At 45.1% G+C, this 69,360-nt stretch overlaps 2 protein-coding genes across 4 annotated transcripts; one reads left to right on the forward strand and one right to left on the reverse strand.

The window, feature by feature from the left end:
• Nucleotides 1-3,595: 3,595 nt before the first annotated feature.
• On the reverse strand, nucleotides 3,596-33,197 carry Enoph1 (enolase-phosphatase 1). Its single transcript, XM_055594632.1, has 6 exons — nucleotides 32,900-33,197; nucleotides 14,301-14,402; nucleotides 12,961-13,163; nucleotides 10,633-10,765; nucleotides 7,785-7,908; nucleotides 3,596-4,512 (listed from the first exon to the last, which is right to left on the reverse strand). The coding sequence occupies exons 1-6, from the start codon at nucleotides 32,981-32,983 to the stop codon at nucleotides 4,376-4,378; spliced, it is 783 nt and encodes a 260-aa protein (XP_055450607.1). The 5' UTR covers nucleotides 32,984-33,197; the 3' UTR covers nucleotides 3,596-4,375.
• Nucleotides 33,198-33,966: 769 nt separating this feature from the next.
• On the forward strand, nucleotides 33,967-38,641 carry Hnrnpdl (heterogeneous nuclear ribonucleoprotein D like). Of its 3 annotated transcripts, XR_008718688.1 has the most exons (9): nucleotides 33,967-34,497; nucleotides 35,219-35,387; nucleotides 35,478-35,639; nucleotides 36,011-36,142; nucleotides 36,254-36,368; nucleotides 36,614-36,784; nucleotides 37,153-37,246; nucleotides 37,613-37,717; nucleotides 38,381-38,641. XR_008718688.1 is itself a non-coding variant. In XM_055594515.1 (8 exons), the coding sequence occupies exons 1-7, from the start codon at nucleotides 34,040-34,042 to the stop codon at nucleotides 37,221-37,223; spliced, it is 1,278 nt and encodes a 425-aa protein (XP_055450490.1). In that variant the 5' UTR covers nucleotides 33,967-34,039; the 3' UTR covers nucleotides 37,224-37,246; nucleotides 38,381-38,641. The 3 variants fall into 3 exon arrangements, 2 of the variants coding, with proteins under 2 accessions (XP_055450490.1, XP_055450489.1); XM_055594515.1 differs by lacking the exon at nucleotides 37,613-37,717; XM_055594514.1 differs by having other exon boundaries at nucleotides 37,153-38,641.
• The last annotated feature ends 30,719 nt before the right edge of the window (nucleotides 38,642-69,360 follow it).

Here is a 69,360-nt window from a genome sequence, read left to right on the forward strand (position 1 = left end):
GTGTGTGTGTGTGTGTGTGTGTGTGTGTGTGTGTGTGTGTGTGTGTGGCTGATAAGGATTTACATGTCCCCCTCCCTAACCTCTCCCAAATACAATGAAAGTCTAATTGCTAGTAACACAGAATGCAACCTTATTCAGAAAGGGAGAGATTAAAATGAAAGTAAACCCTCAGTTAAATTAGTACTGGGACTTGGACATACTCTCTTCGTCTTCTTCTTGGCTTGCTTCCTTCCATGGCTTGATCTCAAATGTTGAAACCTGAGGGCTCTCTGGCTCTTCTCCATCAATAGGGCTTCCCATCACCAAAACTCCATGTTTTAACAGCATCTCTATGCAATCACCTCTCAATCTCAATCTGCTCTGCAGTCAGGCCAGAGCCTCAGGTTCTGGGCTTGTATCCCACTGCTTTTGGTTGCTTCTGTATCCCTTCTCCATCTTTCCACATCAAGCCATTGTTTATCCAGCAGCAGCAGCGTCTAGCCAGTTACTCAGGCTAAAATCTAGGAGTTGCCCTTTTAAGTCCTGTTAACCAAATGTGGTTATCAACACCTCTAAAACATCCTTAATGTGTCCACGTCTATTTCTGCTGTTAGCACTCCAAAGCCAGCCACTGCTAGCCCTCTGTTACAATAGTCTTTGGTCTTGGATCCAGCAGACAGAGCAATTAGAGGAGTTGGAAAATTAAAAACATTCCCCAGACAGATTGCGTGTGGTTCTGGGGTGGGATTATTCAATGAAATGTGGCAGTGCAATCTTACAAGGAGAAGAGAGGCAATCTTTCTATTGCTGTTGGAGTGGGCGAACGTAGTCACTAAACTGCAAATGTCTGGAGAAGCTGATGCCGTCTTCTGGCCTCCACCACAAACACACGATGGCACACACACCTATGTATAAATACTGAACCATTTTTAAAAAACCTGTTTTCTGTTTCCAACTCTCCATGCACAGGTCCTACCAGCCCAATCCACTCTCCATCAAACAGTTTCTTAAAACCTTAGTCACTAGTATCTTCTGTTCAGAAGTCTCCTGTAGCTTCATCCCACATTTAGATCACAGTCTAAATGTTTTACTGGGTCCCTAAGACCCAGACGACTTCTGCACACACCTCTCTGACTGTAGGCAGCCAGCGGGCTCCCGATTCCCTGGTGGACACTCATGGCTAAATCTCTCATCTGTATACAACATTCTCTCCTCCTTTTAAACCTAGATTACAAGCTGCAGCCCCATGACCTATTTTGTGTTGTCTTTGTTTAGTTTTCTAACACCTCCATGTGCATTCTGCCAGTACAAAGAATGTGTCTCTCACATCAAACTCAGGACTCACATCTCGACAGAAGAAATCCGAATGAAACTCAAGGGTTATTGTTCTATTAGCAAGAACTGTGGGGTTTTTGTTTTGAGACAAAGTCAGTCAGTGTAGCCTAGGCTACTACCTGGAACTCCCTATGTAAACCAGGCTGGCCTCTAATGTCAGGGATTATAGATGTAAGCCACCAGGCCAGGCTCTATGCATTATTGTCAAATTTTACTGAAGATACTATAATTTTGACATCAAGGCACAACTGGCAAAAACAGCAAACTGTTATGAGACATAGTATATTTAATATTTTTTTCTTTGATAGGAATGAAAAAGTATCTGAAAACAAGCACCTTTAAACACTGTGGCTAGAACTTGTCTACCCAAAAATGTGTGTGTGTGTGTGTGTGTGTGTGTGTGTGTATAATATTTTTTTAAACCATGTTAGAAATGAGAGAGAAAAAGAATTACTATGTGGGTTGTGGTTGGCATTATTATCAAGTTTGCTCAACTACTCTGCTCTTGCAATAGCACACTACTGGCTCTTAAAGGTAAATGAACTAACTGTTTATCCATCTGCCCTCTCCCTCCCTGTTCCATCTGCAGGGAAACCTTATTTTGACAAGGTCTGTGGGGAAACAGCACCACCTGCTGGGCAAAGCCTGTTCTGCACCTATGCTGGCGTTTAAGAGCCTGCTGTCCACCTTCAGTCACACTATAAACCTCAGTCACACTCAGCAACTAAGGCCAGCCTGAAAAGCAAGCCTCTCTGCTCCAGAATTACAGATTAGAGAATCAGCTTTGGAGATTTCCCTCCGGAAAACAGTAACTTGGAAGTCAGTGCTACTGAGGAAGAACAACCAAAACATATCTGGCTTGACACGGGCATAAAAAGTGACCTTTTCCAGAGCACCTCGTCCCCGCCCTCTCCATAAACAAGAGACCTGGGAGGGAAATTTTAACTTTATTATACATGTGTGTGTGTTCTGGATGCATCTGTGTCTGTGGACCACATGCATGCCTGGTACAGAGAGAGGCATCAGACCCCTGGGACTGGAGTTAGATGGCTGCAAGCCACCCACCATGTGAGAGCTGGGAATGAAACACTAGTCCTCTCTGAAGGCAGCCAGCGCTCCTAACCACTGAGCCATCATCTCTAGCCCCGTAGAAATGTTTTTGTGGTTTTTTGTTTTGTTGGTTGGGTTGTTTGTTTGTTTGTTTGTTTGAATGTCCCAGATGACTTCTGCACACTCCTCTGACTGTAAGAAGCCAGCGGGCTTCCAGAACTCCTGCATAGGCAGACAGGCTGGCTGGGAACTCAGAGGCTCTATCTCCTACCTCCGCTGGGATCATAGGCTTTCTTCCAAGGCTGGGATTACAGGGGGTGACACGGGTGTGTGCCACCACACCCGGCTTTCTCTTTAAAGGATCATCTCTTCTACCATCTGCCCGTGAACTTACCTACAAATACATATATGAAATTAATCCTTTCACTAGTTTGTGATTTTACCATTTACAAATTATTCCCATTCCTATGACTTAGATGAATCTGATTCTATTGTCTAGTCTGATGAAAAATCTGAATCATCAACATAACATTCTTTTCTAACCCCTCCTCCTCCTGTTTGCAAGACTTTTTCCTTTATTCAATACATCCCCCAAATTATTCCTCCACGATTTTCTTGATTAATTAGGAACATAACTGTTTCCTTCGAGTATTTTCTTATATAGTTTAAAAAAAAAAAAAATGAGATGGTGGTGGTCAATTGTAATCCCAGCACTCAGGGGACAGAGGCAGGCAGATCTCTTAAGGTCATCCTGGTCTATAGAGCAAGTTCCAAGACTGCCAGGGCTACACAGAGAAACCCTGTCTCAAAAGACAGAAAAAGAGAGATTGCTCAGTGGATAAAGACTCCTGCCACCAGGACCTGCGTTTGACCCCAGGTCCCAGATAGTAGGAGAGAAACAACTATCACAAACCTCCTACCTACCTACAGAAACTGTGTGTGCCTTTCATACCCACATACACACACTCACACACCAATTAAAATGTGGGGTGAAAAACCATGGTGATCAAAATTCCAAGAAACTTCAGTCATACACTGAATGCTTGCTGTCTGAATTAGCAACACTCAAATACAACTTGAAGCCAAGAAATGATGTTCACTTACATTCTGTTAAACAGACAAGCATATAACACACTCTATGCAAAAACTAAACAAAGGTCAAATGTTCAGCTGTTCCAGCCTCACCTTCCTTTTTGCTTCTGACAATATGAGGTGCAAACCACAATCTATATGAAACTGAAAGAAGAAATGCTTTTATTAATTAAATACATGAAACTGACATGAAATCCTGTTAGAATGGCATCAGGATAAACAATGCTGTTATAAAACTTACATCTTCACATCCATTTCAGAGGAATTATTACACACTAGAATTCTTGCAGTGTTACGCTGGTTTCAATAAAACATTTTTTAAAATAGTCATATTCTGAAACTGCGCTAAGACATGAAAAGGTAACTACAGAGCGGCGCTGGCGTTGGCAGGGTTCGAGGAGCCAGGCACCTGCCGTGAACAGGTGAACGCCGGCACATACCTGACTGATGAGAACCACCTTCCCCAGCTCTGCTTGATGCGCAGTCTTGTGCAGCAGTTAGGACCCTCACTCATGGGACAGGGACAGTAGGCTCCTCTTACACATGCCCTTGAGGCGCTTCTGGCTTTTAAAATAACAAGGTCTCTGGATAATAATTTCTCAAAACTAGCTTTCTATTTTGGTAAACAATTTGATAAGCATCACACGTTTGATTTGTACTTTTGCGGTTTCTTCTATCATATACACCCTGGCTTCGGTAAGACTTAGATTTATGGTCTATATATAAAGCATCTTTACATGAACTTGGTCCTCATGGAACTGACAACTTTACTCACATATTTGCCCACGGAAATTAATCTTTGAGCACAGGTACATGTATATACACTTGCATGTGTCTCTGTGTGCACGTAAGTAAGCTACTTTTACAATTAGATAAAGCCGGACACTGGGGAAACTGTTAGTCTTCCTCAGAAGCTGCTCTATGTTGATGGCAGGTAGAGCTCGCTGAAGGACGTGATGAGGTTGTAGTATGTTTTCTCGTCATCTGTTAATCCTGCATTCCCAGGTCTCACCACCACAGCCACGTGCACATCTGCTTCCTCAGCAGCACTGGCCTCTGGAAAAATCAAAGTACAGGTGAGACACACCAACACCTGACGCCTGAGGTGACAGCTAAGTCAATAGAGAAAGAGAGCACAAGGAGTGAGTTTGGCCTGGCTTTTGTTGCAGCTAAAAGACAGGCACAGTGAGAAAGGTTCTATTTTTCTTTATATATATAAATTCTATGCTAGGAAGCCCTTGACTGTGTGTGGCGGGCAGAAAACACAACCTGTCATATACTGTGCTGTAATTAGAGCTACCGACGAGTGCAGCTCAGGCCCACTCTGGCCCACGCCCTTTGCCCATTCCCGCAAATTAGCCCCAGAGGGTGGAGTTGTTTCTCGAAGGGCAGGCTGTAGGGTATAACACCAACTGTTGAGTAGAGTAGAGCAAAGGAGGCCCATGATCTAACCCAGCTGACGTATACACTCTCACCTCAGGCCCGAACATGTGAGGCTCCTGCCTAGACTCACATCTTTTTTGCTGTTCAAAATTCCACTCCAAACATGCAGCGCCAGCCCTCTATTAGAGCAGCCGTGTGTTCCTGACACAGTTCTTAGCTGCCACACAATGCTCTTTATTACTGTTCACACCTCCTTAGGCTGTGGGCCCCTCATGATCAGTGACTGGGCTGGGCTGGATGGAACGGACTGAAAACAAGGCCAGTCTCATTAAATCAGGTAGGCTGGCGATTACAGGAGCTATCCCCTTGGGTTACAGCCATCTCTCCATTGTAATTTTATTTGAAAAAACGGCTAGTACCATCTTTGAACGCATCTACTGTGTGCTAGGAAGCATTCTTGGACAAGAGGCATGTGGACACTCACCTTCACATTGCTCCGATTCTCACCATCATTATCTCACCGGCATCATCTCCTGCCTCAGTCTACAGATATGGAAACAGCTAAGCAAGCAGTAGGCCTAAAACTCTCAACTGTCAGCCTGACACAATACCCAATGCTCTAAAATGAAAGCTGGCAAACCAAGCATGCCACTTTTGTAAAGTTGTTTGGCGCACCACTAGGCCTGTTCGTTTGCATAGTCTGTGGCTGCTGCTGCACTGTGAACACAGACAGGGCTTCAACAGGGACTGAGGACTGAAGCTATCCCATTACTATCTGGTCTTTAGAGGAAAAGCTTGCCAACCCTTGATTTAGGCCCCAAGTACTCCAGTGTGCTCCACAGACACCACATGCTACAATTCCAAAAGAGCCTTTTACTTTCCTCTTTCAACACTCTGGAATCGTTTGGTGTAGCAGCTTGGGTTTCTGCCCTGCCTTCAAGTGAAGGGATGGCTGTGCGGTACAAAAAGCCTCAGGACCAGAGATGACTGAGGAGCAGAGCAAGCAACCTCTACCTCTTCTAGCCCAGCTACAGAGCATCCATGTTCCATTCCTCCTGACTAAATGATGAAGCTGCAAGGGGGTAGAGGGGAGGGCTCTTATGGGACTTCTAGATGAAGCTGATTTCATTTAAGGCTAACTTATCCTATTCTTAGATGTTGTGACTATAGCCAGATATGGTTTATAGTCCATGCCTTTAATCCCAGCATTTGGAAGGCAGAAGCAAATGACAGAGCCTCTCTCAAAACAACAACATACAAAAATATGGGAATATATACTCTGATTTCCTCAGACTGTATACATCTCCTCTTACTCAAGTTAGAAATTAATTTCTACAACTTCAGCCCTTGGGATTGGCTTAAATTAAACAAGAAAGACTTGAAACTGCAGGTATACACAGGGTATATATAAAGGTATCTAAAGACAAAAATATGAAGAAAGCCAAAGTAGTCTTAGAGAAATTGTGGGCCAGTGAGCTAGCTCAGCTGGAAATCTGATGACACGAACTCCATTCTCCAAACCCACAGTAAGAGGGAACTCACACCTCCCATCTCCACCTCACACACATTGTCTACTGTTTTCTATGTACAATAGCACGTGTGTCCCCACTTCCATAAAAAGTGTACAAATGTACAAATGAGTAAGAGTTAGAATTATGATATGTGCATATGTGTTAAGACTTGTATTGTGCATGTACTCCCATGGTGACAAGAGGACAATCTTGAGTGTCATTCCTGAGACACGGATGACCCTTTTCTTCTTAACACAGAATAGAGTATGGGTGGCATGACTAATGATTTCATATGGTCTGGCTATCTGTTATAAAGCAAGCCTTGGGCTGGAGAAATGGCTCAGTAGTTAAGAGCACTGGCTGTTTTCTAGAGGACGCAGCTTCAATTCCCAGCACCCACATGGCAATTGACAACCACATGAAACTCCAGGTCCAGAGGATCTAACAATCTCATCTGGCTTCCACAGGCACTGAGCATGCACATGGCATATAGACACATGGCAGCCGAATCATCCATGAACATAAAATAAAAATAAACACATCCTTAAAGAATAAAATAAGCCTCGGCTTGTTCTGCCCATCTGTTTCTCCTCCAGTGCAATCGGGTATGTAAAAGAAACCCTTTCTCAGAAACGGAAGAATATAAGCAGTTTATAGAAGCTCAGCCCAGCCAGACACGCAGGAGAGGGCCTGGCCCTCACTCCAACCCCGGGGGCGACAAGCCTCTGTGAATGGTCCTATCTGTCCAGATTACAAATTTCTACCAAGCTCCAAGGACTGAAAGCAAACTTTTCTCCTTATTGCTATACATTAATTACACATGGAGACAGGTATCATTGCGGTGGTTTGTACATGCATAATAATTTTTATCATACTCAAATCATCTTGGCCTTAATGTCTTGAAAAAGTCTCTCACTGAACTAGAACTCGTTTGGGTTAGGCTGGCGGGCCAGCAAGCTCCTAGAACACGCTTCTCTTCACCGAGGCTAGGGTGTCAGGTAGATGCAGCTACACTGTTATGTGGGTGCTGGGGATTTGAACTTAGCTTCTCATGGTCGTACAGTAAGTGCTCCTACCCACTGAGCTATCTCCCCAGCCCCTATCCCTTCCATGATGTTCCCTTGGAGGGGTGAAGCAGACATCCAATTAAGAGAACTTCTAAGGTGTGATTCTACACTGTCCCCCACGGGCTCAGGAATCTCGCCAGTCTCCATCAGGTGTGGCTAAGGATGAGGAGGTTGTGGAACCTCCAGTGTAGGCCAGCAGAGAGCTATAGCCCAGGTGTGACTATGTGAGAGGCAGAGCCACGCCAGGGACCACACCACTCCCCACCACGATGGCTGCATCCTCTAAACTGAAAGCGAAAACCATCCTCCTTCGCTCAGTACTGTGCCACAATGACAGCAAGAAACAAGCAACCAGGCAATTACTCACCTAAAGTGACGTCTGTGAGAAACAAGATGTTGTTGGTTGAACAGCCAATGCTATCTGCAATCTTTCGATAACTCTCGCTCTCCACTTTGTGTCCAATCTTGGTATCAAAGTGGCCATCAATAAGCTGAACAAGGAGAATGGAAAGGGGCATTCAGTACAAATACACTTACAATCCACTGCGTCTGTTCACCCTGCAGGCCTTCCTCTGAAACGCATGCCAATCACAGGGACTTTATTCCATAAATATTCATGGAAATATATCTACTGGAGTACTTTATAGAACCAACAGTAATTAAAGTAAGTTCATATAGATTCAGCTATGACTGACTGGATGTCTTTCTCTAACTAAAAACAAGTTTAACGACCAAAGACAAAAAGGCAGTATTGGGTTTGAAGTTTGTGATTTGTTGAGGTGGAATCTTTCATGTAGTTTCTGCTACACTGTGTAGTCTAGGCTAGCTTCTCCACCTCCTATCTCCCAGTGAAAGTGTGGGGACGAAAGACGTGCTGCCATGCCTGACTTTTTTTAAGTGGGCTCCAGGAATTGAACTTGGGTCATCAGGCTTGCCTGCTGAGCCATCTCACAAGCCCCCAGGTTGGCTGGTTGGTTGGTTTTTTTAACTATTAAAAAAGTTGAGACTGATTTTACATACTTCTATTTGCCACACTTGGTATCTGGAAAATGAAATCAGTAAGGCAATTGCCATGTCCAATGTATCTTGACTGACCTTACTGTGTGTCTCGCTAGCAGAAAGTTTTCGTCTGTATCTAGAAAATAGCCATCACTGATTAAAGGATCTCATTACTGGTTTGATATCTGCTACGGAAGACAAAAAGAATATATACTAAAATTAGAATACGAACGGCACTATCCAAAACCAAAATGTTCCCTAGAAACCCAATGTGGGCCCAGAAAATACTCATTACAGAGACAGGAGTGTCGCTAAGTGGCAACGCACTTTCCTAGTATTGCACGAAGCCCTGGGTTCCAACTCCCTGCAGAAAAGTTAGTTAGTGACCAAACTAATTGTTCAGTCAGCCCTGCTGGGGAGGGGAGGAATCTCTTGATTTGTTGATTTTTTGTATTAGCAAAATAGTACATGTACTTTCTGGTCTGAGTCAGCATGTCAATCGATACACACATACACACACATACACACACACACACACACACACACACACACACAGAGTATCTGGTTTTAGTGCGAGCCTTACCAGAATTACTTAGGGTGGATATTTAATGTCCTCTTGACCTCTACTGACAACTCAAACTTCCTAGGACACAGGGCACTGCTTTTCACAGTTCAATGGTTGATACATGGCTGCCCTTGAAACAGTGACCCTGCTGCCTTAACCTCCCAAGGTCTGTACTGCCGGTGCTCCAACACACATGGCTGGGAAACTACATTTTGTGATTGTGTGTGCAGGTGTGTGTGGCTGTGTCTGAGGGAACAGCTACAGGCACTCCTCCGTCACCCTCCACTTACTCAGCTCAGCAAGCTTGGAGGGGAGCGCCTTTGCCCATGCACCCCACCTGCCAACCCTTCCACCTTATCTTCTGAGACCTGGTCTCTCCCCGATCCTGGAGCTCACCGATTTGTCAAGACTGGCCAGCAAGCTCAGATGGTCTTCCTGTTTGCTGTCTCGCCCCCGACCCCACCCCCACTGCTGGGATGAGAAGCACGTGCTGTTAAGCTTGGCTTGTACGTGAGCACTGGGAGTCAGACTCAGGTGCTCAGGCTTACACAGCAAGCACTTTACCAAATGAGCCAATGCCTCAGAACCCGAATTTTAAACAAACTTAGCCTGATCTTCAAGCACAAGAAAGACTTAAGACTTCCAATTTAAAAATTTAAAACTGGAACTACACAAAACACATCACCTGTTGAAAGCCAGGCAAAGCCAGGTTTCTCAGAGGTCCCGATGAAAGAACAAAAGGAACCTGGTTCTGTCTTCGCAAGGTCACTCTGGGGCTGAGGACAGGGCCTCCAAGGAGTTATGATTTCTGTTCCTGAGAACTTGGCTTTTCACCCTGAAGAGTTATCAGCTCTCAGTCCCAAGGCTTGGTCTGTGGCATACTTGAGATAGCCCATGATCCCCTTATGCAATACTGCTTGGCTAGCTTCCTGCTAAGTGTGTCCTGTTTCCCCCCTGCAAGCTGTGCGTAAGATGCTGTACTTAATAAACTTGTTTTGCATGAGCCAACAGCTTGTGTAAGCAAACATTCCTATCTTCATCTTCTCATCCCCTGGTCATCTCTCTTGCAGGAAGCGGACACTGAAGAAAGACCTGCTGGCTCAGGCCATTCACCCTCTATATGAGGTACCCTTAAGTTTCTCCACATCTTTGTACAACAGTGAGTACTACCGTCTGGATATTAACTTAGCTTATTTAGGAGATGTCTTTTACTATTCAAGACTTCATGCTTTGGTAGTATCAAAACAAAGTAACCCAAGTGTGCTGGTTAGTTTTTGTCAATTTGACACAAACCGGTTATCACTGAAGAAAAAAACCTCAGTTGAGGAACTGTATATCAGACTAGCCCCCGGCATACATGTGGGGCATTTTCTTGATTAATGAGTAAGGAGGGTGGTGCCACCCTTAGGCAGGTGGCCCCTGGGTAGCATAAAAAAGGAGACTGAGCAAGCCACAAAGTGTAAGCCAATAAAGCAGCCCTCTTCTGTGGTCTCTGCATCAGTTCCTGCCTCTAGGTTCCTGCTTGAGTTCCTGCCCTGACTTCCCCAAATGACTTGACAGGGAAGTGTAAGCCACATAATCCTCCAACCTGCGTTTGGTCATAGTACTTATCACAGCAATAGCAAACCACGAAGTACACCAAGTAACCTACCTCGAGAATGTCTCCCTCCGTGGAGTGCCCAAAGAGCAGCTTCTGTGCCTCCACGCTCCCTGAAGAATAGATATACACCTTCATTCCAGCCTCTCTCCACCTTCTGACTGCTGGGACCACATCTGCAAAGAACCTGAAGGGAAATGCAGCAAGTTACAAAGCAGAAACATCATCAAGCCAGATGAAATTCAGAAAATGCATAGACGCCACATACTTCTCTGCCTTGGCTCGAATGAAAACCTGGGAAGCAACTCCATGAGACAGGCAATCCCTGTGGTCCTAATAAACAGGTCACTGGACTTCCAGCATCACAGATTAGACGCAACAAGTTTGGTGGAGAGAATAGTATTTGACCATAAAAAGCATGAATGGATGGATGAAATAACAAGTGACTGGTGAGCTGGAGAGGTGGCTCAGAGGTTAAGAACACTGGCTGTTCTCACAAAGGTCCAGAGTTCAATTCCTAGCAACCACATGGTAGCTCACAACCATCTATAGTGAGATCTGGGTGCACAGGCAGAATGTTGTAGAAGTAATAAATAGATAAATAATAAACAAACAAAGTGACTTGTGGATGGAGAGATGGCTCTGAGTTAAGGGCACCTAGTGTGCTCTTTCAGGGGACCTGGCTCTGTTCCCAGCACCCACAGAGCAGCTCACAACTGCCTGTAGCTCCGTTCCAGGAAACCCAATGCCCTCTTCTGATCTCCATGGGTACCAGGCAAGTATGTGGTATAGTTACATACATGCAGATAAAAGACTTATACAAATGAAATAAACAAATCTAAGAAAGTAAACATGTTTAACTCTCAAGAAGCTAAAATAAAAATAACATAAACATACTGTGTTATTATTACTGAACTGAGGTAATTTAAGACTAAAATTTACCTTCATCATGCTTTGAGAAACATGAAAAGGCTTTCTTCCCCATTTTTCAAACATTTATTTTAGCTTAGTGTTCTGCTATCTGTACCAGCACTTCTTGCATATATGTGAGGGCATATCCTGAAATTCCAATGCTTCCTTTAAAAGGCAGATCCTTACAGCAACATTTTTTTAAATGACATCTCATTTAACAAAATACATGAAATACAAAAGAAACACAAGCATCTGAAAATGGCCGTGAATATGAGGATTTATATAAGGCAACTGAGTAAAATCCTTTTAAAAAAAAAAAAAAAAAGAATCTCTAAGGTCATCTAGGTGTAGAAACACATCTATAAATTCCAGCACTGAAAAGGCTGACATGGGAAATTCCCATAAAGCCATGCTGAGCTACACTGCAAGGTCCAGGCCAGCCTGGAACATGCATGAGACCCTATCTTTAAAACATTTTTACATCTGCTGTGTCTGTGTGTCCGGATGTATGTACGTATGTGCATGAGCACATAGTGCATCCACACACTCGCAAACACACAGGCACATGGCACAGCACACATCTCAAAGTCAGAGGTCAAATTGCGGAAGCGTTTATCTCCTTCCACAATGTGGATCGTAGGGCTTGAAGTCAGGTTGTCAGTGGAGGCATTCACTACCAGAATCCCCATGGCGGAGACTCAGAGCAGAGGGAAAGTCACAATGCTGGGCAACCTCAAAAACAGCAGGAGCATGGTTTCACAGCACTGCCTCTCCTTCTCTGCTTTTATTCACTTTATAATGTTATGTGTATGAGTGTTTTGCATGTATGTATATATGTGCAGCATGTGCGTGACCAGTGGCCAACGTCAGAGGAGGACACTGGGTCTCCTAAGAATGCCTTTATGGGTGCTAGAAATCAAACCTGGCCCTTCTGCAGGAGCATCAAGTGCTCTCATCAGCTGAGCCTTCTCTGCAGCCGGATGGCTGTGAGACGCAGACCCACAGGGTTGGCACTGTGTGACAGCGGCACTGCTCAGGGAAGCCCAGCCCCTAAGTGCCGCTGTCACAGACGTACGACACCACACAGGCTGAAGCTGCCTCCCTACGAAGCTGTTTTAACTACAACTAGCAGTCTTCCACCCCCCTAAAGGCCGTATGCAGATCTCGGGGACCAAGCTGAGGAACATGCTTATGAAAAGAAAACTCAACAACTCATTTTCTTTAAAAAGAAAACAAAACAAAAACCTGATCTTATCTTGTTTTTTGAGACAAGGTCTCCAGGTAAGCTTGGCTTCCCTGGAACTCAAGAGATCTGCCTGTCTCTCTAAGCGCTACGATTCAAGCTGTGCACACCTGTGCCTGGCAACCTTAACAATTTTTACTAACTACAAGCAGCTAACGGGAGAGAAGAACAGCTCCGGTGTGTGTGGACTTGGGGCCTGTGAAATGTTTTCTCATTACAGCACGTACTCTGCCTTCACGCGGCCAGCTGTGAACGCCGCCTTCCACATGTGGCCCTGCAGCTGTTTGAGCGCTGTGGTCTTGCGGTCATGAGACATCTGCCAGAACACATTATCTACCACAGCCTGGATCGTCCGCTGCAGATCCTCCACCGTGTCCCCAGACGCCACGGGGATGGGGACAGCCCCATCCAGGTGTGCATCTTCTTCAGCCTTTAATCAGAGACAAAGCGAGATTATTCACATGCCCTTGAAAAGTATTATACACAAATGCTCGCATGCACACATACACCCATGCATGCATGTGTTTAAAAGAGAGATAAAGCAAAACCAGGCAGATCAGTTTTCTCCAACTATCAATTACCCTGAGAACTGCTAAAAACTATTCTTAAGGAAGCAATGTGGCCAAAGGAGCAGCAGGTAAAAAAAACACTTGCCACCAAGCCTAATGACCCGAGCTCAATCTCTGGCACACACATGATCAAAAGGAAAAAAAATTACTTTCTCGATTGTGCTCTGACCAGCACAAACACACCACAGCCCATGTGTAAATACACACACACACACACACACACACACACACACACACACACACACATTAAAACAAATACATAAAAATTAAAAACAATTCGTTTATAAGGACTTTGTAGCAATGCAATGCATTGTCTGAACATGAGAAAATATGTATGTATGGAACCTGTGTAGAGACAATAAAAAGATAACCTCAAGTTACCCAGAAAACCCAGCGAGCTCAAACACTGCATGATTCAAAGGGCGTCACTACTATTTCTAACCCTAACCTCTCACCCTAAGTAGAGGACCTGTGGACAACCTCTACAACCCAGGCAGGAGCGCTGCTGGTAAGAACCTCTGCCCTGAAGGCAGGTCTCACAGCACACCATAAGGAAGAAGAAAGAATGCAGACTGGCGGAAGAGCAGCAGAGAGCAGTCTGAAGCCCAGTCGCCAAGGGAAAACTGGTTGACGAGTCTGGCAGGGTGAGCTCTGTAAATGTAAAGGGGGTAGTTTCGTGCCATGAGGTGGGAGGGTAGCAAATGACAAGAGCCGTCACCTGGTGACATTAATGAAATGCGATGAGACTGCACAGAACCCTTTTGTATTCCACCAGAAAGGCTTAATTTCACAAACACACGGGCTTTTGTGCAATCCAAATAGTCGCTGAAAGCGGCAATTCTGCAGACACAAATTGCTCTGACTTGTCTTATTACATGCTGTGAATTCCTAGGCAGGCAAGTCAGTGCAGTGTCTACAAGAATCCAGGGCACTGACTGCAAGGCCCAGGCACCTGTGTTCTAAGACACTGGGAGAGCCTTGCAAGAGGCGGCCCTCACCTGCTTCCTCAGCAGGCTGACATCCTGCCGACACTCCTCCTCGTCCCAGTGTGTCTGCAGGTGCTCCTTAACGTTTTCTCTGATGTACGGAAATAAAATGTCCTGGGGAAAAGAGGAAAACAAGAATTAAAAACAAGGCTCAGTTATTCTTTTTTTAATTGAACCACATGATCTGTGTATTTTACAGTCTCAACAATGGAAATCTCAAAGGAAATTGCTGCTGTGGGTCTGCCAGCAGAGTAAGAAACAGGTCCACTCGGCCAGGAACTGGCAAGTGGATCCTGCAGGTGTCTGTAACACAACCACAATCATTTACTTACACAGTTTCTGGCTACTCTGGGGCGCAATGGCAGAGTTGAGACTGTTTAGCTCAGAAAGCCTAAAACATGTTCCTGGCCATTTATGCAAATCTGCTAACTCTCACACTACATTGTTAGACCAAAGATTTTGTTTGTTTGTTTGTTTGTTTGTTTGCTTGATTTGTTTTTGTTTCTTAGCTATTTATTCTGATTTTATGTGTATGAGTGTTCTTTGTATGCTCACCCACAGAGGATGTCAGAGCGCCTGGAATAGAAGTTAAGACAGTTATGAGTCACCATGTGGATGCTGGGAACTGAATGTGGGTTAGCAAGAGCAACAAGCACGTCCAGCCGCTCCACCTCTGCATCCTGAGGCCACAGACTCTTGAGGACATGGAGTGACAGTGCCGTACTCAAAGCACACCACAGTATACGACTCAGATATCTGCTGTATGGCTTCCGTATGACAATGTTAACAGGAAAGCAGGACAAGAGACTGGTAGTCAGAGCTCCTCCAGAGCATCCTCCAGAGGATACGCAGCTAGCCATATGCCTTACACTTGAAAACAAGACTTCAGAGACTGAGACAAAGGCAATGCTCGAGACTGACTAAACCTAAGGTATATAATAAGTGAGTTTCAGGCTAGTTTGAGCTACCAAGTGAGAACCTGTCTCAAAAAGAAAAAAAAAAAAAAAAGTGAGACAGAAGACAAAGCAATAGGCAAAGCAATTAATAAATAACATGTCAGTAACTCATGCACTAAAAGTATAACCTCTCATTGATCAAAATTTATTTGGGGACGAGAGAGATGACTCAGTAGCTAAGAGAACTAGCTGTTCTTGCAGAGGACCCCGATTGGATTCCCAGCACCCACATGGCTGCTCACAACCATCTGTAACGCAGATCCACATCCTCTTCTGTCTTCTAGAGTACTTGCCAGCATGTGGTACAGACATAAATGCAGGGCAAACACCCATACAAATAATTTCTTTTTTAAAGTACTGTTTGGTGCCAAGCACTGAACTGAGGCCCCTTTGCTGCCACCTGTAAAAGGTGGTTTATCCTCCTGGTTCAATTGTTGTCTTGGAGGATTATTGTCACTTCTGCTAACCTAGGCCTAGTCCTGGCAGCTTCTGGCCTGTGTACTAACCGAGGCATAGAAAGTTCTCAGCTTCTGACACTTACTGCTTAATAAGCTCACCCTTTTTTCCTACTGAGCTCTGGGCTGGCTGGTTCAACTCAGCTGTTCTGCCTCAATTTTTTCTCCAGCTGACTTCTTCAATCTGACTTTTCTCTTGGCTCCTGAATTGCTCTGCAGGGCCTCAAACTTTTCTAATCTTCTGGCTCATTCTGTGTCTAGCTTGTTCTCTCTGCAAACTGTCTCTCTAATACTGTCCCAGTAAAACTGCCTCTTCTCCTCTCTGTATTACCCCTTAAGGAGTTTCCCTTTTTCTCTCTCCTCTTGTGAGAGTTGGGCATATCCTATTCTGTCAACTCTTTCTCTGATTCATCACCTTTTCTGCCTCTCAACCAGACATCACTTTCAAACACCCGTGCTTCCTTCATCTTCATTGTTTAGGATTAAAGGCATGTATCACTACACATGGAACTAAGCTTTTCTTTACCTGAAACTTGTTCTATATCATACTGGCCTTGAACTCAGTTCTGCTTGCCTCTGTCTACTGGATCAAAGGTGTGTTTTTATACCAGCCAGATCACACAAGCCTAGACGGTTTTCGGATGTGACCTCTTACCAGAGCAGCCATGTTCTAAATTAAAATTCCTCTATAGCCTTTTGTTTTTAAGATTTATTTTTATTATTTTAATTGTATGGAAGGCTATATGCACAAGTGAAACTGCCCACAGAAGTCAGAGGTGTCAGATTTCCCTGGACTGGGGTTACAGGCAGTTATAAGCCACCTGATGTGGGTGCTGGGAATCAAACTCAGGTCCTCAAAAGAGCAGTATGTGCCCTTAACCACTGAGCCCTCTCTACAGCCCTGCACCTTCTAAGTAGAAGCTCTGATACACTAAACTCTTGGCTCCTCTTTAGTCAAAATGTCTAAGTGTGCAGACATCCTCTCAAATTATACTATGGTACATTTAAAAGTTTCCTTTAAATATCTCCTGTGTATCAAGATTTGGTAGCTGGTGCTTGAGTAGGGAATGGAGAAGTGAGTTACAAAGTTCTAGCTGGTGTTGCCAGTGAGCTCAAGGAACTGAGGTGGGCAAACACATTTCACTGCAGTGCAGTGGGGAGCAAGGAAAATGTAGGGTACTGAGCAGGTTCAGGATGTAGTGGTTTAGCCCGTGTTAGGAATAAATCTAAAAACTTGAAAATAGATTTATGCTTGAGTGTAGAGCCTGTGCACATACTGCAGAGCTCACATATTTTAAGTAAAATTGTATAATGAATTAAATTCAAGAAGCCTGCTTAAATGCACTCACTATTTATTAGAAAACTGAATGCCTCCTCTTTTCTGAGACGGACTATTTTCTGAATAGTCTAGACTGGCCTCACACCTGCAATCCTCATGCCTCAGCCTCTCAGCTTCTAGGAATATACTCCATGCTTGACTAAAAGGTCCTTTAATTTAATAAATGCTACAAAATTAATACATACATTTTTTTTTCTTTTTTGCTATTTAACTTTGCTGTGTAGTCCAGGCTAGCCTCGGTATCCTGAGTAACAGTACATAAGCTACCACACCCAGCTCACAAGCTCTTATTTTGGCCCAGCAAAGAAACTGAGGGGAAGCTTGGGGAAATCTTTGGGAAACCATCCAAAGGTTCTAAGACTCTTAGAACTCACAACCCTGGAGTGTTCTGGTACTTTCTAGGAAACCCAGAAAGCCAAAGTACTTCCAGAGGACACTAAGATATTGATGTTGTCAATGATGATAAAGGCGCCTTTATAGCAGAGTGACCTTCACACAAGTATCAATGTTTCCTGACCAATTTTAAGATGTTACAACCCTTTTCTCTTCCTTCTTTCCTTTCTTCCTTCCTTCCTTCGCAGTGAGATCAGGCAATGGGGTTTTCCACAGGCCATGCATCATAAAGACCAAATACAGACTTCTAAGAATGCAGACACAGGGTCTGGGGAAGTAGAGAGCTCTGGCTGCTCTTGGAGGGGACCCAGGTTCCATTCCGAGCTCTTACATGGCGGTTCACAACCACCTCTAACTCCAATTCCAGGGATACAGCGCCTTCTTCTGAACTCTGTTGGGCACTATATGCACATGCATACCGTACACATAGAACACCCATACACAGAAAGTCAGTAAAAATTAAAGAATCTAGATGTCTTCAACAGTAGACATGCAAAGGATGTACAAAAGTGCACGTTTCCACCTCAGTTTACACCTCATGTGTCTTTAATTAAATTAAACAGTAACACATTTAGGGATTAGGGTGGAATAAGGGTTGAAAGGGAAGTAGAGGTATACAAACCCAGGAAAACAGATTAAAATATGCCTTCAGGACACCTATGCTCCAGAGGCTGGCCCCACACCCAGGGACCATGCACACAGGGCAGCACTAAGTGGACCCAAGGGATATTATTTTTGTTTGTTATATATAATATTATATATATTTTAAATTTATCCACTTTACATTCCGACTGTAACCCCCTCCCACGTCTTCCCCTTTCTCCCTCCCCTAGTTCTCAGAAAGGGGGAGCCCTCCTCCCCTACCAACTGACCTCAGCCTATCTACTTTTAAATAAGAGGAGAGGAAGTTGGGAAGAGCAAATGTTGGGGGAGTAGGGTCTGGAGGAGCTAAGGAGGAGAAATGGTAGGTGGCGTGGGGAGCCAAGCCGAGACTTTCCCAGATGCCCTGATGAAAGGACAAAGAGAACTTTAGTTCTGTGTCCTTGTCCAGGAGTAGACTTGGCAAGGCCAATCCAGGGCTGGATTGGGGGAGCCCAGGTTGGACTCTTCCCTCTGGGCTGGGTTACTAGTCCTGAGGCAGCTGAGTCTGAAGCATCCTGAGCCCTCTTTGTCTGATTTGGCTCTCCGCTGAGCTCAGCCATTTTCTCCTTGTGAAGAGTGTGTATGAGGCTTAAGAAACTTGCCTGAGACAAAGCTGCGCCAGACCTCCAGACCCTATGAACTCGGTCTTTCTCATCCCCAGCACCTCTTCATTAGAACCTTGTCACCGAGGAATGGCCTGCTGGCCCAGGTCAGGGTGGAAATGACTAAAACTGTGTATGTGTGTTAACAGGTAAAATAGTGTTTAAAAATGCACCCTTCTAGTATGTTTCCCCAAATAAGCACTCTTCATGCTGATATTCAAGTTAACAAAAGTACTGAGGTTTACTGCTCCTGTTTAAAACAAAGGCCTTAGGCGGGTGTGCTGGAGCATGGCCCTATATGAGTTCTAGGCCAGCCAGAGCTACACAGTGAGACCTTGTGTCAAAACAACACAAAGTAATAATAATGATGAAAAATTCTCTACTACTCAGTCTTAATGCCCAATATGATAAATACATAAACAGGACTAGAGGTAAACAAGATTAATCCAGAGTAGTTTCTACACTGACACAGCGTGAGTAGAAAAGGCTCTCAGGTAGACAGGACCACCTGAGATCAGGTGTATGTAACTTCACTGAGTGTGAAAATTACAGGTTTTCAAATGTTTCCACACCACTCCAGAGTGGGCAAGAGGCCCTGAAAATACACAGTCCTATTCCTGGCAAGGTGGGCTCACTACCTGTTGTGTGATTAGCATAACTACTTCAAGTCATGAAACACCAGCGAATGCTAGCATCTTGGGTGGCAACCCAAACTCAGACCTCTTCTGATCCCCATCTCCAGGGCCAGCTTCCACCCAGTGCCAGGCAACACTGCGGGCTCTCCTCCAAAGCCACTGCATGAGCAGACACACACACACAGAGACACAACACAAATCCACTGGGTGGGGCAGTGCGGAAAACTGTCACCAGTGGAGAAAGGTTAGGATATCTAACAGCTAAGAGATCAGTATGAACAAAAACGTCTTCTCAGTGGTCTGGGTATATAATTAGAAATCCAGGCTGGTGTGTGTGTGTGTGTGTGTGTGTGAGTGAACCCAGGGTCTTGTACATGCTAGGAAAGCGCTCCACTAGAAGGAACGTCCAAGCCTGAGAACTTTAAAAATGTGTTTAAAAACTGAGCAGCACCACAGGTCCAAGTTCCTTTTGTACTCTTCCAATTTTGAGTACTTAACTTTTTCACTACCTCCACATTGTGCCTCTCACTCTCCCTTCTTTTCTCCTGCTCACTATGGCCACCCCCATCCCCACACAAGCTCTGTGGAAGCCAAGATGCTGGCTTCCTCTGCTGGCAGTGATCAAGAATGCTAAAGCAATATTAACTGCAGCACTATCCTAACAGCGGAGGGCCGGGAAGAGCCCAAACCTTTAGCAACTATAAAACATCAGCAAACTACACTACGTGACAGCCTAGGTGATGGGTGCACGAATCCCAGTGCTCAGGAGCTGGAGGGGAGACCAAGGAAGCCCCCTCAGCTACACACTGAGTTTTCTGCAGCCTGTGTTACTTACAACCCTGTCTCAAAATAAAAAAATAAAGGAAACACTGCATAGCAGTTAGAAGTTAAATGTGATAAAGTTACACTTATTAACATGAATACAAAACAAGATGTACTTAGGAGCTCAGCTAGTTTCTTTAAACTAAGATCTAACAAACATGGCTTGCCAATCTCTGTGGTAGGAGAACTGATATGGTTGCAACAGCCTTTATTTCAACCTCTGAAAAGTATTCCACAATTACTAACAAGAAAGCTGACTTATGATTGCTCACACCTGCTTTTTCTTACATAGCCATCTTCCTCCAACACCTTGCTTCTATCATTCCCTAGTTTCCAACACCCAGAAGCCCTCCTAGGGAACAATACTAGTTAGATTCCCAGAAACTGAAAAGTGATAAGATGATGCAATGTTCCAAAGTCCAATTTCATATTGCTCGCTTTATTGGTACCAAGAACAACTCCTGACATGTACACACATGAAGAATCTATGATTCCAAAATGCCCAGGTTTCTGACATGTGAAGGAGGGAAGAAGTAGATCCCAGATAGCATGTCAGGCTGGAGATGAACTTCTGCCTTCTCCCAGCTGTGGAATTTGTCCCAATGAGCCTTAGTTTCTTCAGTGGTTATATGATAACATGAGGCACAGTCATGGCAGTGATCAAGGTAGTTTACAGAAAGCACCTTGTACCTTAATCATCACTATATTCTCCAGCACGAACATGTAAACAACACAAGGATCATCTCTGGCTCAGATTTGTGCCAACAGTGGGGAAATTCTCAGAGGGTAAATCATAAGCACAAATGTGCTATCCAGCTTTTGTCTTTCACAATATTCTTGAGATGCCAACTCAATGGATGAAAGAGCTCATGGTTTTTGGAAGCCTCATCGCATTGAGATGACAGAAAAAGGCAGAACACCAGGGCCTCAGGCACGTGCTGCAGAGAAAGACCACTTAGTCCTTAGCCCACAGCCACAAAGTTGTAGGCAGGGTGGGGCATGGCCACCAGGGCCTCAGCATCCCCTTTAAGAGCATGTGCTCAGTGGCTTCTTCCAGTTAGCGCCCACTCCTGGGGTTCCACCACCTCCCAATAGCACTATGCGGTGGTGTGAACGAGAATGGTCGCCACAGGCTCAGATACTGAATGCTTGGCCCTGGCTGGACTGGTTAGGAAGGACTGGGCGAAGCAGCCCTGTTGAGGGAAGGAGGTGCACACTGGGGGTGAGCTCTGAGGTTTCAAAAGACTCACACCATCGGGATGTAAGCTTTATTTATTTTTTTTTGGGGGGGTGATTTCCCTGCATGTATGTCTGTGCACACCTGTTCTTTGAGGCTAGAGCAGACATCAGATCCCTTGCAACTGGAGTTAGAGTGAGTTGTAAGCCACCATGTAGGTGCTGGGAATCGCACCTAGGTTTTCTGGAAGAGCAGATAGTGTTCTTAACCTGTTTGCCATCTCTCTCCAGCCCCAAGGGATGTAAGTAAGCTCTTAGTTACTGCTCCAGCGCTTCCCCTGTCTGACCTGCTGCCAAGGTCATGGACTAGGCCTCTTAAACTACAAGTAAGCCTCAATTAAAATCTTTCTTCCATAAGTTGCCTTGGCTGTGGTATCTTTTCAGAGAACAGTAACTAAGACACTAGCTGAGGACCAAGCCTTAAACCCGTGAGCTTGTGAGGGAACATTTAACCAAACCACAACAACCTCATGCATGCAACATTTACTATAGGACAATATGGAGGTGTAAGCGGCAGCACTCTTCTCAAAGAACTCCCAGAAACGAGGTGCCAAATGTGAAACAATTCTAAACTTTTGGAGAAAGCTTAAAAAGCAGGAGATTGTTTAAAACTGCTCGTCATCCATCATATCCCATTTCACCTATAAAGCCCACGCCCTGGATACACACAAACCTAGGGTGTAATGTCAGAGAAAAACACCCAGAACACTCCCATCATCTGGTGACAGTGTTAGCTAACTGTCCTTACCTGGGTGAGAAAGTAGCACTGCACAGCAGAAAAACAGGTGCCCATTCTTTAAACACGTAGTCAGAGTTTCTACGTTAACACAAAATGCCTTTAATTTCCTTACAAAAGCAGCCGATAATTATATCACAGCCTGGCACACAGCATAACACACACACGCTCTAGAACATACCATTTTAAGTTAGCAGCGGGAGTGGGGACGCACAGTGCTACAGTGTAAGAGGTCCTGGGTGCCATTCTCAGCTCAATTAAGTGTGTATGTGTGTACGCATGGGGCTGAAAATGGCTCAGTGGTTAACAGTATACACTATTCTTTCCAGAGGACTCAAGTCCCAGAACCCATGTCAGGCTGCTGAACACCTATAACTACAGTTGCAGACCTGACGCCTCTGGACAAGATGGACACATACATTCATACCCTCTCTTTTTTCTCACACATTGTTAAAAATAGATGAAAGAAAGAGGGGGGCCACCAAATCAAACACCCTGAGACCCACATGGTGGAAGGAGGGAACTGACTCCACAAGTTATCCTCTAAAACACACACGTGTGTCCACACACAAGTACATACATGTAATAAAAATGGAGGGGTGCGCATCCAGATCTCTCAGTTGAAGGCCAGACTGGTCTACATGGAGAGACCTTATCTCAAAAGAAAATGAAAAAGCTAGTGTTGAATGTATACAATCAAGCGATATTTTTAGGCTTAAAAAGTGAGTCCAGAAATAATCTTTACTTTTAACTTCAGTTATAATCCATTTACTGGTAATTTCAAAGTAGTCTAGTATGAAAACCATACTGCTATTAGCCCCGGAATCTACAAATAAACCTATGAATCTTTTTAGTGCACTGAACCTGGAAGGGGTTTAGACTTAGCAGTACATAGAGCAAAAGGTTATATGCAGACCTACAGAGGAGTTGCAGAGTGCTTGCCTGGCATGTGCACGGGCCTAGAGTTAATCTCGGGGGATGGGGAAAGCGAGAAAAGTAAATGAGAGTGCTTGCTTCTCAGGGAACTATGATTATACTCCACCAAGTGCTGACGGGGATACTGTGAAAGCAGCACTTTCGATTACTCCACACAGCTCCATGACGGCTCGTGAAGAGAGGCCACTGAGACGTTTCCCACAATGTAGAAGGTGCCTCATGAATGTTTACAAGTAAAAATATGGATGTGCTCATGGCTGTAGTGTTTTAATGAGAAAGTCACAGAATCAATAAAAATAAAGTAATGGCTGCAATATTTACGTAAATTCCCTTGAAGAAAATGGGGATGAAAGATCCCTCCTAGGAACAGAGTTTAGCTAGTTAAAGTACTTTAAAGTCTTTCAGAAAAACCACAGAGCACAAGTGATAGTAACTGAAGCCTTAAAAATTGTTTACCCAGAAAATAAAATAATACAGAGGCAATACCGAGAGGTTACTATTTCACTAACCTCAAAAGAAAAAAGGAAAATTAAATGGCTTCATGGCTCTTAAAAATAAATCAATTTTAAAGAAAGAAATAAAACTCGATATTAAATAGCTTGCAACGTAAAACCCTGTTGTGAGCGACATACGATGTAGAAGGAAATGGAGAACGTTAGATCCTCTCTGGGCTGGCCACACTGGAAGTAGCAGATACTTTTCACTCCAACTTTCATAAGGCTCTAAGTTAATGGGTGCTAGGGAGAGGAGGCATTTTCCTCAGTGGTGCGGCAACCTTAAACTCTTGGGTCACCAGAAAAAAAAGACAGGACAATGGACGGAGATTAACAGCACAGGGAGGTGGCAAGAAAGGGCTTTGGGGAGTACATAGGATCAAAACACACTACAAGCATGTATGACACTGTCACACGGAAGCCCATTATTTAATAATATTATTAATATATTCTACTAAAAAACTTTAGAAGGATACACCTTCATCCTTCTTTTCAGGTGAAGGTGTCACTCTAGCTCAGGCCTACATGGAATGCACGCTGCCCCAGTTACTGTCCTTTGTCTTCCTAACTTGGTCTCTATAGTGCTGGAGGCACAAGCAGAGCCACCATACCACACTCTACTTTCTGCCATGAAAATACATAATCTTTTAAAGAGACAGAGAGAGTGAGTATTGAATGTGAGTGTGTGTGTGAGTGTGTGTGTGTGTGTGTGTGTGTGTGTGTGTGTGTGTGTTCCACAGCCAGCTCTTTCCTCATGAGGCTTGGCAGCACGCACCTTTACCCAGGGTACCATCTCACCATCCCAAAAACATATAATTATAAACCAGCACAAAATTGGTAAAATTTTAGTTTAAAAAAAAAAATGTCAATCCGGGTGTGACAGCGACAGGCCTATAATCCCAGCACTCACGTGAAGGCAAACGAGTCAGGCGTTAAGGTCATCCTTGGCTACATAGGAAGCTTGAGGCCAGCCTGAGATATGCGAGACCCTGCGTCAGGAGCAAAATCAGATTTCAAGGTGTGAGACTGACTCTTACCACTTAGTCCAGGTTGGCCTGAAACTCAAGAACCTCATGCCTCAAGCTGAGTGCTGGCATCACAGGCACACGCCACCACACTGGGCTTGCTACCCTGTATAAAAACAACTAGAAGCCATTTGCCCTGAATGAAGTTAGGAGACAATAAATGCAATGGGCAAGAGTAGCTTATCATACAGAACTATGGCTAAAGAGTTCAGGAAAGCTCGAATTCCAATCAAAATGGTCCGACTGCAGACTCAAAAACAAAGCCGTTATCAGCACAGGCAGTAAACCACTGCTACAGAGAACCTCAAGACTCATTTGTGCTAACAAACAGGCCCTTTCCCAGCACTCGGCACCTTCTGTGATCAAGACAGACCAGCCTTCACCTGTGATATGTGACAGTGAGAGTCACAATTGTGGCAGCATAGAAGAACTTGACAAAGCTTGTTTTTAATTTACACATGTTCTCTTTCAGGAATTGCATGGTAAAATGAACTTCGGGAGCCATTTCCATTCTTTTTTGTTTCTGGCACTCCTGGCTCTAGACCAGACTGGTTTCCCTAGCCGGACAAGAGGGCAACATCGCCCAGTCACCCCCGAGAAGTGAGAGTCTCATGTGTCTGCACACTGTGGTTACTGAGGACAGACTTCCTGGGCACGAGGAAACCCCACCCTTCTTCTCCAGGACCATTTCATTATGAACCACTGTGACGCTTCCCACTCTGCCCAGTCAGCAGAAGGGAAAGGGGATGAGCTGACAAGCCTTGGCGGTTAAATAATCCTGTCAGAACAGTGAGGCTAACACTTCCTGATTAAAGTTTCATAATAAAAGTTTTACTAAGAAAACCATTCACTTGGCTCAAGGCAAGCAGAATGAATGTGTTTAGACAGAGCTGCATACTGGCGAAAGGACAAGCTTCTGAAGGAGGCTGCCCAAACAAGCAGGCAAGAGCACAGGCAGTGTCAGAGAGGATAAAGGGATTCCTGTGCCGTGACAGAAGCTACCCACCCCTGGCAAAACAACTTAGATTGTTCATATATGTAAATTCTAATGTTGCCCTTGCTCCCTTCAGGAACAGTTCTGTGAGCTGAGGGCGTAGCTCAAGGGCAGGTGGAATGTGTCTATTTAACATGCCTACACAGTTTCATCCCCCAGAGAAGAAAGGAGGAAAATGGAGGGCTTCAATTCAACCCAGGCTTCTGAGCCTCACCTGATTCACTAAGAACATTCACCCCACAGTAGCTGGAAGGCTTACATCAGACAGTTTACGTCTCTGTATTCTCTGGTTCCCGAAGGACCGCTTAGCCTCATCTGCAATATGGACACATGCCCCTGAAAACCAACGTCTGTGGAAATGATGGAGGCTCGCTCTGTTCAGTGAGGAGTGAGGTGCCATCACCTATTCTGCTGGGTACTTTACTGGACCAAGGCAGTGTGGCTCACAGGCAGAAGGAGCTTGACTTTTACTGGGACTTTTGCTTTTATTATTGGAATTTTCTAAAAGTAGGGACTAATGCACTGTCCTCAAGTTCACAATCTTCGGCCTCCAGAGAACAGGGATATGCCACCACACCAGGCTACAACAACTCTCAAACAGCCTCCAAGGCACTGTTTGGACACATGTAGCAATGGGAAGCACTTCTTAGAAGGGCCCATTCTATCTGCCAGAGCCTTTCAGCAATTATAGTACTGAAGACTGTAACTGAGAACAAGACCGGAAACTAACAAGTCTGAGTGCTTCCGTGCTCAGGAAGGGGGGAGGGGGGAGGAAGGCTCTCAAATTGTCCCTCTGTCCCTATCTCCATGAGGTGAGTGAGGCAGAACCCAAACAATAGGTGTTCTTTTTGAAAAATGCTATCTGCACCAATAAACCAAGAAATGTGCTCATCTTGTAAATCCCGCTAAGGAGGTTAACTGTAACTAAAGGAAGATAAATTCTAATCTAATTAAGCACAATGAATCACAACGAACAAGGGAGGGTTATTATTACAAGCAGCTTGGGACTGGAACAAGGTTTTAAAGGAAACTCAGAAGACAGAACATCAGCTCCTTGGTGAGTTCCGGAAAGCCACCGGAACAGGTTCCTAGTGGGAAAAGAACTCACACTGATTCCAAGGAAACAAATTCTTTTTAGTAGCTGAAGAAACTGAGTTTCCCAAAGGCTTTGGTGTTGGCCCAAGGTATATCCAGAACTCAATTACAAGCTTCTCAAATCCCAACACCGAGGTGAGGTCTTCCAGGCCTCGGACAGTGTCTTCAAGGGGCAGAGCTCACTATCACCAATTCCCTGGATTCTGATATAGTCCACTTGACTATATCTTGATATATATTCTGATATAGTCCAATTGACAGCAACACTTCACACCCCCCAAGAAACTTAGGAGACAAGAAGTCAATGCTAGTCACTTATCCACCTCAGAGGTAGTATCTCTCACTACATCTGGAGGAGCTAGCTGTTACGAACAGACAGGCTGGCCGGCAAACCCCTAGGGTCTACTGGTCTACGTAGCCACAGTGCTGGGTCGTCTTCGGCACTGCTGATTTGTTCCGTTGTTGGTCTGTGTTGTTTCACTTTGTACTTTTTACATGCATTCTAGGGACCAGAACTCAGGTCCTGGTGCTCATGCCACCAACAACTTTGCTGACTAAGCCATCTCCCAGCTGTGAGAGATTTTGAGCTGAAAATCTGAGATTGTGGTTTATTTGGCAGTTGTAACTATAGCCATATTAACAGTAATTTTCCCTCAGTAGGAGTAGCATTTTCCCTCTTTTCTTCAAAGCCAACAAGTATCTAATTCTCAAAGTTAAAATTCCAGCCAGAAGCACTGTCTTCAGTATCTTCCCCATCACAATCCTTTCTAAAGCAAAACCTGGGCCAGCCAGGTGCAGTGGGAGAGGTGCTTGCCCGCCATGGGGATGACCTACTCCTGAAAGTTGTCCTCTGACTTTCAGACACACCGTGACACATGCATACCCACACACATACACAAAGTAAATATAAAAAGAAAATCTTTTAAAAAGATTATAGATCATAGTCAATATCATAAAATATTTTTAATTGACTCACCGTAAAATCTGACCGCAGTACAGCCAAGAACTAAATTGTGATCTTGAACCACAAGATTTCTTCAAAGTATTGCATTACACTGATAGCAACTTCTTCCCTTTACAGAAAAAGTCTCTCTAGTACAGCCTAGCCTGACCTAGGACTCAAAATCCTCCTGCCTCAGTCTGTCCATTGCTTGTACATTACAGGCTTGTCATCAAGTCTAGCAAACAGAACAAACAAACAAACAAAAATCCTGTTTAAAGTTTTCCAAGGACTAGATGCTCACATCCCACTCAGGGATAAACAAAGGGTGTCTACTGAAGCTCCCACACAGTAAACAATTAGCCTTTCCGCAGTTTGTTGGTGGCTCTGCTTTCCAAACAGTCCTGCAGTGAGTTCTCAAGTGCCGGTTAGCGCTTCCTCAACTCAGGGCAGCTATGATGTACCTTGTGGGCAAAACACAAACAGCTGCACTGCAATATTAATGAACATATATACAGTGTACTTACTAATATATATGTATTAAATAAGGAAAATGGAAGCACATAAAATGAGTCTGTGCATTGATTGTTGATAAAGATAACCCCTTGGTGCGCAGGACTGGAGCACGCAGTGCTTTGCTCTAGGGGCAGTGTCCAGCACTAACCAACGTGGCTCAGAGCTGCCATGCAGAAGGAAACTATTACAACACGCAACAAAAGAGAAAACATGAAAGAGCAAGCATTTTCACAAATGAGGAAATTTTCCCCAAGCTCAGACGTGAAAGCTGGTTTCTCAAGGAAGATAACCACGAGGACTGCTGACTGCTGCAGGTTTGTGTTCACAGGCTAAAACACAGTGCACAAGAGAGTGCTCATTACATCACCGCATTCAAAAACAGACCAAGGGGTTGTACCATAGTATGTGTGTGCCTTAACATTCACAGAATACGCCAACAGGAGAAAACGTTTATACAAAGCATTCATTATCACTTAATTCGACTACACTAAATTACTCTTTTAAAACTTAATAGCCCTGAAATGTGCGGATGGATTCTGTACTGGCAATGCCTGCTCTAAGTCTGCTGATGTACCTGACCACAAATGTTGACTGATCAGCAATGCAAAAGGTCAGTCCAGTAGCTGAACTGACACAAGCTCCAGAGGCACAGAGGGCAGAGCTGGTGGCCTTCAGGGCAAAGGAGCAGTGGGAACAGGGAAGGGAATCTAGGGGCTACAGCTGCAGGACACCCAGCCATCTGTGATGGTCCTTACCCAGGACTGCTTTCTAGGGCCCATGTCTCCTAGAAATTATCAGGCCGCTCCAACGTTATCAAGCCATTCTGGCCAGGAGCTCACCCTGCTCCAGATCTATTTCTGACTCATCAAATCAGACAGAAGAGCTGGTAAGTAAAAGCGCTCCATGATGCTGCCTGTAATCTCAGGGCAGAAGAAACAGAGATACAGCAAGAGATAAATACCACTTCCCAAACCAGGACTGTGGAACCACATATCCAAGACTGCTGACACCATATATATATATTTTACAAGACGTCATACACAAACCCGAGGAGGAGGAAAAAAACAGCAACAACAACAAAAAAACCGACAGTGCCAGCAACCCGTCTGCGATTCCACTCGGTGAGGGTGCTCAGCTCCCAAAGTCATCACAGTCCCCCAGTGTTCTCTTACAGTGTGCAAGTGGCTCAGTGTGGGGCCAAAATCACGTGGTATCACCTAAACCTCCAAACGGCATCTCTACCTGATGCAAGGAGGGAAGCAGGGCTGTGCTTTGACCTTAAACAACTGGCTGCATTTGAGAAATGGAAAATGAGACTGGGTGTGGTGGCTCACGCCTTTATCCTAGCACTAGGGAGGCAGAGGCAAGATAACCTGAGATTGAGACCAGCCTGGTTTACATACAGAACTCAAGGACAGCCAGGACTACATAGAGACCTTGCCTCAAAACAACACAATTAAAACAAAAAAAAAAAAAAAAAAAAAAAGGAAAATGAGTCTTTCCAAAGAGTATTGACAAACTCCACTTTCTCAGTCCACACTAACCAAAGAACCAACTATACAAACACAGACTACTCATTCTGGTCCAAGGGTTCACATCATCAAAGAGCAATATAAGCTGAATTATTTTTTTTACCATATACTTTTATGGTATTTCACAGTAACTAAAGTGTTCTCATATCAACTGTTAGCATTTAATGAGTATAATAACCACTCAAAAAGACTGGATAGAGGTCAGGGAAGGACCTGTTGCTTTAGCAGAGGCCCAGGTTCAGTTCCCCTCAACCACTCCCAGCGCCAGTTCCCTGCCAGTTCCCTCCTCTGGCCTCCATGGCACAGCAAGCACATACTACACACACACACACAAACACACTCTTGCACATAAATACAGCTAATTAATTTTTCAGAGAGGAGATAAATACTTTTTTCAAATGTTAGGTTCAGCAACAGAAATAGAATGGGTTTTTTGGGTTTGTTTTTGTTTTTTCTTTTCTTTGTTGTTTTCTTTAAGAGAGTCTCATGTAGCACAGGCTGGCCTCAAATTTCTTCTGTCGCCAAGGATGACCTTAAAAATCTGGTTCTGCTGTGTCTACACCCTTCACAATGGACCTGGCACTAGGCTTGGTTTTACCCATGCTGGGTAAGCTCCCAGTCACTGAGCCACATCCCAGCCAAGAGCAAGAGGTTTTGATCATGACAGTTTGGGTTAAAATCACAGACACTTTATACAACTCTTTGGAGCCTTATTAAATTCAGAGTGTGCACATCTTCACAGTTTCTGAAAATACTGAAGAATTCAGTATCTCTTATGTAAAGAGCTCTCAATGTTTCCATCATTCCCAGGAAATAAAACTACAAGTTCACATGCCTACTTGACTAACAATAATGCTCAAAGCTGAGCACCTTCAAACTGCCAGCCCCATGCTAGAAGGCGGGAGACAGCTATGAGTTGGTCATTCCGTGAGTGTTCAAGTAGTCTTCAGATACTCCAAGTGCCACCCTGCTGCGGACTCAAAAAAGCATGGAGGAGGGAAGAGGACATCATATTCCTGGGTATGAGTGCAGCGGCTCTGAGAAGCCACGCTGGAAAGCTAGCTAAACTCGTTCAGACAGCAGCTTCCAAACATGTCTAATGGAATTCCTCTGTGTAGTTACCATAAACACCCAAAGACCTCGAATTCTTCTGAATGTAACTCATTCTTCTGAATATACTTTTAGAAATACTGACGTTGATTAAACTCATGTGTAATAGTAAAATAACAGCAAACATAAGACATGACCCAAAAAACTTACTTATATTGACTGTTAAACTTTATGTTTTGTGTTTTTTTTTGAGAGTGTGTCTCTAAGTGGCCATGGCTGTCTTGGAACTCACTATGTAGAACAGGCTGGCCTCAAATTTATGGAGAGCCACTTGCTTCTGCCTCCCAGTGCTGGGATTAAAGGCATGTGTCACCATGCCCAGCCCTTAATTTAAAAAAACAAAAAATGTCTTTATTTTTATGTTATGTGTATGAGTGTTTTGCCTGCATATATGGCTCCGCATCATGCAGGACTGAGGTCTACTGAAACCAAAACAGGGTACCTGATCCCCTGGAACTTGAATTACAGACTGTTGTGAGCCACCATGTGGGTGCTGGGGATTGAACCTGATACTCCGAAAAGCACCCAGTGCTTAACTGCTGAGCCACATCTGCAGGCGCTAGCTTTAGTTGTCATTTTTGAAATGAGGTCACACTGTTACCCTAGCTGACTTCAAACCAGCAATCCTCCTGCCCCAGCCTCCCAGGCAGCACCACGCTTGATTGCTAAAAGCTATCCTTTGAGATTACCAAATCATTGTTTTGTAGCTGGCCTTGAATGTATACATATTCTAGTATCGGGCTGTTTTTAGGCCACTAGAGCATTTTTATAACAAGATTTCAGAATAAGACTGCCTAAGGATTAAGAACTGGCACACAGTCATCTAATGGAAGGCAGGGAGAAAAAAAGGTTTTACTTTTTACAGGGGGAAGGTTTTACTGTTTCTAAGCTGGCTTGTATGAAATTATCTTATTCAACAAATCAACTTTCCAAAAATGTTAACCACCATGACCTCTGCTTTCATTAGTGGTGGACAACAGACAGAAAAAGAATAGAGCTAGTGAACTATCACCACCACGCCCCCACACACACACAAAGCAGTTAATTATGTAACAAGAAAAAGAAAGTGGACACAATTATCAGCATTTAGGCAGTCTTAAAATTTTCCACTGAAATTAAAATATTGGGGAGATAGCCAACTAGATTTTTTCAGGACCTCTGCTATGTGTCCAAAGAATCATAATTCTTCTGAGAAAAAAAAGGAAAAGTAAACAGTTGCCAGGATTGATGGCACATGTCTGTAATCTCAGAGGTGGAGGTTGAGGTAGGATTGCTGGGTGTTCAAGGCCAACCTGGGTTATACACAGAAGTAGAGGGACCCTGTCTTAATAAATAAATAAAACCGAAGTAGCTGTTACATTTGGAGACCCAAAATTGTGTACAAACATTATGACCTACACCCAGAAAATCAGGCAATTGTAAAAAATAAACAATCAAAATAGAATATAACAATGGGCTGCACAATTTGCTGGATGATGGGTTTTCCAACTTTTTTTTCCTATACTATCTAAATATCTGTAGTTAATACGGGTGCTTAAATTGAATACACAGAAGAAAGCAAAGTCCTACGCCTGTAAAACAATGTTAACGAGACAGATACTTAAAAGCTTCAAGATCATGTGGTTTCCTAAGGAAAATGGATGAAATTTAGGTGTGTTCTGATTGCCTCGTATCCATCGCCAAGTGAGGCGGTGCGAAAACCAATTGCTGTCGCCCAAGGTACCAGAGCCACTTGAAAACTGCTTTTACTCGAATTGGGGGACTCCTTGCACTGGGAAGGCCTAAAGCTCAAGGACCACCAAAGCTCAAGGTACACACCTACCTGCCAGGCCGTGGACGCTCCTGTCACCCCAACTCCACCCAGCTGACCTGCCCCTCCCCAAGCCGTGGCTGAGAGCACCTTCACTTCTTCCTAGCCTTCCCCACCAAACCAAAAGCAAGGACGGGGGGGGGGGGGGGGGAAGATGGTGGCGCGAGGAAAAGCACCCCCGCAAACCGCCGCAAACCTCCCTCCACCTCCTTCCAGAGTCGCGGAGCCACACCACCTCTCCCGAGCCTCGGGTCTCTAAAAGGCAAAATCTGCAACACCTAAGATTTATTTTTTTAGATGCTTTTAGGCACAGATAGCTTCCCCGCTCCCTTCCGCCCCTCACCTTCACGAAAGCAATCGGGGTTGTGGTACCTTCGATATCTAACAGGATTACGGTGACTTCGGCGGGCACCGAAACCACGACCATTTCCCTGCCGGATGCTAGCACGCGCTCGGCCTTGCTGGGAAGGAGGGCAGCACCGCCTGCGCCCCAGGACGTCTCGGGGTCCCGAGGGCCCAGCAACAATCGGGGCGCGGGCCCCAGCGAGCGACGGGAGGCGGGGAGGACGGGCCGCGCTCCGCGCTCCCGCAATCGCAGACCGAGCAGCCCGAGCCGACGGCACCCAGAGAGCAGGCGAGCGGCGCAGGCCCAGACCACGTGGGGCGGCGGGAGGGGCGGGGCCCCGGGATCCGAGGGGGCGGGGGAAGGCAGGGAGCGCGCGCCGATTGGCCGCCGGCGGGCGGCGAACGCGACCCGTCAAAATGGGCTTCGCGTGGGCGGGAACAAAGAAGCGAACGCCCGAGCCCGGAGCCCGGAGCCCCCAGCGTGGGCGCAAGCCCCTCCGCAGCCTGGTGGAGCCGGCGCGGGAGGCCCGGGGCACGTGCAGACGGGAGCCCCCGGCCTGGCGCGCCCGGGACGTGAGTGCCCCTCGCCGTCTCCGGCACCCGACCCCTTCCCCGCCCACCGCGCGCGCTCTGGCTCCTCTCCAGCCGTCCGAGCAGGCCCCGCCCTCCGCCGCGGCCACAGCCAGCCCGGGAGGCCGCACGGACCCGGGCTGCGGAGATCCTGCAGCCGAGGCCCCCCGGCCCCCCGAGGCGTCGGCGGGAGAGCCGTCCCCGCCAGGACGGCGCGGGGAGGTCGTCGCGCGCGCGCCGTCTGCTCGGCCGCTCGCAGCCGGCGCGAGGACAGAAGAGGCGGGCGCCGGGCGGGCGCGCTGCGGCTTCAGCGAGCAGCGCCGGGGGCACGCCGCCTCTCCACCGCAGCCGCCGGGCGTTAACAGCGGCCGCCGCCCCGCACCGGGCCAGGCGGTGGGCCGGACCGGACGCCGCGCGCGACACAAAGGGCTCGCCAGGCAAGAGGGACCGTGGCCCTGCGGCGGCGCCGCCCGGGATTCTCCGCCCGCGCGGCTCGCTCGTCGCATCCTCCCGGCCTCTCGGCCCGGCCGCCCCCGGCGCGACCGCGCTCCTCACCCGGAGCCCCGCGATGGAGGTCCCGCCCCGGCTCTCCCATGTGCCGCCGCCATTGTTCCCCTCCGCTCCCGCTCCCGCTCCCGCTCCCCTGGCCTCCCGCAGCCTCTCCCATTGGCGGCCGCGGGCGCCCCGGCAGCTCGCCCCGCTCCTCCCTTCGCTCGCTTCCAGCGGCTCCCGCCAGGGGGCGCGCCGGAGCCAGCGCCACGTCACCGCCCAGCAGCCCTCCCGATTGGCGGGCGGGGCGGCTATAAAGGGAGGGCGCAGGCGGCGGCCGGACCTCTTCCGCCGCCATTTTAAATCCGGCTCCATACAACGCTCCGCCGCCGCCGCCGCCGCCGGGACCAGGACTGCGCGCCAGCACCCCCTCGCCGACGGCTCCGCCACCATGGAGGACATGAATGAGTACAGCAACATAGAGGAGTTCGCAGAGGGATCCAAGATCAACGCGAGCAAGAACCAGCAGGATGACGGGTACCGCACGCTCCGCTCCTCCCCTCCCCCAGAGCCCCGCGCGCGCCCTTCGTCCCTCCGGAGCCGCGCGCGCTGCCCCCAGTCCTCCCCCGAGTCGAGTCTCCGCGTGCCCGCTGGACCCCAGTAGCTTCCCCACTAGTGGAAAGTAAGACGGGGTGACTCGAGAGGCCCGCCGAGGGTGGGGGAAGGGAGGAGGGGTTGGGGGAGGAGGGCGGCGCCGTCGGTGTCCCGAGTGCGCAGGCGCCGCGTGGGGCCGGGGGGGGGGGGGGGGCCGGGCTCCGGGCGCCACTTGGTGCAGCTGCCGCCGCCTCTTCATTGTGTGTTGATGCCGCTCGGGCGACTCTCCTCCGGGAGGTTTGGGGAACTTTGGTCTGGGCGCCAGTAGAGGACTGCTGTTGGAAAAAGTTCTTTAGGCGGCAAGCTGGCCTTAGGGCTGTGGGCGAAAGTCTGCGCAGGTTGCGGCGGATTCGGTGTCAAAGTTGTGCCTGGCAACCCAAAGTAGTCGGAGCAGAACCTCTCCCAGGTTTTATGTCGGTTCCTTTTAAGCTTCTGTGTTTGCACAGTAGCAAGCAACTGGCTTGAAGCAAGTGTTCTTACGATTTTTGTGGCCTGTTGTTCGTGTTTGTAAACAAAACATTGCTTGCATTTGGTGACTAAGTAGTTACCCTGTACAACTGAGTTTACTGTTAAGCCTTTCTTTTTTTAATAATTTTGTTTCTAGTAAAATGTTTATTGGAGGCTTGAGCTGGGATACAAGCAAGAAAGATCTGACTGAATATTTGTCTCGATTTGGGGAAGTTGTAGACTGCACAATTAAAACAGATCCAGTCACTGGAAGATCAAGAGGATTTGGATTTGTGCTTTTCAAAGATGCGGCTAGTGTGGATAAGGTAGGGCTGTGTTGTGCATTGTGGGTGTTGAGTTGATTCCAAATTGTTCCAGGCTTTTTTAAGTTCCTGTCAAACTAATTTGTCTTCTAGGTTTTGGAACTGAAAGAACACAAACTGGATGGCAAATTGATAGACCCCAAAAGGGCCAAAGCTTTAAAGGGGAAAGAGCCCCCTAAAAAGGTTTTTGTGGGTGGACTGAGTCCAGATACTTCAGAAGAACAAATTAAAGAATACTTTGGAGCCTTTGGAGAGGTGGGCTGTGTGTGTGTGTGTGTGTGTGTGCGCGCGCGCGCGCCTGTTTATACTCTTGCTCAGTCACGTTTGTGTAGGGTTCCTTAATATCTCACTGCTCAGGTGCCTCTTACTCACATCTTACTGCTGCTTTCTATGTTGTGGTGGAAACCAGTCTCTAATCCCTTTTAGCTGAAGCCCAAGGGCTTAAAGAGATGGGTGTTTTACCAACTGGGCTTCTCTGGGGTACAAGGTACTATAAAAAGATACAGCACAACTTTTTAGAACGTGTTGGCCAGTAGAATGTGTCTGTGATGTTTGTAAAGAGCTTGTGGTGTTCTGTGCTCTTCCATTAACTGGTGGTTTTGTTTTGATTGTTCACCTGCTTTCAGATAGAAAATATTGAGCTTCCCATGGATACAAAAACAAATGAAAGAAGAGGGTTCTGTTTTATCACATACACAGATGAAGAGCCAGTAAAGAAATTGTTAGAAAGCAGATATCATCAAATAGGTTCTGGGAAGGTAAATCAATTTAACCACATTGAGAAGTGTGTGTGAGAGAGAGAGAGAGAAACCTATTTGAAAAGATTGGTTTTGTGTTCAGAACTTAGCAAAGATTCTGTTTGTTTTTAGTGTGAAATCAAAGTTGCACAACCCAAAGAGGTATACAGGCAGCAACAGCAACAACAGAAAGGTGGAAGAGGTGCTGCGGCTGGTGGAAGAGGTGGTGCTAGGGGGCGTGGAAGAGGTGAGACAATTTGGGAGGATGGTAATTTTTTTTTTTATTTTTATTTTTATTTTTTTTTTTATTAAACTGAAGCAGTAAGCTGCTAGCTCAGTGGCCCATAAGAAAACACAGCTGGATTGAAACTTAGTGATTCCCAGCTGGTTTGTGGGGAGGAGTAGCTGCAGCGTGGGGACAGGAATGCATGGATTGTGTGAGGATTGGGACAGTCCCGAGTTGTTTTCTAACATCATCGTGCATTGTTTCAGGTCAGGGCCAAAACTGGAACCAAGGATTTAATAACTATTATGATCAAGGATATGGAAATTATAATAGTGCCTATGGTGGTGATCAAAACTATAGTGGCTATGGCGGCTATGATTATACTGGGTATAACTATGGGAACTATGGATATGGACAGGGCTATGCGGACTACAGCGGTAAGAACACTTCACTTAACTCTATAAACCAGTGCTATTAAAATTCAGTTTTGAAGTACTTTCCCATCCTGAAGTTTTGTGTGTGTGTGTGTGTGTGTGTGTGTGTGTGTGAGAGAGAGAGAGAGAGAGAGAGAGAGTGTGTGTGTTTTTAGTTTTTGTTAAGATGTTTGGGGTTTAGTCGTGTATAGATATGGGAAAGTAACAGTGATTTAAAATATAATTTACAACTGTTGACTATTACTGGGTATTAAGATTGATGTTTTAATGTTTAGCATGCATAGGCTTTTACACATGGGGTAGATATTTTTATATTTAAAATTAATTTTATAGGAAACTGTCTTAGTACAACTTCTATCCTTTCAAAATAGGTCAACAGAGCACTTATGGCAAGGCATCCCGAGGGGGTGGCAATCACCAGAATAATTACCAGCCCTACTAAAAGAGGACGATGGAGGAAAGCAGGTGTGTGTGAGATTACAAGAAAACATCAGCAGTGTGTAATTTAATTTAAAGATCAATAGACAAATGAAAAATGAGTAAACAATATGCTGTGTAGTCTTTACTAAATTGTTAATTTTTAATTGCTTTATGAGCCTGTTTTGCCTAAAGTGTCTATAGATCTTTAACTTTAAAGTCTTACCTCACCTTTTTTAGAATTACAGAAAAACTTAAGAGTTTTTCTGTTTGCTTTGTGTACCAGGAGGTGTAGAGGAATAATTAAACTTTTTTAGAACTATTAACAGGTAAAGTACTGAAATGGGTACAACTTAAGGAAAACAAGAATGTTGTCTTCTAACTCTGACATTATACCTTGTTTGTACCCGCCAGCGGGAACTTCATTGCAGGCCGTGTGTCACCCTGACCACGTCTATCTCTGGGGGTCGCACGTTGCGGGCAGAGCGCAAGGCATACACCAGAAAACGCTGTCCTGTGGTATGGTCTCTTCCAACTTCATGTACCAGCGTAAAGATTAAAGTGGAAAACTTCAGACTTTGGCTTCTTTTTTAATCTTTTTGGAGATTAAGTGTCTAAACTTAACTTAAATGGTTTTTTACAGGAGTTAAAGTACATAAATGCCTTTTTACAGCTTAATCATTTTGGTCTTCTGTTTAGTGTTGTATTTCAATTGTGGAGCCTCATTTTAAGTGTTCATTCTTTAAGATTTAATGCTTGCTTTTTCTTTTTATAGCTAATAGTGAAATCTACAAACCAAAACAAGAACTTTTAAATCTGGGATATAAGTTAAAGATCATATGCACACAGCAATTTATTGTCATGTTAATATTACAAACCTGCCTGTTTGTGATAGCATTCTTCTTGGCTTACTAGAGGTGCTTCTAGTTGGCCTTCATCTGCTAGACCTATAACTGGGAAGATTGCTTTCCCATGTTCTAAATTAAATCCACTTAATATGTCATTTGGGGGACTCCACAGTGAGTTTCATCACCCAAACTGTACTATTTTGCTAATGAATATGCATGTGATCTTTAATTGAAGAAAAGAATAAAGTGAGGACTTAAAACAATTCATGAAAGTGGACCTTTGCAAGCGTGTGAGGACTACACATATCTAATGGTTGTTTTGTTTTTGTTTTAGGAGGTGTAAAGAAACCATCTTACAGGACGACATTGAAGATTGCTTGGTCTTCTGTTGACCTAAGATGATTATTTTGTAAAAGACTGTAGTGTATGTGACACAATTGTGTCCCACTGTATATAGCTGCCAATTAGTTCCTTTGTTTTTACTTTGTCCTTTGCTATCTGTGTTATGACTCAATGTGGATTTGTGTTTATACAAATTTTTATTTGTATGATTTTATGTTAAACCTCAAATAAATGCTTCCTTATGTGATTGTTTTTCTGTGTCAGGTACTATGTAGTTCTGTGAAAATGTAATTTTATAAAGAAGCAATAATTAAGGCTCAGTTTATTTTGTAGGGGGTATTGGGCCACAGGAAGAAACTGGTCCTGATATCCCCTTGTTCCTGGTTTTTGTGAGTTTTACTCTGTGCTTAAAGTCTAATGTTTCATTTCTCTGTTGAGTGAGATCCTTTCACACTTTTTGAATTTTTTTTTTTTTTTTTTTTTTCTGGGAATCTGGAGACTGGCACTCCTGTCTGTTACGAAGCTTTCTTAGCACCCGGTGCACTTTTAGGCTAGTTCAAAGGAAAGCACCTTGGCCTATGACTGTCTGCCTAGCAGTGCTCTTTGCCTAAGCATAAATGATGCCCTGTTTTCTCTCCCATCCACACAGAAGATGAACTTACTGGCACAAAGTTTGTTAATTGCCTATCTTTGCTTTGTGCCTGACAAACCATGTCTAATTTACAAGTGACTTTAAGAGTCAATGGTTTGTCCACTAAAAAAACTGTTCACCATGGCTGTTGGGTTTCAAGTAAATACTATAGATTAATCAATGTGAACTGTCGGACTGGTAGTGAGGGTTTCATCAGATGTGCCTGGGGTTACCCACTAAGGTTTGAATGCAGTGGGGTGAGAGTTTAGGAAAGTTAACATTGGTGAGTCTGTTCTACCATGGTCGTGAGCTAAATTTAAGCTATTTAGTGTTCAGGCAGGAAGGGAGCAGTGAAAAAGTCATGTGGTTTTATCTTCAGCACATTAAAAACTTCAGGATTGAAGGGTAATACAGGCTTTGAGTTTTCCACTGAGTGCTTGGACTTAGAGAAAGTGTCTCCATGGTTCCACAGAAGCTTCTGGGTTTGAGATTTGTGTTTAGAGTACTTGGTCTTAGACCAGTGTTTTTATACTGATAACTTTTTTAAATGCCTACAACTTTGTTCCAATGATACTTGTACTTGCTAGGCTGTCCAGTTGCCATGCCTTGGCCTTGTTTTACTCTGGCCAAGTACCGGTGTTGGCAATTACAAAGAACTGTTTCAACTTGCAGCCAGTAGATGGAAGGGAGATGGTGTCGCATTATGTTAGTAGGTAAAATATCCAGAATAAGAAACATTTGTGAGTTCAAGCTTAAAATTAGGTGACAAGTTGAGATTGTCGTTTCCCCTGATCAAAATGAATAAAGTCTTTTTAAAATAAAATCTCAATTAAGTCTTTATGTATGACTTTAAGAAAACGTAATCATTGAGATGATTTGCTAAGAATTGAAGGGTGAAAATGTGCTGGTCATTGAGGTGCCTTGAAGTGGGGAGGGTTTGTTTTGTTTGTTTGTTTTGCTTTTTTTAGTGTTGGTCAACGCACAGGAATGTGAAGCTGCCATGGTTAATTAAATAATCTGAACATTTCTAACTTGGATGAACAGAGGTTAGCGTCAGCTAAGAACTAACCTGAGTGAAGATTGGAGTGAGGTGAAAATTCTGAAGTTCCTGTGATACTGGAATTGATCCATACATGCTACTGGTTTCTTTTGACAATGTCTTGGCTGCTTTTGTAAGATGAGGACTTCGTGTCGTTGTGCTACTAACATGAGTAAGCAGAGCCTCTTACAGTTAAGTGCATTTTACTTGTAAAATGGTGACAGGAAACTGTTAATAAGAATACAGCACATTTCAAGTCATTACCAAGACTTGTTTTATCAGCAGTCGGTGAATCTTCATATAATGGTGATGAGACGAATAACGAGATTTTGTCTCAAAAAGCAGAGGTGGACAGGCTGGTAAAGGGGCTCTGCCCTGAAAGGCACTGGTTTCCTCACAAAGCACAACCTGACTTCAGCTGGAGCCCATGGCAAGAGCTGGCTCCACACAGGAAATTTTTTCAGGTTCTTGGAGAGCCATCAACCACACTTTGACAACAGCTTCAGCCCTCTCAACATGACCGCTTCAGCCACACAGAAATCCCCTGCGCATATGTACCATATGGACTCATCAGTGTTGAGCAGTTAAAATGTTAATTCAGGAGAACACCTTGGCCTGCTAGGTGTCACCTGTGGCCTCAACCTTTATAACACAACCTCTTGCTTTTTTTTTTTGCAATAATTTGAAAGTGTTCCTATAAAAATGGGGATGACTCATTTCGAATGGTTGGGGTTTTACTGTTGTTTTTGTTGCTGTTGTTCAAAATGGCCAAATTGGGGATAGAATTTTAGTAGGATTTGGGTTTATAAAAGGTAAGGCTACACAGTGACTCCTATGTGGTGCTTTGGGACAGAGTAATGCTGACCAGTGAAGAGTTCTTGTGTTTCTTAAATGTGAATTTGACCTCTGGCTTCGATTTTTACCAAAGACTACAAGTTAACAAGTCTTGAAATTGGGGACCTGAGAATGGGCTCAATGGTTAAGGGCAAGTGCTGCTCTTGCAAAGGACCTGAGTTCAGCACCCACATCAGGCAGTTTACAATTGGCCAGGGACTCCAGGAGTTCCAGTGGCTCTGACCTCCTTGGGAGCATGCACACACATACACTCCGCACACACGTTGGGGAGGGGGATATTTCTGGGCAGTTAACACCTGAGGCCTAGCTTTTCTAAACACCCAAGAAATCTAGAACAGTTATCTGGGCCTATGAAAGACGGGTCCTTGGACATGGACAGTGATTCTGATTGTCCTTGGACCATGAGGTCCTTAGATACGGATGTAGGCATACCAGTGTGTGTGGTGTTGCCTTCATGTGTGTGTGAACACTACCTATGGGTGGTGCCCATGCAGGCCAGAAGAGGGTGTCCGAAACCCTGAAATTAAAGATAGAAACAATTGTAAGCCTTCTCGGGAGCCAGGGAACTGAACCAAGGTCCTATGAAGTAGCAAGTGCTCCTAAAGGCTCAGCCATCTTCATGCGCAACCCAGAAGCCATGCCTCTTGAAGCCTTGCCTCAATGTAGGTCTCTATAGGTCTATGTAGGGTTGTCTTAGAAGCTTAGTGAAGGAAGTTTGAGTGGCGTGGTTGCCAAAATTTTCATCACCAGAACACTTAGTTTTTCTCTTCCCATATATTGGTTTTTGTTTGAGCCCAATTTCCCCATGTAGCTTATGAACTTGAGTTCCTCCTGCCTCCTGGTGAAAAATATACAAGACACTCTGGGCTGACTTGTTAAAAATAGGGTATATATGTGTGATGGGGGGTTGACTTTCATTGTGCTATGGCATTTCTGTTAAAGGTAGGTAGCTGTCAGAATTTTGTGAGGTAATGGGTATCATGGCAATTAAGATTAGATAAAAAGTTTTTGTCATGTTGTACAGATACTTGAATTGATTTCTGACATGCTAGAATACTGAAAATAAGCCCAAGAAATGTTATTCAGACTTTAGAAGCACGCTTAGCCCATCATAGGGGCTAAAGACAGAGAAAGGGGGTGCTTAGGAAGCCTCACTGTTGTGATTTGGAAAAGGAATGACTTTAAAGCACTAGAGGCTGTGCATACTTACAAAGTTTTTAAAGTTAGCATTTAAATGGCTTTGGAAATAGAGACACACACACCCAATTTCGTATAATATGTCTTTTTTAGTAGTTAATGTATGTCCACAAAAGCCCTGGTGTCCATCAAAGGCATAACTGTTCTGACCTAGCTATTTAATTTTTAAAATGTTAATTAAAATTATGTCATTGCTATTCGCCCATCTTTCAGGGTCTCAAGATACATCAGCAAAAAAAGGGTTTTTTTTTCTTTTTTTTTTTAATTTTCCCACTTATTTGAGAGTGACTCATTCAAATGTTTCAGAGCTGCAGAGATGGCTCAGTGGTTAAGAGCACTGGCCGCTCTTCCAGAGAACCTAGTTTCGAATCCCAGTACCCACACTGTAACTCATAACCATGTATGACGTTAGTTCCAGCGGATCCATCCAGTGCCCTCTTCTGACCTTTGCAGACACGGCATGCATGTGTTGCAGGATGCACAAGCAGGCAAATCACCCATACACACATGTACTTGGAGAGAAGTGTGGTTCTCTACTTCCCCAAGCACAGCAGTCACATTCACAAACCTTGCATTCACACACACAGACATTACTTAAAAATTAAAATTAGCTTGCCTTGGTGGCACACAACTTTAATCCTAGCACTCAGGAAGCAAAGCCAGGTGGATCTCTATGAATGCAAGGCCAACATGGGATATAAATGGAGTGAGTTCTAGCCTAGGCAGAGCTACATAGTATGACCTTGTCTTAAAGGAAAAATATATATATTTATATATATATATTTACATGTATATATATATATATATATTATATCTTAAAATTCAAATGATTCATTCCACTTCCCATTCTCTGCTGGAGATGGGGATTATTGAAGTGGTGTGGTGTGGTTTGGTTTTTTGAAACAAGGTTTCTCTGTAGCCCTGGCTTCCTAGAACTTGCTCTGTAGACCAGGTTGGCCTCGAACTCAGAAATCCCCCTGCCGCTGCCTCCTGAGTGCTAGGATTAAAGGTGACCATCACCACTGCCTGGCCAAGATTATTAATGCGCTGGGACACAAAAAAAAAAAAGGATTTCATGACAGTTTTGTTTTTGTTTTTTTTTTTTTCCAGTGATGTTGCTACTTGTCCTTTAGGCTAAGATCACTTGTAGATTTTCCAATGACACAACCAACATGCATAGAACTTATACACTTGTATAATTTTTGAGGGTGTATTATGTGTATGAAAGCCAGAAGTTACTGGCCCAGCATTTATTGGTGCTGAAGAGTCAAGCTTGGGTCCTCATACTTCTGGGCCAAGCCCTTTGCTGACTGGGGTACGTCTACAGCTTCCGGGTTACTACTTTAAAATTTTCTGAATCTTCTTTCTTCTCTTGGATATAAATATTCACCACTTGATGAAATCATTCTCTGCCTTTAAGGATATCAAAAAGAAAGCTTCCAGCTTTGTTTGCAACAACCAAGTAGAGACTCAGCCAGAATATAGTCTTTGCTGATAATTTCAGGAAAGTGTGTGAGTGGGCAGGATAACCTGATTAAGGGCAATGGTCTGGGCTCAGGTGGAGCTCAGTTGGTGAAGTGGTTGCCTAAGCATAGATGAAGCCCTGGCTTCAATTCCTGACATCTCATAAATAGTGCAGTAGTGCATAGCTGTAATTCAGCACTCCAGGAAGGTGAAGGAGAAGATCAGAAGGTCAAGGACATCCTTAGCTATATAATGAGTTTGAGGCCAATTTGGGATACATGAGACCCTATTTATAAATAATAATCACGCACAATTGTCACAATTTAACTGGCCAGGGGTTGGCCTTTCCTCAAAATGTCAAAAGTCCTAAGAATTATCCCAGAATTCACTCATTTATGTCTAGAACAATATATTCACATTCCCATCCATTAGAATTGCCCAATATATACACCATTAAGGGTATATATGTAGGTATATGTATACACATGTCTTCATATTATTAGATTTTTTTTTCAAGAGAATGAATATACATGTTTTTTGTGTCTAGAAGCTGTGGTCTAGGTAGGTTGAGATCTTTTTTTTTTTTTTTTTTTTTTTTTTTTTTTTTGGAGACAGGGTTTCTCTGTAGCCTTGGCTGTCCTAGACTCACTTTGTAGACTAGAGTGGCCTCAAACTCACAGTAATCCACCTGCCTCTGCTGTGTGCCACCACCCCCAGCTCAGAATGAGATATTAGAAACAAAACAACATCAAACGGACAGTACTGGAGAACTAACCAGATACTGGGACTCACCTGGCAGGCCTGGGGGTAGGCACAGAGATGCACTCCTGCTGTCTCACTGTACAGACGGCTGACGTAGATGTCTAGGTTCAGGCCAGGATGCGGAACTTAGGAAGACTTCCCACAAGTAAAAAAGACTAGTGAACCGAAGCCTCAACATTTCCTCTGCCAAAGAAGTTATTTACCCTTGAATCCAGCTCCACTCAGGTTCCCAGGATATGTACAGAAGCCAGAAAAAACTTTCTCACAGTGTAATGTGAATGGCCTCTAGCTGGGTACACAGAGTCCTTGTTGAGCCCAGAAACCAGCTTCTGAGGCATTTCTGTTGGCATTCTGGTCTCCCAAACTCCCGGCAGAATAACCTGTTAAGTTCTTTTGACAACACTCTAGAGCTTTTCTTGCCCAAAGTTCTAAATACTTGGACATTCTTTCTGTAAACTAGTGGTCAGTTTTGTCACAGGTTTATTCCATTCTTGATACCAATTTTCTGTGTTTTACTGTTCTCAGTGCTGTGCCAAAATACCTGGCAAAAGCATCTTAAGAAATGGTCGATAGGTGGTGGGGCACAGTGGTGCACCCTTTTAATCCAAGCACTCGGGGAGGCAGAGGCTGGCGGACCGCTGTGAGTTTACGGCCAGCCTGGTCTACAAAGCAAGTTCAGGACAGCCAGGGCTACAAAGAGAAACCCTGTCTTGGGGGGGGGGGGGGGGGGGGGGGGGGGGGGGAGGAGAGGAATAAGAATAGAAGAAGGGAGAATGTCAGTAGTTGAGAGCACTTGCCACTGTTACAGAGGATCTGAGTTTGGTTCCCAGCACCCACATGATGGTTCACAAGTATAATTCCAGTTGCAGGGCATCTGACACCCTCTTCTGGTCGCCATTAGCACTGCACACACATATGGTGCACAAACTGAACTCATACACATTTTTTTTTTTTTTTTTTTTTTGAGATAGGGTCTCTCAATGTAGCTCTGGCTATCCTGGAACTCTTATGTGTAGACTAGACTGACCTCAAACTTACAGAGATCCGCCTGCCTCCCTGCCTTCTGAATGTGTACACCACTAAAAAAGAAAAAGGAGTTTGGAGCTCCAGTCCATCATGGCAGGGAAGTCACAGCAGAGGGATATAAAGCAGTTTGTCAACCTGCATTAGCAGGCAGGAAGTAGAGATGGAAGTTGTTTCTCAGCTTGTTTTTCCTTCTTTATTCAGCCTAGGACTCCAGGCCATGGGTAATGCCGCCTACATTTTAAGTGGGTTTGGGGGTTGGTCTGATGCTTGTATTTTGATGCTATTACTGCCCTATCCTTGTTGTATAAACCTGCCTAAGACATTTTTTTTCTGATTGGCTAATACAAAAGTCCTGTGTCTGGGCGGGGCATAACGAGGAAGGCGTGGCTAAGATTCCTGGGCTCTTAGGGACAGGGAATCATGGGAAAGAGAGAGATGGGAAGAGAGAAAAGAGAAGGAAACTACGATAAGTTAGCATGGAAAAGAAACCATGTGGGCCGGGAAGAAGGACTCTGAAAGTGGCATGGAAAGGCCCAGATGAAGGATAAACAAGTATCTATAAAATTACGGGTGGAAGGTGGCCCAGATAAGAATGGTTAAGGCGAATAGCATTAACCATTGGTGGTGAGGAAATTGAGACAGCGTGGGTGAAATATCTGCCCAGCCCAATAAATAAGGCAATTATAAAATCTAACAGGTGTCTATGTCGTATTGTGATAGCAGGTTAAATAATACACAGTAATAACTATAGAGCTAATAATAAACATACCATTTATTTTTATTCCGATAGCATTTATTTTTCAACAACATATGGGTCCTTATCTCTTGAAGTGAAGCCTTTCCTCATCGACACACTCAGAAGTGTGTTTCCATGGTCATTTTAAATCCACCGAGGCTGACAGTCAAGATTGCTCCTCACATGAGCATTTAGTCCTAGCAAGTATTGCTGCAGTTTGAATATGGTATGAGCATGTTCTCTGAGAACTCCTGTACTGGAAACTTAGTCCTCAGTGTGCGACGTTAAGGGCAGAAGACCTGTAGGGTATCTTTTTAGCCACTGAACTTCTCCAGCCCACATGAGCCCTTCGTTATGACATTGATGAACATCATACATGTGTTATGGGAAAGGGAGAGTTTTCACTTGGAGGCTTAGTGATAAACAGTGTATCACACAACACAGAGAGGTAAGAGTCACCTTCCGAGACTTCTTTACACCAGAACACAGATGTGTGATGCCAGCTCCACCAGAAATCTCTCAGACCAGGCCTTGAGCAAAGTGATAGTGAGACGAAGAAAGAGGAATTCTGCAGAATCAGCGCTGGGACAGGTATCAGTCATGGCGGCAACCACTGTTCAGACAGGACAGGAGCTTTTATAATGACACCCAGTGTTCAGACTTGACAATGGCAATGCTGAAAGCACTGCTACCTTTGTGTAGCATGATCAGCAGCCACGGTAAAGACTGGCATCTGTATGGAGCCAGGACTGTGTGATTTTGGAAATAGTTCCTGCATGACAGTGACCAGGTATGGTTTCCCAACCCTTTTTGAAAGTCTGAGATAACAAAATAGTCTGTGGTTCTCTCTCTCTTCCTCACTCTGTCCCCTCTTCTTTCTTTCTTTCTCTCTCTTTCCCTCTCACTTACTCCCTCCTTCACTTCCTTCTTCCCTCCCTCTCCTTTTGAAATAAGCTTGTCTTTAATGGAAACAGGAGAAGCCCCTCCAGGATGGAACGGTTCTAAGGTGTCAGGAGCAAAGCCCTTTGTGTGCTAAGTTCCTCCAGCTTCCTGCTCCGACTCTGTACCTCTCCGGTGGCATTCTTGCAGCTATGAAAGTGGTCACTAATAGCCCACAGCACCCAGAGCGTAGCAGCTAGCTGACAGAAGCCAGTGGGTAGGCAGTGCCCGAGACTTCCTGAAAGATAAGCAGCTGAAAACTCAGAGTGCCTGGGATTATGGTTGTCCATGTAGTCTCAAAGCGCCAGCCTCCACATTTGAAAGGCTGCTCCTGAAGTCAAGTGTAGCCAAGGGTGACCCTGACCTCCACCTGATCCACCTTCTAAGTGCTGGGGTTACAGATATGTGCCACCAGGGCCAGTTTATACCCTGATCGGGACTGAATGTTAACAAGCAAGCGTTCTACAAATCCAGTCATATCCCTGGACTGTCATGGTCACTGTGACAGCATTCTCACTGCTCTCACAGATCCACCGAAATCATAACTGTTTCATGAAATTCTTGTTGTTGTTGTTGTTGTTGTTTTTTGGTTTTTTGAGACAGAGTTTCTCTGTGTGTAGACCTGGCTGAGCCCTAACTGTCCTTCAATCACTTTGTAGACCAGACTGGCCTTGAACTCAGGAAGATCCACCTGCCTCCGCCTCTCAAGTGCTGAGATTAAAGGCATGTGCTATCTTTTTTTAAATCAAACTTCAATTTTTTAATTTTATTTATTTATTATATATACAAAGTTCTGCCTGCATGTATGCTTTCACACCAGAAGAGGGCACCAGATCTCATCAATGGTTGTGAGCCACCATGTGGTTGCTGGGAATTGAATGCAGGACCTCTGGAAGAACCTCTGAGCCATCTCTCAAGCCCCCATGAAACTCATTCTTAACTCCAACAAATAAATAACAGGGAAAATAAGAATCAAAATGCAATAAACATATAAATCAGAAGCATTTCCAGGGGCTGGAGAGATGGCTCAGTGGTTAAGGACAGCACCCGTGTCAGGAAGCGCACATCCTATAACTCCAGCTCCATAGGAGCCTCATACAGCAATTAAAAACCCAAAAGAGTATGTTTGTGAGAACAGGAGCATGAATCCAAAAGTTGGATCCACAGAAGCACAGAGAACAAGCAGAGAAAACACCCAAGCTAGGAGTTTTCAGAAGCCTGGAAAGTCTTACAATCTGAAAAGGACTTGCTTTTTTTTTGCTTCAAAAATTGATTTTATTTCGGTGGGAAACATGAGTCTTGTAACCCTTTTAATTTATGTTGTCCTGGTCTCCCTTCACAAGCCCTTTGTGGGCCTGCCTGGAGACCCCAGAATCTCAGCACAGTGCTGTGCAAAGGAGGTGGTTAGGAGCCAGCATGAGCTTCCTCGGTTCCCTTGCCTGCAGCTCTGTCACCCTGGAACACAGCTCTGTCCTCCTTTGTCATCATTTCACCTGACTGGAGCTTGCTCTTTACAAACACATACCCTGAGGTCACTTCTCACACACACAGAGCTGCAGTAACAGGGCAGAAGCATGGGGATAATCATAGGCTGTCAAACAAGGAAGAATAAATGAACCCATGAGGGCTTTAAAAAGCTTTAATAGAGCGGCCTGGAACCCTGGGGTCACGTGGGGGGAGGGAGCCATACACATGTCCAGAAAACAGCAGAGGACACTAACAGCTCTCTGGGGCTTTCTCTGAGCTCACTGGATTCTGTATCCATTTCTTCTGAGCTGAAACATTCCATCCTGGAATGTTGACTCGGGAAGTAAACAAACTTGTGTCTGGGAAAACAGAAGCTTGTAAGATTCACAAGGCTGGTCTCTGAGGCTGTAGACCAAGCTGCGCCTGAGGGCTGGAGATTTGGGGCAGATGAGCTGGAGGATCTCCAGAGGGCTGAGTTGCCTGCAGGCCTTGCCAAGAGCTCCTGAGTTCCAGCTGACAATTGCTCGCTGCACTAGGCAGGTGTTTCCGGGACTCAGCTGCCCTTGGGCCATTCTCACTCCCGTAAGTAACCCACACCCCTGTAAAGAAGCCCAATAACCTCACTACTTCACCAAGTTGGGTTTTGGTGAAATGTTACTGTGATCCATTATTGGTTTCCTAACTGGGGTACCCAAGCATAGTTGAGATATATTTATTTAACATGTATACACTTGGGAGACAGAGGCAGGAGGATCTCTGTGAGTTAGGGGCCAGCACGGTCTACATAGAGAGTTCCAAGTCCGCCAGGGGAGAAGGGAGGCAAGATCCTGTCTAGACTGAACAAATCAGCGGTTCTCAACCTTCCTGACGCTGCAACGTTGTGGCGACCCCCAACCATGAAATTATTTTTTTGTTGCTACTTCATAACTGTAATTTTTGCTACTGTTATGAATTGTAAATATCTGATATGCAGGATACCTTAATATGTGACTCCCGAAGGGGTCACGACCCACAGGCTGAGAACCGCTGCAATAGACATTTGTGTCCCATCTCTCCAGGAAAAGCCGCACAACAACTCAAGCAGGGAGAGCTCGGGCAGAGTCGTAAACAGCATCACGGGCGCTGCTACGCTCTCAGGCCTTATGATCTCAATACCCACCATCCCCCACAGACCCATCTGTTCATCTGGTCCTCCGCTGGTGACATTATCCAGGGAAGTAACGGAGACTGTGGGAGGTAGGGCCTCAATGGAAAAAGCAGGTCACTAGTTGAAGGAGTGTATGGGGGTGGGGTCACGTACACATGTGGGTGCCATTTACCCTGCCCTTTAAGGCAGGGTCTCTCACTGTCCTGGAGCCTGCCACAGGTGGTGGTGCACACCTGTAATCCCAGCACTCAGGAAGGCAGAGAGGGAGGCAGATCTCTATGAGTTCAAGGCCAGCCTGAGCTAAAAAGTGAGTCCAGGACAAACCAAGACTACACAGAGAAACCCTGTCTCAAAAAACAAACAAACATAAAAGCAGGCGAGGTGATGTGCCTGCCTCTGCCTCCTTGCTGGGATCAAGGCATGTGCCACCACACCTGGCATGCGTCACCTGCTTTTTAAACACGGATCTGAACATTCTGAGCCATCCTCATTTGTTGCTGGTGGAAAGGCAAGGTAGCAGAGCCACTAGGGAAGAGCCTGGCAGGTCCCAAAAATCAAAACACACAACAATTATACAGCACAGAAACTGTACTCCTGGACATTTACCCTAAAGAAATGAAAATTTACACCCACGTAAACAACATTAAGAAGGGACAAATTACTGATTTAGCAACCTGGATGAGTCTCCAGAGAAGGAAGCCCAGTGGGAGAACATTTGCCTAGCGTACACAAACCCAAACAAACAAAACCCACAGCTGCCTGGGGTGAAGGGAGGAAGTTGAGGTTAAGATTGAAGAAGGTAGAGGTGGGGGAATTTTCAAAAATTAAAACCAATGTTAGCTGTTGGTGTGTGTGTGTGTGTGTGTGTGTGTGTGTGTGTGTGTGTGAATGCGCACGCGCGCATTCGTGATGGGGATCAAACCCAGAGCCTTATACAGAAGAGGCGAGTGCTCAGTCTCTGAGCTGAATCTCCAGTCCTAATAATGTCTTTATGGTCAGTTTGGATTGTTTGCGTTTAGGGACCAATAGTTTGGCAACCACCGATCATACACTATATACCAAGTGTTTATGTAGCAAATGAGTGTGTTTTAAGACGTCGTCAATGTGAGGCAGTGTTGGAAGGACCCCACTGTTTGAGGTTGCAGTCCTTCCAGTCTGGACAGCCATTCTGAGCTGGGAGTTAAAGTGCAGGACTCCCTCTCCCCAGCAGGGCTGTACCTGACTTCTTTAGCCACATTTGATATATGGCCTCTGACACAGCTCCCTGCTAGCTCTCCCCTCCCTCCGCCTACTTGATAATTAGGTGCTCTGTTCCCTTTCATATGATAGGAGGTGTTGTTTAATGCAAATCAAGCATCGCTGAAGTGCCTAGTTTTAACCAGTTCTGTACACCTATCCTGGGAGCCCCCTACCCACTCCCCAAGGGGGTATATAGCCTTTGTTCTCTGGAATTAAAGTTGAACTAGCTCCCTGAAGTGGTTCCTGGAGTCTCTGTTCTCTGCCATGCTCGCTGGCCCTTCAAGCTCTGTACCTCGTCTTCTGCCCCTCCTGTCTTTGTGGGCTGGTGGCACACAACCACCCAGGAAGGAGGAAAACCATTGAGTCTATCACTCAGGGTGGTGGTTTGAATAGGTGTGACCCGCATATCTTGGCCCATACAGAGTGGCACTTTTAGGGGGTGTGGCCTTGTTGGAGTAGGGGTGGCCTTGTTGGAGGAAGTGTGACACTCTGAGGGCAGGCTTTGAGGTCTCCTATGCTCAAGCTACATTCAGTGTGGCACGCAGTGTCCTGCTTCTTGCAGATGAAAATGTAGAGCTCTTGGCTCCTCCAGCACCGTGTCTGCCTGAACACTGCCATGCGCTCCGCCATGATAACGGACTAAACCTCTGAAACTGTAAGCCAGCCCCAATTAAAATTTGTTCTTTATAAGAGTTGCCTAAAACCAAACTAAGACACTCAAAAAGGGAATGTGTAGTAAAACAAAAAGAACAAAGGGCAAATCCTGGTGAGAAAATAGTTTAAAGGCAGATCAAGGGAGGCAGACTGGAGGTTCTTAGCTGAATTCTCAACTGCTACGAGAGCGCTGAACTTCCTTCTTCTGAAGCTGCATGCGGGTAAGCTGGGGCTCGGAGGCTCCAGAGAAATTCTGTTGGGAGTTTCTGGTTTGTTTTTCATTTTTTAAATGATTTAGTTTTATTTATGTGCATTGGTGTGAAGGTGCTAGACCATCTGCAGGTGGAGGTACAGTCAGTTGTGAGCTGCCACGTGGGTGCTGGGAGTTGAACCCAGGACCTCTGTAGGAACAGACAGTGCTCTTACCCGCTGAGCCATCTCTCCGGCCCCTTGTTTTTTCAATTGGAGGCAGAGTCTTGCTATATGCCTCTAGTTGGCCTAAAGTCCAACATCTTCCTGCCTCAGCCTCCCAAGTGCTGGAATTACAGGTGTGAGCCACCATGCCTGGATCTGTCTGGAGGTTTAGAGTGAAACTATTCACATGGTACTGGGGTACTTCCAAATCAAATTAAGAATAAGAGGCCAGGACAAAATATCCTCACCGTGGTGGGGTGAAGGGATACTGGCTAGTAAACCCAGGAAGAAGAGACAGCTGTTAGATAGCGTTAGGCCTTCCATGCTTAGCCTACGTGTTCCACACCAGAGATCATGATGAACTGCCTGCACACAGAACATTTGGCAACATGCTACGGAAGAGCAGAGGCCTATCATGTGGCCTGTGGCACGGAATAGCCTCTTCCTGAGATGTCACGCTGGAAAATGATGAAGTGTCTGTTGTGTTATCAGACTGGACAGTCATGCTCAGCTTTTTGCCTTTTTTTTTTTTTTTTTAAGATCATCCACCCCTTGTTGAAGAGACCCAGGGTGCAGAATAAGCAATTTTGAAGTAGGGCCTGAAGGACTAGGTAAAAACAGTTTTTCTCCCTCCTCAGAAATATGCTAAGTTGGCAAAGACAGCTCTCAGTTAGTTGTTGGAGTAGGAAACCCCAGATAGTGGTGAAATCTATGAGTAGATGAATTTGTGGACAGAAGGCAGCACTGGAAGACGTGACTGGGTGTGCTCGCCCCAGCCTCTTCTCGGCGACTTGGCGGTTGTTTGGCCCTCCTTTGTTGGTTTCCACTGAGGCCTGTCGCAGTCAGTGTCATGACACTCCTGCTATGACTGGCAGTCAAAGTCTGGGCTTGGTGTTTGCAGGTTCTTGTTATATTATTCAAGAATAAAATAAAATCTCACAAGGATACTTTACTCAGTGAAAACCAACAGACTGGAGAGGAGCCTAGTTAAGAGTGATAGCTGCCCACATGAGCGAGGTTCTCAAGTTGTATCAAATTAATGCTTCTTTGTATGGGGCCTAAAGGAAGGAGGGGCTGCTTGCTAAAGGGCATAGTTTCAGCAGATTTGTTGATTGGCAGAGTAAGTTATATAGTTCTAGTGTAAGTTATAACCATTTCTCCATGGTGAATGTGTAGAAATAATTTCCCATAATGCACCTGATTTTAATCATATGCGGGCCCAATTGCTCATAAGTACAAGATGGAAAACTGGTGATTCTCCCCAAAAGTTCATCACCCTAGAGACACATAGAAAACGAAGCCAGGGTAAATCAGCCCTCCTACCTTCATACTTAATGTATTGGAAATAAATGTGAACGGAAACTGTTTCAAGTCTGGTATCATTAAAGAGAGTAGAAATTACTCCATTGCTCAGAGAATGCCGTGCAGGTGCAGGGCCTGTGTTGCAACAGGTCTAGAAAGAGAGGAGTGGTTGCATAGTGCAGGCAGGAGAGGGCCTCAGGCTGCCATGTGCTTTGTTAGAAGAGTTAAGGTTGCTAAACCATTCCTGGTGCTCGCTGCTTGGTGATCATAGGCCAAGATGTGGTGCTCAAGCTGTTTTCTCTTATATTATATAGCTACATATATATGTATATGTACATACAGAAAGAGAGAGGAGTGTGTGCTGTGTCTACATGTATGTATGTGTACTACATATGTACCTGGTACCTGCAGAACAAGGTGTAATGGAAGTTTTGGTTTCTTTAAGAACTCGATTGTGTTATGAGAATGTGATTTTTTTAATTTGGTCCAAAGTGTGAGATGTGGAAATGCTTTATCCACCGCTGAAAACAGACTCTTGCGGGGGGCATGATCTTTGTCAGCTTAAAAACTACAAGAGATGTTTTCCAGCTGGAAACTGCCTCTTGCCACGGGCGTGGAAAACATCATTGTTTGGGCTCTGAGAAGATATAAATAAGAGCCAACGGACAGAGAGAGATTGTTCTGTGTTGCTTGGCATTGCTTGGCATCACTTGGCTTCGCTTTCCTTTGAGATGCTCCTAGAAAGAAAGGCCCCAGAGAACATTTTGAGGTTGCTGCTACTCTTTGCTGTTTGCTGTTTGACTGGACTTCCGGAAAACCTGAACGACTGAGATTGGTATTGCCCTAAAGAACCCAATGACCCTAATCAGGAGGAAGTAGCTAGAGAGGTCTGCATCCCTTGTCCCTACTAACTGGCTTTATCTCCTAACTGGTGGTGGTGATAGTAGGGTCTTTGGAAGGCAGGTAGAGGTGTGTAAGAACCCTAAATAAAGCAAGTTGTTGAAAAATCTAAGCATACAACAGAGGGTGCTGGGAACTAGAGTTATAGATCATTGTGACCCACCAGGTGGGTGCTGGAGACTGAGCCTGGAAACTCTAGAAGAGCAGCCAGTACTCTTGACCCCTGAGCCATCTCTCCAACCCCTTTGTGCAGTTGTAGGCAAGGCTTTTTTTTCCCCCAGTGCCCTGAATATTATGGTTGTCATTATTCTCAAATGAGCACGATAGATTGTTGAATTATTAAGTAATGAGTGAAACAAGAGTGAGAGAGAGAATATTGAAGGACATGCCAAAGTCTGGTCAACACTTTCTAACCTAAAAGAGAACTTCTCCAGTAGCAGAAATAGCTGCTATATCCACTCTCTGGAATTTTAAACTGAGAAGGCCTAACCACCAAAGTGTTCCTTTTTTATAGCGTATTCAAGAGAATGTTAGTTGACGTTCCAATTTTATCTGTGAAGACTATGCAGCAAGGAACATTGGGAATGTGACTGCTGTTATATCGGCTGAAAACCCACTGTGGTTGAAAGGTTACATCTGGTGGCTTATAATGATGAAGATTTATTATTTTACCATTCTGAGGGTCTCACAGCGTTAAAAAGTTATCAGCAGGATTGTGTTCCTTTTAGAGGCTTTAGGGAACAGTTCTTTTCCTTCATCTGTCCAGTTTCCGAGGCCGCCTGCGTTCCTTGACACCTCCCCCCTTTGTATTTAAAATCAGCAGTGTAGTGCCTTCAAATCTTTCTCTATAAGGTCCTTGATTTTCCCATGTTAGGTGAGGACAGGCTCATCTTCCCCTCTCAGGAGCTTTGATCAGCCTGGGGTGGTGGCACACGCCTGTAATCCCAGCAAACCAGGAGGCAGAGGCAGGGGGAGCTCTGTGAGTTTGATTGAGGCCAGCCTGGTCCAGGACAGCCAAGGTTGCACAGAGAAACCCTGTCTCAGGGAGGGGTTGGGAGAAGAGCCTTAATCATATCTGCATCGTCCTTCTTGGCACATAAAAGCTTTGGGAAATAGGACGTGGATATTTGGGAGGGGTGTCATTGTCCCACTTATCACAGTAAAGATTTTGCTCACAAGAAAGGCATGACAGAATTTTGAGATTTGTAAAACTCATGCTGCCAAACTCTTCCTTTCAGAGCCCCACTCTTTCCTGCTCAGTATCTTTTTTAATATTAAGAAGTCATGTGAGGCTGGAGAGATGGCTCAGCAGTAAAGAACGCTGGCTGCTTTCCCAGAGGAACCACATTCAATTCCCAGCACTCACAACTCCTGAAAACTCCTGTACCAGGGGATCTGACACCCTCACAAAGATGTACATGAAGGCTGTTGTAACCTGATTAAACTCTGTAGCCCCTCTGTTGAGACCTACTTTAGTTCTAGCATATCAGAAGCCATTTTGCCACGAAGTCTCCATTTTGATTTTAAGGTAAAATTAAGAGCAAGTTCTCAGGCCCTACATACCTGAAACCAGGATACAATTCAATAGTTCATACTTGCTGCTTAGAATAAAAAAATAGATGATAAATGCATATTCTGCTTGTGTTAAAGATTGCAACATCCTGCTATGTTCCTTACTCCCAGAAAGCTGGAAAGTCCTCCTACCCTAAATCCCAGCCAATCAGCTTAAAGTACTTTGTTTAGGTACCTAGACAAAGAAAGTACACTTGGAATAAAATTGATTATGTTTAGCTGGTCAAAATGATGTAATACTGCCCCCACCACTTCCTACATCTGGTTACCTGGTTACAGTTTTTTTGTATAAAAAAACCTGCCTTAGAAACAGACCGGTCTCATACTTTGGCTCCCAAGTGGTTGGCGCGTGTGTGCAGCTATTCCTGAACCTGTAAAACAGGCAAAATAGTAGTGTACATAAAATAAAAATAAATAAATAAATTTTGAAAAAGAGGTCAAGCCTTTTTCTTTCTTTTTTCTTTTCTTTTTTTTTTTTTCTTTTCTTTTTTTTTTTTTTTTTTGAGACAGGGTTTCTCTGTGTAGCCTTGACTGTCCTAGACTTGCTTTGTAGACCAGGCTGGCCTCAAACTCACAGATATCCACCTGCCTCTGCCTCCCTGAGTGCTGGGATTATAGGCGTGTGCCACTACATCTGGCTTAACTTCCTTTTTAATTTTGCCATCTGCATGACCAATTTTGGGTTTGATTTTTCAAAAATCTCCAATCTATGACCACATTAAACAAGGATATTTTTTTTTCTCAGATAGATATGAACATCCTTCATTCCTTTTCTAGGCCTGAAAGTGAGAATTTAATACTTTGAGCTTATATTTATCTAAGCTTAGTAGTTTATTTTCTTTGATTTTTTTTCTTGATTTAATCATTTCATTATTTTATGTGCATGAGTGTTTGCCTGCATGTATGTGTGTGTTCCACATGCATGCCTGGTGCCAGGGGAAGTCAGAAGAAGTTGTCAGATCCCCTGGAACTAGGGTTACGAATGGCTGTGAGCCTCCATGTGAGTGCTGGGAATTGAACCTGGGTCCGACAGCAACAAGAGCTACTAAACACGGGGCCAACTATCCAAACCCTAAAAAAATATTTTTAAAAATATTTTATTTATGAGCCAAGAAGTAGCACACGTCTTTAATCGAAGTACTTGGGAGACTGATCTCTGTGAGTTTGAGGCCAGCCTGGTCTACCTAGTGAATTCCAGGAATCCAGGGCCAAGTAGAAAAACCTTGTCAAAAAAAAAGACTTTATTTTATGAGTGTTTCATCTGCATGGCTAGTGCCTGTGGAGGCCAGAAGATAGTATTGGATTCTCCAGAATGGAGCTACAGGCACTAATGAGCCTTCTGACCTGGGTGATGGAAAGCATATCCTCCTCTTTTGCAAGAAGAACTGCTGAGCCGTTGCTCTAGCCCTCCAAGTATGTTCTTTCTTTTTGAAAAAATACTTATTTATGTATATGAATGCTCTATCCACATGTACACCTGCATGCCGGAAGAGGGCATCAGATCCCACTGTAGATGGTTGTGAGCCACTGTGTGGTTGCTGGGACTTAACTCAGGACCACTGAGCCATCTCTCCATCCCCTCTAAGGGTATTTTCAATTGGCTAAAGCATTGCCAGTACTCTTTAATTCTACATTATTATTACACTGTGGCAACTTCTTGGTTATCCAAGATAATAGTAACCATTTGTCACTACATGCCTGGACCAATGATGCTGTCATCATTGGCAGTATGATTGTCCATTCATCTGAATCATGGAATCAGAGAACTGATTCCCACTTTGTACATTCTAAGCCTCCAGTGAAGCACTTGTAGCACCAATAGGCAGGTGCAAGGAGGAAATAAAATCGCTTGCAAGTGTTGTAAAGCAGTCAGACACTGGTGACTCATACAAGAAATTGAAGCAGGGAGATTGTGACAAGTTTGGGGCCAGCCTTGGATACAATGCAAGATGTTGCAGTGAAAAGCCCAGGCAGTGTGGTGGCATAGATTTGCTGTAGATACCAGGGCTCTAGATGTAGAGGAAGCTGACAGGGTGACCTCTGCAGCTACTGCTGAAGAGCTTTCTCTGCAGACATGGGCTTGAAGCGTGCTGCAGATGGAGAACTCACAGAGGAGCCCAACAAGCCATGGAGCTATAGAGGAGACTGAGAAGCTTCCATTTGTGGCTGCTGTGGCCTCGGCACAGAAGACTGTGTAAAACCTGAAAATCTATTGTGTCTGGAATGCTTCAGTTGCAAAACCGAGGAGCTGGGGAGTGGTTGAGAAGCTGGAAACTGCCAGGATAGATTCAGGAGAAAAGCTTCCTTTCTGTCTTCCTAACCTGCTGTACCTCCTGTGGTCTTCCCCCAAATTAATGCTGAAATCCCAGCCCCCTAGATGATTCTATCAGGGGGTGGAACTCAGCACAGAGGCCCAGAGAGCTGGCTTGTGTCTTGTGTCTTCCACAAGGAGGTGTTTTCTGTTAACTTATGTGGCCCCTCTCCAGACAGACCTGCCAGCACTTTCTGGTGGGCTTCCCAGTCTTTACAAAGGAGGGAAATCAATTTCTATCACGGATAAGCCCCCAGTCTGTGCTGCAGTACTTCACCATAGATTTCTGACAGGACTGCGATGTGCCTCACCTGGCGAACTTCGAACTCAGTACCATAAAGGGAAGGAGATGTGGGAAATGTTCCTGGCTTCTCCTCCTCCTCCACATAGAGATGTCACAAGTGGGCAGCGGTGATGAAAAGTTGACAACAAACAAATCAGCTCAATTAAGACACTTCCGATTTAGAGAAACTGGAGAGTCAAACGGGCTTAAGCAGTTAAGGGTCGGCTTTAGTATGAAGACTTGGGGTTAGTTAAATGTTTTAAAATTTTAGTGTGTGTTTAGTATGTTCCTGTGAGGTGTGTAGGTGGACACCTTTACCCCACAGTCTATGTGTGAAGACGAGAAGAACTCTGTAGTGCTGGTTCTGTGTCTCCACCTTTACATGGGTTCCGGGGATCAGTTTGTCCAGCTTTCGTGACAAGCACTTTTACCTGCTGAGCCATTTAGCTCGACTTACCGATTCTATTTTTTTTAAGTTAAAAGAGAAAGTAATAAAAGAGAGAGAGAGAGAGAAAGTAATAGACATCATACATGAGTTATTATACTTTTCTTTAATCCTTTCCCCACCCTAACTCCCCACCACCCCCGCCCAAGAATTCTGAGTTTCTCGAGGGAGGTACCCAGCCCCAAGAATAACTTCTCAAGGCAGAGACCTCCTGAGTACCGCAGAGACAGCATGGGCTTCAGGAAGAGACTCAGAGAAGCAGTCGGGCCTGGGGTGTAGCTGTTGGCAGGGTACCTACTTGCCGGGCATGCAGAGAGCCTTGGCTTAGATCCTTACCATCAGGTAGTGGTGTGGTGATGCCTGCCCGTGATCCCAGAACTCTGAAGGTGGAGGCAGGAAGACCAGGAGTTCCAGGGTAGCCCGAGCTACGGGAAACCATGTCTCCTTGAGCATTTGAGTTTAAAATCCCAAGAACTCTCAGCACAAGTATAAAGGTGATTATTCCGATGTAGCTGGAAAAGGATGAGGAATGTCAAATAACTCAGCCACTGCAACAGAGAGAGGGGTTCCAAACAGCCACAGGACAGAGAACTTTTCCTGAGTCTTTCCTGAGGCTGTCAATACTTGATGATGTTAGGTCTCAAACCCGGGACAAATGGCTAACTGAGATACCTATTTAACAGGGACTTGAGCTTTAATATGCAAATGGCGACTTTTCTATTATGATCCTTCTGTAGTAATTGCCCTGAACTCTAGCTCCTGCAAAGTAAGTGTTGGAACTATAAAATTAAAAGTACATCATGGCCAGCTGTGGTGGCACACACCTTTAATTGGGAGGCAGAGGCAGGAAGATCTCTGAGTTCAAATCCAACCTGGTCTACCAAACCCTGGGCCAGCCAGGGCTACATGGTGAGACCATATCTAAAGATGTTCCAATAAACAAACTTAGCCCATTGGTCAACTCTGTCCTGTGTCACTTTTCTTACACAGGGTGCCAAAACATGGGACCTGCCGGTTTAGGGTCTTTAGTGCAGGAAGTCCTTTCTCCCTACTAGGATCATGAGCACCCTCTGAGCACCACACAGACTAAATAAACAGCCCCCAGTTGCCTTTTGGGACTGCTGGTCTTTATGGCTGGCTGCTGCCTCCAAGAACGGTGCAACCACCGTATTAGGGTTCTGTAGAAACCCAGCCTGACTCTAATCCCTGCTCTCCTCTGGTCCTCCCTTCTCCATCACCTCTGACATCTTTCTCCCAGACTCTCAGAGAGTCTGAGAAGCCGTGTACCCAAATTCTTCAGGACAAGGTAAGTTCCTGGGCTTGACTTAAAGGCCGCCTGAGCAGACCCTAGAAACCCCAGGAGGTTATTCTTCCTTCATGCTTGAAGGTTCTGGGCACCTCCCAGGTTTCACTCTGTGACTTCCCTGAGTCTTACAATTGCAGGGACGTCCCCTAATGTCTTTCTTCATCTTCACCTTCTCCCATTTGAACCCGAAGGGTACCTCAGGCAGTGGATTACTCTCCACCGGCCCTACCAGTCATTGCAAATTTGAACTAAATTTTACAAAACGGGCTTGAAATTATCTATCCCCAAATACTCTCCTTTGGGCTGTCTCCAAGGTAACCTTTAAAAGCTCCATCTTAGCAAGCTTCAGCCTACCAAACTCATTCTATTATCTACTCAAACTAGCCCCAATTCAGAACTTTCAAGTTTGATATTCTTGCAGACCTCGACAAGTTTCTCAAATGAAACGACAAGCGGTCTGAGGCACCCAAGGCTTTTCCCACTCTTCACTTCCAGCCTTCTTTCTGCAAGTCCTAGGTCCTCCTTTGTCTCCAAAAGCCTGAAGGCAAACCCAACCTACCTCCAGTTCCTCCTCTGATGAGACTTCTCTCTGTGAGCCCCCTTTCAGAAAGAGGACCCACTCTGCATTGCCCTACCCTCATCGTCGTGGCTGTCCCTCCTCCAACTGCGACCCCAGCCCCTTGCTTCTCAATTCTAGCTCCCTGTCAGCCATTCCAACATCCAGTCCTTCAGCCCCTGTAGACAGTTCCTCCCAACCCCCTTCACCTTTACCCTCCCCGGTCCACACCCAGTTCAGGGCAGCCTTGGGCCCTCTACCTGAGGTGACAGGAAGGGATGGCCCCACCCTAGTCGTCCCCATGCTCTTCGTGTTTGTCGAAAATGGATAAACACTTGAATAGAACAAAATCTTGTGTTGTTCTCTGAAAACCCACTCCACTTAGAAAACAATTCACCCAGATAATTCAAATCTTTGACCTCACCTGGCATGATTCACACACACACACACACACACACACACACACACCCACCCAACCCAGCCTGCCCAGTTCTGGGATTAAAGGTGTATGCCACCACACCCAGTTATAATACATATTTTACCATGACCTCTACCCTCACTCCAGATGAAAAGGACTATATATGGAAGGCAGCCAGTGAACCATGCTGATAAAATCCATTAACAAAATGATAGCTTCTCCTAAAAGGAGGATAATCCCTTTAAGGTACCCAAATTAGAATTACCAGCACACAGGCATCAGGACAAAACACCTGCTGTTAATGCCAGCTTATTTAGCGGAGGACATGTGACAAAATGCCCAGTCGAGAGTTAAATTTGACAAACTGAAAGAAGTCACTCAGGGCCCCAATGAAAACTCGCTCTTTTCTCACCCTACTTCACTGAGGAAATAAAGTATCAATCAATGTCACCATAACTCTACCCCAGACCTTAGTGTAGAGACAGTTCCAAAGACTACAAAAGGGACTCTTGCATCTTAGAATGAACTTCTAGATATGGCCTTTAAGGTTTTCAACAAGAGAAGAGGAAGCTGAAAAGGAAAAGGAAAGATAACAAAATGATGGTAAAAAAATACCAAGTCAGCTTCCAGTTCAAGGAATGCACATTCCTGACCTAGCAAAACCTAGCCCAACTTGTCACCCACTGTCCCAGGGAGGTGGGGTCAGTCCCTCACCATCCTTCCATGCAATCAGACTGGCCATTGGACTAAGGAGTGTTCCGATCCACTCACTGAAATGACATGATCCAAACCAAACCACCTTGTGGTGGTTTGAATGAGATTAGCCCCAAGAGGCTCATATATGTGCATTCTTGGTCTCCAGTTGGTGAGCTGCTTAGAAGGATTAAGAGGTGTGGCCTGGTTGAGGAGGTGGATCTCTGGGGTCAGCTTTGAAGTTCACAGTCTCTCTCTCTCTGCCTACAGATCAGGTTGTAGCTGTCAGCCTCTCCCTCAGTGCCTACAGGTATGTGGTCCCCTCCCTGACAGTGATGGACTAAACCTCTTGAAACTGTAATCAAGGCCCAGTTAAATGCTGTCTCTTAGAAGAGCTGCCTTGGTCATGGTGTCTCTTCACAGCACAGTCACTAGGACATAATCCAGGAGCTGCAGTCTCAGGCATTCCCCATAATACACCCTGTATCCCTGACTTGGTCTGCATGCTTGATCCACTATTTACCCTAATGCCTCAATGCTCACTCTTACTGCTAGGCCTCCATCTCCTTCTACACTGCAGGCTTCCTTGTACTTTTCTTCCTTGAGACTGTCTACCATTTTTCTCCTTAGCTTGGACTTGGGTGGCATCTCCATCCGAAACCAAGCTTTCACCTAGAGCCTTTTATTTCTCTCTCACCACGCACGCACTCTCTCTTTTTTAACTGAAAATAGTTTTTTTGTTTTGTTTTGTTTTCATACATGTCTTAGGGTTTCTATTGCTGTGAAAAGATACCAGGACCATCGCAACTCTTATAAAAGAAAACACTTAATTGGAGCTGACTTACAGTTTCAGAGGTTTTAGTCCATTATCATGGTGAGAAACATGGCAGTGTGCAGGCAGACATGGTGCTGGAGAGGTTGCTGAGAGTTCTACATCTGGATCTGAAGGCAACAGGACGCTGGGCCTAGCTTGAGCATCTAAATCCTCAAAGCCTGCTCCCAGTGACACACTTCCTCCAAACAAGGCCACACTTACCCCAACAAGGCCACACCTCCTAATAGTGCCACTCCTTTGCTTATGGGGGTCATTTTCATTGAAACCACCAAAATACAATATATTCTGATTATGATTTACCCTCCCCCAACTCTTTCCAGATCCTTCCCACCTCCCCTGCCTCCCCTATCCTTTATGTCTCTCCCTAGAAAATAAACAGGCAGGGGCGGGAGGGATGACTCGGTGGTTAAGAGCACTGGCTATTCTTCCAAAGGACCCATGTTCAAATCCCAGCACCCAGGTGGTAGTTCATAACTGTCTGTAACTCCAGTTTCAGCAGCTCTGACACCCTTACACAGACATACATGAAGTCAGAACGCCAATCTAAATAAAATAAAGTAACAACAACAACAACAACAAAAAAAAAAAGAAAATAATCAGGCATCAAAATATTAGTAGTAGTAGCTGGGCGTGGTGGCACACACCTGTAACCCCAGCACTCAGGAGGCAGAGGCAGGCAGATCTCTGTGAGTTTGAGGCCAGCCTGGTCTACAAAGTTGGTTCAGGACAGCCAAGGCTACACAAAGAAACCCTGTCTTTCAAAACCAAAACTAAAACCAAGCCAAAAAACCCACACATAGACACAGAGATACATACACACAGTAATCCTATAAAAACACAAAACCAGAATTCATAGTATGTACTGAAGGGATGTGTAAAATATATATCTATCTGTCCTGGTTTGACATTAGAGACAAAGACTCTCCAAAGATGCCATTGAATTTATTTTGTGTTGTCCGTCTACTGCTGGTCATGGGGCCTGCCCTCAAGAGTGGTTTATTTCCACAGTGAGACTCCACTGAGAAATATATATGTTTTTTTATTTGAGAGAGGTTATTGTAGTGGTTTGAATGACCCCTGTAGGCTCATAGATTTGAATGCTTGGTCACCAGGGAGTGACCTTGTTGGAGGATGTGTGTCACTGGGCTTTGAGGCTTCAAAAGCCAAGACTCTGATCTCTCTCTGTCTCCTTCCTTCCATCCCTCCCTCTCTCTCCCATCTCCTCTCTCTCTTCTCTTTCTTCCCTTTCCCCCTCCTTCCCTCTCTCCCTCCCTCTATCCCTTCCTCTCTCTTCCTCCCAACCTCTTCTTTCTCCCCCACCCCATCTGTCTCTCCCCCCTCTTCTGCCTGCTGATCCAGAGATCCAGATGTAGAACTCTCAGCTCCTTTTCTAGCACCATGTCACCCTGCATGTTTCCATGCTTCCCATTGTGATGATAATGGACTAAACCTGATCCCATAAGCCAGTCCAAATTAACTGTTTTACCTTTTTTTTTTTTTTAATGTATTTAATTTTATTTTATGTGATTAGTGTGAAGGTGTCAAATCCCTTGGAACTGGGGTTACAGACAGTTGTGAGTTGCCATGTAGGTGCTGGGAATTGAACCTAGGTCTTTGGAAGAGCAGGCAGGGCTCTTAACCACTGAGCCATCTCTCCAGTCCATCTATTTTACTTTGTAAGAGTTGCTTTTGGTGGCGTTTCACTTTTCCTCTCGGCCCAAGAGCTCCATCTGGTGCAGACTCGTGCAGGCCCTGTGCATGCTGCCTAAGTCTCTGTGAGTTCATATGTTTAGTCAGTCCTGCTGTGGTTACAAGGCCTTATTTCCTTGTATCCTCCATCCCTCTGGCTCTTACACTTTTTCCACCTCCTCTTCTGCAGGGTTCCCTGAGCCCTCAGGGGAGGGATTTGATGGAGACTTCACATTTAGCATCTTGTCTGCTTGTGGATCTCTGTATTTGTTCCCATCTGCTGCAGAAGAAGGCTTCTCTGGTGATGGCTGAGTAAGTCTCTTGATCTATGAGTGTAGCAGAAGGTTGTTAGCGCGCGCACACACACACACACACATTTCCCCCCAGGCATCAGAAAACCAAACCCAAGGGTACATATCATCACCTGGTCTGGGACATCCAGAAATCAACCAGGCCACTGTTCCCACTGTCCCCATGCTCACTAACCCATACACACTCCTCTCTTCCATCCCCTCCTTTATTTTGTCTTTGATCTTAAAGATGCCTTCTTTACCTCCCTTACACCTGTCATTCCAACCATTCTTGCCTTCACCTGGGAGGACCCAGACACCCTTTTGGTTCAGCAACTCATCTGGACCATTTGTCCCAGGGATTCTGAACCAGACTTCATTACTTTGGCCAGTCTTTACAAAAGGACCTCACCAATCTAGATTTGTACTCTGGTTTCCTTCTCCAGTATGTAGATGAGCTTTAATGAATTCTTCCCCAAGGAAGTATCCAACGCTCCACAACTCTCAAGTCTCTGGCAGCTTGGGGTTCTAGGTTCTCCAACCAGGTAACCTATCTAGGCATCTCAGCCTCAAGAAGGGAGAACTGTGATGAGAGCCAAGAAAGGAACTTCTCACCTACCCATCCTGCAAACCAAATGTGAACTGCTTGCATTATTGGGCCTCTTTAATTTCTTTAGCATACGGATTCCCAATTTCTCTGTCACTTCTCAGCCTCTTCATGAAGCCACTAAGGGGTCCCTGGAAGAGTCAGTCTTATCCCACCAATCCCTCCCTTCTCCTATAAACCTACTTAACTCTACTCTCTCTTGTGCCTCTATGCTAGCACTTCCAGACCTACACACACTCTCTCTTCTTCCATGTTACACAAGGACAAGCCCTTGTAGAAGTAACTTTTATTCTCCAGATGTAATTATCATCTCGGAGGCTTGCTGACTTTGTTTGCTAACCTAAGCCTAATCCAGGAAGCTTCTAGCCTCCATACAATCTAACCTAGGCTTAGAATGTTTTCAGCTTCTGAGACTTACTGCTGAATAAGCTCACCCTTCTTTCTGAACTCCAGCTGACTGGTTCAACTCAACTGTCCTGGCTCAAAACTCCTCTCCAAGATGACTGATTCAAACTGGTTTTTCTCTTGGTCTCTTACTGAATTGCTCTGCTTGTCCTCATACTAACTTTGGCAATATGTTCTAATCTTCTGGCTCCTTCTCATTCTCTAGCTCATTCTGTCTTCACCTGTGTCTAGCTTGTTCTCTCTTCAACCTGTCCTTGTAAAACTGCCTCCTCTTTCTCTCCATGCTGCTCTTAAGTCATCTCTCTTTCCTCTCTCCCTTCTAGTGAGAGTTGGGAATATCCCATTCTGTCAAATTTTTCTCTGATTTGTCACTTTGTCTGTCTCTCCATCAGAAGTCACTTTCAAAGTACCCAAACATTGGTGCTTTCTTCTACAAACTAACTTTACCTTCATTGTTAGGGATTAAAGGTGTGTTCTAAGAGCAAGTCTGTATTCCAGCCAGAATAGCCAGGTTGCTGGATTAAAATCCTACTGCAAGCCCTCAAAATACTTGCCAAACAGGAGAGGGGGACTCATATGACTCCATAACCAATTTCTCCAAACAGCAAATGACCCCTCCAAACTTCACAGTTGTCTCTAAAGGCAAAAACGATTTCTGTTCCTGTGAGCTCAAAAAAACCTAGACCCCTGGGCCTCCCTAGCCCATGAATTATCCCCAGGACAGGGCACACCATGATAGTAACAGTCATCTCTTCTTTAGTCTCCACACTCCTCTCCTAAAAATGCTACAGCTTCCAAATCCCAGCCATGCCTTGCTGTCCATGGCTGACCCGGAGCTGGGGAAGGATTGCTGGATTTGCCTGAGGGTCAGCCAAATGGCATACATGTCCTGGGGAAGTCATATCCAACCTAGCACAAACCAAGCAGTCAACAGATGAGCCATGCTTAGCCAGACCCCCAGTTCAGACACTCAGAGAGGCCAGCTGCATAGGACAGTGGAGTGGATTGATTAAGAATGCCCCCCCCCCAAAGATTTTAATGCTTGGTCAGCATGGAGTGGCACTACTTGAGAGAGACTAGGAGTGTGGCTTTGTTGGACTAGGTCTTATTGGAAGAAATGTGTCCCTGGGATGAGCTTTGATGTTTCAAAAGCCCAGGCCAGGCTCAGTGGCTTTCTTCCTGCTGCCTATGGAGCCAGATTTCAAACTCTCAGCTACTCTTCCAGCACCCTGGCTTCCTGCATCCCCGCCATGATCACAGCGGACTGTACTGTAATTAAGCCCCGTTAAATGCTTTTCTTTGTATGAGTTGCACTGGTCCTGATGTCTCTTGACCAGCAATAGAGCACTGACAAAAAGAAAGGTTGGTACCAGTGAGCAGGTACTTCTGTGACAGGCCTGACCATGTAGACTCTAGGACTTTGGATTAGGAAAGCACTTGAGCGTTTCACAAAGGGCTCAATGGGTCACACTAGTAGGAGCCTGGAAGACAGTGCAGATTTTCCAAGTTGAGCTAGATGCAGTTTTGCATTTTGATTTAGCTCCAAGCTTATGGGTCAGCAATAGGACATAACAATAGGACACCACCTAAGATAGACAGGAAAGAAATTGTGCCCACTTGGCTCCCCGGCCAAGCACCAAATAGGACTTACTTGGCATGCCAAGATGGCTCTAACACTCTCTACCTGTAGGGAAATACGCCATAGTCTTCCTCACTGTAGACTTGGGTGATCTCCTGAGTCAGGTAATCTATCAATACCTTGTCTGTCATAGTAGGAGAAAGAGAAGCCCTTAGCTACTCCCCATACTCCTGGAAAGCACCCTAGCAGTTGGCGACCACCACTGATGCGACAGTGATAGGAATCTCATGGGTATAGCACAGCCAAGTGTACACAGACTGGGGAAGACCTGGCCCTGGCAGAACAGCCAAGCATAGTCACCGTCAGATAGAGTCCCTGGCGCAGTGGTCCTCCAAAACCACCGAGGACCAGCATTAATGATTGTCAAAAGGGGAGGCATCTGTGCCTTCCTAGAGGAAGAACGCTCCTTCTAGGAAAACCAGTCCAGCCTAGTACAGGAATACGCAAGGCATTTTTTAGAAAGAATCCAAACCAGAGAAAGTATAAATGATATTTTCTGGAAGGACAGTGGGGACCATGGATTGGCCCCCCGGCGGGATCAATCATTATGATGGTTCTAACTTTCTTCTTTGGTCTCTTCCCTTTCAGCTGTCTCACTGAGTTCCTCCAACAAAGACTACAAGCTTTCAGCACCCAAAGGGTCACTGAGTTCTTTATGGCTGAAGGCCACCAGACTTTATGCAACTTGGAAGCCTGCCCAAATGCCCCGCTCTGCCTTTGAGAAGGAGCCCCGCCCTTGCAGAAAGCAGCCTTCCTCAAACTACGACTCCTCTCCTTTTTCCTTTTACCATTCCACAGCCAGGGTATATTGAGTAATGACTAGCCTCAGGCCATGCAGAATTGAGTCAGGCTGTACCGGGCGTTAGCTGTAGGCCATGAAGAGTTGCTTAACCACCAGAACTTTCTGCTCTGCCTGCAAAAACAATATTCCTGAGGGAAGAAAACACCTCACCCTGCTCCCCTCAAAAAAAAAAAAAAAAAATAGCTGTTACTTCCTGATGATTCTGTGTGTATGTGTGTCCCTCAGCCTTCGAAATGTGTTCAACTTCCATTCCGACATTATGGCCCCTCACTATTCCAATAAACAGTCCCATCCAGTTGAGGTGGAGTCTGTTGGCTCTCTCCTTCACTTTTTTTTACATCAGGCTCCTATCCCTTTGGAACTGAAAGCTCGCATGAACCCTTCTTTTTTATAAATCGCCCTAATTATGATGTTTTGTCATAGCAGTAGAAAGGTAACTAATATAGCTTTGCTGGAAATGATTATTGTATATGTGTATGTGTTGTATGCATGATGTCTGCACGTGGGTACACAACCTGAGGGTCAGAGGTCAGCTTCCTGGCATTACTTCTTCTACCTTTACATAGGTGACAGGCACCCTTATCTGCTGAACCATCTTACCTTAATATTGTTTTAAATATCTGTATATTTAATATATATATGTGTAGTGCTGTTTTGTCATATTTCTCCCATTATCCTTCTTATCCACTTTTCCCTCCCATTGAAACACTCCTTCCTTTCGGCAAATCCCCCTCCTTCTTTCCTTTGTCCTTTGGTGAGTGAGTAGTGTGTGCCCTGCTGCATTTTTTAGATCGCCTGCATGAACGTGGCTGGAGGGTCATTTATCCAAACAAGAGCAACTTAGCAGTGGCTACACTACTGAAGAAAATGACTTTCGCTTCTCCGGGAACCATTAACTGCTGATAGATCAGGGAGGGGAAGGGGTTAATGAAGCTCCTTTTCTACCCATGAGGAAATTTTAATGGAGGCAGTCTTATGCAGGTCTTCCAGTCACATTATTATGTCCAGTTTTATGATTTTTTTTTCAAGATAAGATGTTGTTATACCCTCTAGTGATTTAGTCTCAAATTCATGGATTCAAGTGCACCTCCTGCCTCAGCCCCCAGAGCTGCTAGGATTGCAAACAGTCTTCTTCATACTGGGTGCAAGTAATCATTTATTATCTATTTATTCATTTATTTGAGATAGGGCTTAGAAAGCACCAGACTTCATGCATGCTAGACAAGCATTTTGCCAGCTGAGCCACATCCTTGGCCCTTTAAGTCATGGCCGCTGCTGCCATGACTACTACTACTACTACTACTTCTTCTTCTTCTTCTTCTTCTTCTTCTTCTTCTTCTTCTTCTTCT

This window comes from Psammomys obesus, unplaced genomic scaffold (genome assembly GCF_907164565.1).
Source record: "Psammomys obesus unplaced genomic scaffold, mPsaObe1.curated_primary_1811, whole genome shotgun sequence".
Classification (NCBI taxonomy): domain Eukaryota; kingdom Metazoa; phylum Chordata; class Mammalia; order Rodentia; family Muridae; genus Psammomys; species Psammomys obesus.

Excerpts from the sequence above, each read along its gene's own strand:
- Hnrnpdl (XM_055594514.1), top strand. The coding sequence starts at position 34,040 with ATGGAGGTCCCGCCCCGGCTCTCCCATGTGCCGCCGCCATTGTTCCCC. Across the intron at positions 34,498-35,218 it reads AAGAACCAGCAGGATGACGG|TAAAATGTTTATTGGAGGCT; the intron begins GTACCGCACGCT and ends TTTTGTTTCTAG. Across the intron at positions 36,785-37,152 it reads GGGCTATGCGGACTACAGCG|GTCAACAGAGCACTTATGGC; the intron begins GTAAGAACACTT and ends CTTTCAAAATAG.
- Enoph1 (XM_055594632.1), bottom strand. The coding sequence starts at position 32,983 with ATGGTCGTGGTTTCGGTGCCCGCCGAAGTCACCGTAATCCTGTTAGAT. Across the intron at positions 7,909-10,632 it reads CGGAGGGAGACATTCTCGAG|CTTATTGATGGCCACTTTGA; the intron begins GTAGGTTACTTG and ends CTCCTTGTTCAG. Across the intron at positions 4,513-7,784 it reads TCTCACAGACGTCACTTTAG|AGGCCAGTGCTGCTGAGGAA; the intron begins GTGAGTAATTGC and ends TGATTTTTCCAG.